Source organism: Mya arenaria, chromosome 15 (assembly GCF_026914265.1).
Source record: "Mya arenaria isolate MELC-2E11 chromosome 15, ASM2691426v1".
In the NCBI taxonomy this organism is placed as follows: Eukaryota; Metazoa; Mollusca; class Bivalvia; order Myida; family Myidae; genus Mya; species Mya arenaria.
The window spans coordinates 41,911,996-41,980,646 of record NC_069136.1 but is presented as its reverse complement, the minus strand read 5'-3'; the positions used below and the strand labels follow the sequence as shown (position 1 = coordinate 41,980,646).

Below are 68,651 nucleotides of genomic sequence, written 5' to 3'. Positions count from 1 at the left end.
AATGTTTCTGACATGATTATTGTCCGCATAGTTTGTCTGTTCTAAACTGTTTTTGAAGTCATATCGTTGTATACTTTTTATCGTTTAGCAACAATATAGTATGATTCATAGAATGGTTTTGCAGTTTGTTTTTCTTTTATTCTGGTATTTCTTTTGTTTACAAGTCTTATATATAAGTTACATTTCTCTTGATATTAGTTTTGATGTACTTACAATTCGAATTCACTTAGATGAACATATTTAACTAAAACACCAAGAAAAAAACATATCAACACATTGGACGTCACTTTATGTATATCAATAAATTGAAATAAAATTAAATTTACCTTCAGATATTGTATTCATATTTAACACCGTAACAATCATTCGTTTGTTTGATTGCATGATGATACACATGTTGCTATATATAGTAGCATTTTACTATTGACATTCGTTCCCGCCAAAATGAGCATCGGTTTCACCCGTGGCATTGTCACAATACGTGAGGGCGAATATAAAACATGCCGTACGAAGAAAAGTATGTGCAGCATAACGTCATCTTTACAAACATAAAACTGGTCAACGGAAAGGCACAATATTACACAAGCAAACTTTTAAAGGTTTTTAAAAGAAACTTTCGGTGAAAGAAAGTGAAATTAGTTGCCCGTTAATGAAACGTTCCGTGTTGCGGTAACGAGTGCTTTCGGTACTCGTTCTTTACATGTTTGTCGGAAGTGTTTTTACGATGAAGGTAAAAACATTTATAAAAAAGTGTTTTATTGAAAGTTTTACTTATTCTGCTGTTAACTATTCGAACAAAGTGATTAGGGTCTTTTGAAACTGTTCCTTGGCTTGAACGACCCTAGCTGTTCTCCAATATTCAAAGGAACGTGTAAATCTGCCGATGTAAAAATTAAATGAACAATGAAGTATTGATGTCTCATTCAAAAAACAATTCGTTGTTTCTCATTTTCTTACTTTTCATACTTTTCTGCTATCTAAATCCGGTATCTTTCCAAAACTGGGTCAAATATTTGACACATGACAAAAATATGGTAATGTCTCTGTCATTAAACAGATAACTCACCTGGACATAATTTTTATTTATTGACATTCTTCCTTGGAATTTGCAAACATTACTGATATGTTTTTAAAGAATATAATATGTCTTATCAATTGATACTTTAACGTTGCACTTACCCTATGTCATGTCTGTTTCAGCCCAATCCTTTGAGTTCTGTTGCTCGGTACATCACAAGAAATTTTCTCCACCCACCTTGCATGCACGTGTTAAATGTATTTGAATTGAATAGTTAATTGTTACCGAATATAGAAAACGAGAGTGCTCATGAAACTGAAACTGTTAATAGTTAACTCAGTGTCTATAATTGTGTTTGTACTTCTCCCTGGCTAAAGTTTGCCTTGACTTCGTATGTCAACTAACAACACTACGACACTAAAATAAATTTAATTTACTACGACGATAGTTAAGGCTTAGCCGTAAAATCAAGTTTATCTAAAATAAATACTGCCGTTATTGTGGTATTAACTTGTTAACACGTTAGCCGGTGTGCAATGGTATACACATTGATTGCAACATTTATCGATACAATCAAGCGAAATGAATATTAAAATATTAAGTGTAGATAATCAACGACCGTGAAGTTTAACTTACGAAATAACACACAAAAAGGCCCCTTCCATCCCCTTGATAGGAGTCGTTTTTATTTTATTTATTGTTCCGTGCAAAATATTTTTTAATCCCATACATGATTTCGATGCTAATTCAGGTAAGTGTTTTGAGGTTTGAAAGTTTGTCAAAAGTTAGTTCACCCATTTACATAGATAGAAGGGTAAGCGTTTGTTAACTTTACATTATAAAGTCATTAAAGACAAAGTCAGACAGAAATCATGGTTCAGTATAAAATCATATTACACATTTGTACGGAATATATCCTGTTGAAAGTTATGATTACCCAGACATTCATTTAGATATTTTTAAATATTGTCTTGAAATGTTTACAAAATTTGTATTGGAGTTGACGGTAATCTCCTTTTGACTTTTATTTTCCAAGGAAAGAAACAGCTGTTTTACTTCCAGTCTTCGAGCTTTCATTTATATACCTAAACCTCCATAAACCAGACTTATACAATTGTAATTGCTTCTATTGAAAATAGTTTCCGGTCATTTTCAACACAGGTAATATCCGTATAAGTAAAGATATCAGTTGGGCGTAATGTTCAATTCCCTAACCTAAGTTTTGATGATGTATACCTTCTTGTGTTAATTTCGCGTTCCCTGAATACCGTTCCATAAACTCTATAGAAAACAACAATATCAATACTTTTCAATGGTATTATTTTGGAAGTCCCAGTGAAGCACGTGGGAAACCGATAAACACGTACATAATGAATTTGCAACATGAGCAAAGTATTTCTCTGTAACAACATGCCTGACAAAAATGGTGCTTACAGACACGGTCGACTGGCCGAGGCAAAACTAAGATAAAATCATCATCCTGAGGAAACCTCAGAAACCTCTGCCCGTTTGTCTTCCATATTTACAGAATTTGTCTCGTACCACTAGATGCCGGGCCTCATTACCCATAAGCTCTTTAATAAAGATGTATAGAACATATATCATTTTTATGATTAGGATAAATATTTATGTATACGTAGTCTATCAAGTTATACAAATGTATAATACATGGTAATGTTCTCTGAAGACAAATGAAAACAAATTGATCATTCATATGATGAAATTGCATAGTAGCAGAAAGCTTTCAAAATAAACATTTTCTTGTAAAATTTAACAATCACTTGAATCGATGTGAACGGATCGTTTCCCCAAGCTTAACGCCTTTACATTCATATGCGCACGAGTCACTCGTGCTTATAAATCGCCACCTCGCGTTTTTTTTCATTAAACAAGGGACATTCTCTTCAGATTTGTTTCACTCAAACGTCGGAAATTATATTTTCCCTTAAACCTTGATTATTGTTTTTATTCATCATATCACTTGATCGGTGTTTAAAACATGGACACAACCTATCATTTGATCTAGTTGTGATTTAAAATTCATTCAATGACATGTATAACACCATATATACCGAAGTAAAAGTGTTAAGTGTATTCCAATAGTGGAACTTACACTATAGTAGTAAATAAAACTATAAGATTATAATCTTAAAACTCAACTTATTCAAACAATCATAATATGTTTTAATGTTGATTCGCTTTTAGATCATATTATGAAATACCGGAACCCGAATATGACTTAAATAGTCAGTGTTGTATAAGATGATTCCTTGTTGAATTCGCTTACGTTACATTGTAATTCATATTTTTGCAATTGTTCGAAATGAGCTGTGTTGCGTGAGAATATACACACTTTCGTGATTTTCATATCTGAATTAAAAAGCAATACTTAATTAGTTATAGTTGATATGTGACTAAATTTGTATTAAAATGTGACATTAAATCTATGATGCTAGTTATTATGTTACTTTATTTAAAAGATGTTCACCGAAGGCCACCGTGCTGATGAATCAATCTTAAGAAGACTATATCACGTTTTATAGAATTGAACAAAACATAAGTGATACCGATCACAATACTTATATGTGCAATGAATGGATCGAATATTCACATTTGGAAAGTACCACAACCGTTTTCGTAACGGTAAGTAATGTTTATTTCCAAAACAAATACTTTGCTTAGACATTATAAAATTATTTTAAACTCTTATTATTGACATTATATGCTATTTCAAAAGAGTGGATCCTAATCTTGGTCAAAGTGAAATAATAAAGTTGATTTTAAAGGAAGTTCTTATAGTTGTTATTTTTACTTCTGAGTTTAAAGTGAAATATGTGCCCGTTTTAATAAAGGCTTTGAACATGTTTTAATCAAGATCTTTGGCCCTTTACATTAGTTTAATAGTCGTGACGTCACACATTATTAATCTGAAGGAACGTCAGAGAGGGCAAGTTGATGTTTGATATTTCTTAAGCTTTGTGTTAAGATTAAATTCGAGACTAAAATTAAATTTACACATATCAAAGGCAAGTCAACGAAACTATAACACTAAGATAATTTCTGCTTAAGACTAAGATCTTTGGTTAAACAGGCTTCTTAGTCGTATTTAAGGCAATCTTATATTAAGTGTTCATTTGTATTATTTTGATAATTATTTGAAATAAATTGAATGTTTATCCGATTTAAGAATTATAGATAGTTAAGAAAACGAAAATAATCACGTGTTGCCGTCTATGATGTTATTCATAGAAAACGCGTTTATAAACATAGCATTGCTATTATAAACCGTGTTTCTAAATTATATAATTACATAATTACATCTTGTAATTTGCACTTGATAAGGAAAATGTTATACAAATGTTTTAAATGCAATAATTAATTTCACACAGACAGACAGAGTTACAACTACAAGGCTACAGTTAACAACAACTAAGGTCATACCAATGAAGTCTCCGACTGACAACAGGGACAATTTGGTGACCTTCCTCTTAGCCAATCTGGAGGAGCTGGTTTCAAAGTCAGACGTGTAATTTTGACTTGAATATCTTATATATGGATTAACATTCCTTTGGTCACACATTCAGTGCAATTTCTAAAGCAGTTCTTAAGAAAACAAGCAATTTTGTTAAACACTAAAACACTTAAATTAATTAACAAATGTATAAGGTAATTTTATTCATAAGCCAACCCTATTGAAGTTGGATAATTAAACCGGAAACCATAAGGAAAACCATCCAGACTTAAGCTGCATTGAACCTATTTTATGGCAAATAGATCAACAACCAAACAGACAAACAACAAGAAATACACGGAAAATTTATGTATGTGCTAATCGCCATCAACGGCAAAAGACAGCATCAGTGCAGCATAAGCTAAACTCATACTCAAGATGCTCTATGTGTACATTGTGCAGATGGCAAGAAGTCTTCAACCCATTTATTGAATTTCTAAGGTTGGTTAAGATTTTATTTAATAAAGACCGAGAAAGAATTTGCAGTCACTTGCACCAACCAATGTCCTGTGAGTACGATGTTCCGGTTGACGCAGTGGTTAGATAAATCGCTTTTAACACCGATGCGTCCCGGGTTCTATTCCGAGTATGGGGTATGCGCCTTTGACTGCAGGTATAATGTAGTGGATGCTTTGTTCTCACACACAGCGCAGGCGCAAGATCGTGCAAACGAGAGCGACCTACCATAACAAAGCACGCTATCGCTTTAAGATAAATTAGGATTAAACTACGTTTGATGGACTTTGATATGAGTGTTTAAAGCAAACAGTTTATAACGAGATTTCCTTTGGCTAAATTTCTATGATTGTGGTTTTTTAACTTTTCACTATCAATGAGCTTGAATGAGAACTCAATCGTAGGAGGAATTACGCAAATTAACTACAAACTGTATGCCAGTACTTGAACAATGGACACTGTTATAAATGTCACATTTGCGGTTTTATTTATAAATAAATACACCAACAAAGCCGTTAATTAAAGCCTCTTTTTATAACCCAAACATGCGATTAATCGCACTTTTACGACAAAAGACTGTACCGGTATATCATACATAGCCCCTTTGGAAGAAGAATGTTGAATTTAATCGTGAAGTTGTTTCTGACGTTATTGTCACGCGCCCTCAAGCAATAACAATATACTTCATAATCCGGACATTCAAAGATATTTTTAAAAGTTGACGACTTGACTAGTGGTGTTGAAATAAAATATAACCAGACGATTTAACGTCTGAATATTAGGTACTCGGCATGTATCATACAGACTGAGTGCTTAAAGGCCATGACAAAAATGAATAGTAATAATAAAAGTTAAGAGAATAACGATCATTTTATGGGTAGAAATAAAACATATTTAAACCAGAATGGCCTTTTTTGTCACAACTCACCCACAACAACTACATTTTTGTTGTAATCAAATGTGCACAAGTTCGTATTTACAAAAATGGAAAGCATTCGTTTATCCCAAACATGAGTCTTATGCTCATTTAAAAAAACATTTTAGAGTTTTAAAGAATTCTAGAAGTACGTTCAATCATAAACATAGGTAGAATAATATTAAAATTTAAAATTCTGCATAAGATACTTCTGTTTAAATCATATCGTTCTATTTTGCAGTATGATACACATACAACAAAGTTATGTTAATAAATAAATTAGGCATTTGGACAACACATCATCCATTGACATTTCACATTATGACAGTGTAAATATGAACATAGTTAGACTGTTTTTTATTTTAAAATCGAGCCTTTATTTCATCAAACTTTTGATGTACAACTGTTTTCACATTTTTATTTGAAGTCATTTGTTCTTTTTCAAGATAATCCTATCAACTTTACCTATAAGAAAATAATTAAACGATTGTATGGCAATGTGTTCTTCTTTCGTTTTAGGTCGCTGACAAATATATCAATTTCCTATATATTCTATTGACCACTTTACATGCGAAATAACACTGCTTTACGACCCTCATCACCATATATTGGAAGAAAGTTCCAAACGTGCACTCAATATTTGACACATTTAGAAAAAAGTAGCGTTTCTTTTCAAACAAAATGGTTGAATGTAGCCACTGTGTATTCGATAAAGCGACCAAATCCGATGTAGGAGTACACACAATGCGATGTTAATGTAAGCAAAACAGTAGATCAATTAGATACCTTTTTTTTAATTAGGAACCATTCAGCTTAAAAACCTATAAGTATGGAAAGTAGCCACTGGTCTGAGAAGTTATAACCATGCTTTGATTCATTGTTATGTGTTCATTTAAAGAAATAAGGCATGTAACAATGAGTAGGTACGAATCGGTGTAATGTGTCCTTTAACACATGTTATATCAGTACAGCAATATATCTTGTCTATATCAGTTTAAGATAACCTTACCTACCTATAATTTCTGATAATGTTTATCTCCCTGTGTGATATTGATCGTTCATCCTCTGTATTCTTAAATTTGGAGGAAAGGTAAGCATTCATTTTAAATCAAACGTTCAATTTTATATTTATTCATATTGTATTTTAGGTTTGTATCTTGTACATATCAGTGTTTAAAGGTAAACTGAAACATACTTTCTAGTACTTAATTTTTTTTTCTTGTTTCGACTTATTATAGGTCATTATATATGTCGCTATATATACTGTTCTGTAAATGATTTGATGTACTTCCGATTTTGAATTCATTCTTTACAGTTTAAAACCAATGTTGAACTAAAATACTGATTGATATAACATACAATTGCAATATTAAACTTAAACATGGTTTCCTTGAATGATAAATCATTTCAATATATTACAAATACCGTAGTTACAGTTCGCGTTATTGAAAGAAACCACAGTTGGCTGTTTTGTTCCATGTTGTCAAGAACAATATGCAATAAGTAGCGTGCGTATAAGTGAATATCGTTGTAATTTATTCCAACGATAGTCATGCCACGGTTAACTATCTAACTTCTTCTTACCGTGTCTATATATGACTTGTATAGATTAAAAACAAAGAAAATACTTTCCGATATGATACATATCTTGTTAATCTACAATCATCATGTGATTAGAAAAGAATTGCAATCAATTTTGGGGAATGTTGTCCGATATCTTAGTTGTAACCGAGATTCTGGTGCACATTCTTATACGAATCCTTATATTAATTCATCAAAAACGGTACACTGTAGACGTATCATACTTTACAGGGGCGTAGACAGGGTTCGACGTCGGAGGGGGCGTAACATTTTGACTTGCGCCCCTCCCTCAGAACCGAATTATATATCGTTTAAAGTGTTAGCCTGGGTTCGACGTCAGAGGGGGGGGGGGCGAAACTTAAGGGCGTAACCTTTTCACTTGTGCCGCTACCTCAGAACCGAAATTTATTTGGTTCAAACTGTAAGCAGATTAGGGTACTCCACAAATAAAATTTTAACAATTTCTATTCCAAAATGGTGCATTTTGCGCCGTATTGTATTACTTTTTCTCTCTTATACTGAAATAAAAAGTAAACATAGACGATTTTAGGAGGGCGCGCGTTGGGTTCGCCCCCCCCCCACCCCTGGATCCGCTAGTGCTTTTTACAATCCTATATATGGCTTTCAATCAACAAGTATCTTTTTCGCGATTAAGAATCAGCCAATTTACGTGTATATCTAAATTCGTGCAACTTGTAAAATGTGCAAACACTAATTTGTACCAAATTTACGCCATTGATGTTTCATCATTTCATCTGTTGTTGTTTTTTTTAAATACAAGAGTTAAATGTTAAGAAATTAATACAATCTATCATACAATTATCAGTTTGTTCTCATTAGAATCCCAGACAATGGAGGTTCCTGGGAAGAAACTGCAATCAGGGTCATCTGCAGAGGACACAACGTACTGCCAGCCTTGTGAACAAGATGACGAAATCCTCCCTGCTGATTCATACTGTACCGTCTGCAAAGAGTTCTTCTGCTGTCACTGCGCAAATGTCCATAGGAAACAGAAAATGACTAGATCTCATTTCCTTCTTGACAAATCAAATATGCCTACATCTATCAGTGGCATTGAAGTTGAATATGAATGCACAGTGCCTTGTGATATCCATCCGAAAGAGTCAATCCAATACTTTTGCAGCTCCCATCAGACCCTGATATGTGGACACTGTTCAGTACAGAAACATCGATCGTGTCATGCTGATGTTATATCAGATCTCTCCAAGGCCTTTAAATATGGCCAAGAGTATGGAGATGTCATTAAAACAATTGCCAGGTTATTTGAAGAGATAGATTTATGCGCGTCTGATGTGGAGAAAAACGTTGACGTTGTAGCAAGGTTAGGTGAAAATGAAGTTTTCAAGCTCAGAAGATACCGTGAGGAAGTTAACAAGTATTTTGAAGAAAGAGAACAGGCTCTGTTAAAGCTTATAGAGAAGATGAAAAACATGGACGAAGAACTACTAGGGTCTCTGAAACCGAAATATGCAAACCTGAAGTCCAAGCTGGAAGAAATTAATGCCACACTCGAAGCACAAGAAAATAACATGATACAGTTGTTCATTGAGACCAAAAGGGTCAAGAAACTACTAGAGGGCCTGCAGAATGAGCTTGCTGACATTAAGAAGGAAAACGTAATTCACCTCTACGAATTGAGAAAGGACCCAGCCACAGAGCGTCTTGTTGCATCTGACACTGGCATTGGGACATTAGAAAACATTACGACTGAAATCACAACCACATCAGGTATATATGAATATTTATTTAATTGCAATACTGTTAACACCTTTGATGAAACAGGACATAAGAGACAGTTTATTAAGACTTGTCAAATAGAACGTCGTCTAAATAAATTTAATTCTGTATATATGCATTCATTGCACGTGTAATAACATATCAAATAATTGTGAAGTGATTTATATAAAATAAATGGCAAGCCCTTCAACAATCACTTTAGATATAAAATAAGATTATTATACGTTTTCAAACAAAGGCAGTAAGCAAAAATAACATATACATACGCTGCAGGTTTAATAATTTAATAACGTGTTTTTATAACAGTCATAATATTCCTAATCTCGTTCCTATCTAATGAAGACAGTATTTCACTTAACCTATTAACTGATTGCAATAACGTTTAATACAGGAATGTCTAAGTTTCAGATAATTTCGACAAATAGATATGAAATAGTTTTCACATTCTATTACCCAATCTTTAAATCCGAAACAATAACGTTCATTAAGAGATGAACAAAAGCCCATATTTTAAAAAAAACTACAAGTGCATAAATTTAAAAAGTATTAAGTTATCATAACCATATCTTTTAAGGTAGCTACTGTACTGATATGTGGATTTTCAATGACCAGTGATCTTATATTATTACGGTATTAATCAAAAGGGCTTAATGAGAGGAGAAATAAAATGTATTTTTTATAACTTAAGCAATTATTATAAACAAGCTATTTTATCTTGAAAGATTGCCAAATAGGTCAACCAAGCCGGATTTGAATTAAGATAATGAACACGATTACAATCTGCAAAACCTTCATCTAAAATTGATTTTCAGTGGTTAATTTTATGTATAAGTAATCAACTAGCAATGCCCATTCAAACTGTACCAAATTTGCATGTGGTCAGCAGGCATAAAACTAAAACTTTATAACTCATTTCATAGTAAAAGCTTAATTGGTACATCGGCTATCTTAACAACTTTATTAATTCGTCAATGCATTTTGACGAACTTTTAAACATTAATTATGGAAAATAAGAAGTAAGATTCCTACAAACTGCAAACACCGCTCCTAATACAAACAGGTTAAAACAGTTTTGTTTTTAATCACAGCAGCGAGCGACCATGACATAATAGGACTAACAGTTCAGGGAGATGACCAATGGGAGACCATTGCACAATGGGAAACCATAGCAACGCCTGAACCTACAGGTACTGACAGTCAATAACCATCTGAGTAAATGAACGTCCGCATTTAATAACATACAATTTCCTATGCATAGTTGTCTAATGAGATAAGTTGATTTCAAATTAATGTAATGATTAGCGCGGTGTTGCTGTTATTTTCAAAGAGCAATGAGCATAAAAAAACATATTTCCGTTGAAATATATTCAATTTTGTAACGACATATGGAAAATGTATAACATGATGTGTATTAATATAACATTGCAATTGAAAACCATAATGCTATATCCTAACGATGAAACTTATACTTTGATATGTTGCCCTATATTATTTTATTGTAACACATATTGAATCTACTGTAAACAATTAATTACAGTGAGTCAGGTCTTTGTAGACCTGACTATATATCGGTTTACACTAGCTATGGACATCCCAATGAAGTCTCCAACTCACAACAAGAACTGCTACCTGTCTAGCATGTTACGCCTTTCCGAGTCCGGAATGCTGATTGTGGACTGTAACAACTGCACAGTGAAGATGGTGGACATGCATACCAATAACCTGGTGTCCCAGATCAGTGTACCAGGTCAGCCATGGGACATATGCCATCTCTCCGGGTACACGGTTGCTGTTACTATGTTCAATCTAGGTATTCAGCTCCTGGAGACTCGAGGGCATCTCGTGCTTGGTAACCGTATCGAATTGGATGATGAATGCCGAGGTATTGCTTACCATGAAGATAGGTTGATAGTGTCATTCTATAATGGAAAGGTAGCGGTACTGGATATGAACGGACATGTTATAAGAGTCATAGGGAGGGATGGCAATGGAAAGAAACTGTTTGAACGTCCTGTTTACTTATCAGTGGGTGTGAAAATTTGACCGCTTTCATCTACGTATCAGACATGAGCAGGAACACAATCACAAAACTTGGCATGAACCTGGATATCATCGATACGTTCCAGGACCCTGCATTGAAAAGCCCAAGATGTATCACGGTATTCGGGGACCAATTGTTAATCTCTGTTTATGGAAGTGGCAGCATTATGATACTTGATTTGTCCACTGGTCACATGGCACAACTGATGGGAGAGAAGGAAGGGATACGAAATCCACTTTCTGTTCACCACCTTCCGCAATATAGAAAGATTCTTGTCACGGAATATTCGAATAATTCAGTCAAAGTGTTCAATACAATCGGATAAGACCAGCCAATGGTGTGAATAGTTCGAAACATCAACTTAAAGTTCAATTACCCATTACCCTTCGCCATTCAGTTGTTGCATTCTAATGAGAATGTAACGTGAACCATTTCAGGAAACGATTTTTATAATGTTATATGTAATGAACACCGGAAGGAATACGTACTCAATATAATTTAATGATTTTACTTGACTTGCATTCAAATGCTTACAAATTCAAATAATGTTTGAAATTTCATCGAGAATACAGCATCAATATTCTGCCAGAAAGAAATGTTACTTGGTGTTCAATGATTGTTTATTTAGTTTAGCTGCAATTACCTATCTGAATTATAATTATAAGTATATTTGTTTTATTCTAAATGAAGTTGGAATGCATTGTGTGGATAAGATATCAATTATCTTCAAAATGAACCAATCACATTTAGTATATGGTTGTGTACAATGTTTTTGCTGTCGATTTTGTATTTTCCTTGTCTTATTATTATCAATTGTCTTTATCATCTCTTTTGATATTGGTCGTATTTTTTTAATCTGTAGGAACAATTCAGATACTAACATATTGATTGTCTTTTTTGGAGTTTTAATGTACATTATATTAAAATAAAGAGTTTAGATAAAACAGGCACAGGGCCGAGTATTGTGTTTTATTTATGGATACATGGCATTTACCTGCCTTAAAATAAAACTGTAAAAGTTATGCACGATATTGCTTGTTCTAAATATAGTGTTTGTAATGAAACAATGTCATGACATAAATATTCTTAAGTCAGTATAAAATGGCGATAAGTTTAGTTCTTTTTTCATTTCCTCGTCTATTCTGTTTAAATACAGAATGCGTATTGTCATTTTATTTCGGACAAATTAGATGACCAGCCATATCGCTTAACTCACTCGAGAGTTATCAACCTTTAATTATAGAAATAAATTAAAATCGTTCTTGTCCGATCAAGACCTTGAGAAGTCTTTGTCAATTCATCACTAAATTAGGTAAGAAGGTGTGAATTGACAGAATATCTCGGTAAGGTTTGATAACCAGCCATGTTGACTCTTTTACTCCAGAGAAATAGCCCTTGAATTGGCAAAAACTTTAAAAACAATGTTTTCTCTCTAATGTTGGCCTAACATACAGCCACTTGTCACCAAACTTAATGTCCTAAAGAGTGGACGGCCGTATTTTAAGATAGTGGGCGTTCTTGCTTATTACTTTTGATGTCAGTTAAGATGTATTATGGCCATTTGTTTTTTTTCCATATTGTATCAGTCTTTTTGGTATCAAAAAGTGTATGGTATAAACTTTATAATAGAATATAAACTGAAAATAGAATTTATATCTGTTAAATTTCATGTAGAATAGCTCAACTTATTTCACTGCAACTGCTATTCGCCAATTACGTTTTAAGATTGTCTATCAGTTTGCACATTTAAAGCGTTCGATATTGAAATACTTCTATTTGAAGGACTGACATGAGATAAAGGTACCCAATCACGGTTTTGGATGGTCATACATCGATCAAAAGCTTGTTACAATAAACACAATAAACATCAATCAAGTTCAAAAAAGAGCTCCGTGACAATTTTAAAACATGCGCCTAAAATGATCAAATTGACCGGAAAGCGTTAATAACGCTTTAAAAAAGTAAATGGGTTTAGGCTACAAAACAACAGCATTCTGTTATAAGGAAAACATGCAATTTTTGTTTGATATATATCATTAAAGAAAGGAAAGTACATGTATTCTCTTATATATGTGTAAGAACGTACCTTAAAATGTGCGATGCTACAATACTTGAAAGATGTTTTATAAAAGCCACCGATGTCGTGAATTTAAAGTGTATGAGAGTCCATTTTGAAAACATAAAGAAAAAAGTAATTTTGTACATAATCATAAAACTGTTTACATACATAACTGTACTATTGTTTTGAATGAAAGGTCACAATAGCAACAATGGGTAAACAATTATGCAAATACATAAAGAGAGAAGAGAGACATAGTATAAGCCTCAAGGCTTTCTTCGCAATTCTGTGTACACTATTGTTTTGTGCATAATTTAGATGTTTTCCTGTTTCAATGCATTACGTATTTGGTCTTTGTTAATTTCGATTATGCTCAAATTTGTAGAAGTAAACTAATTGTAAATATTATATTGAAATAAATATTGTTTAAACCAATTATGCAAATACTGTTGTTGTTGTTGTTGTTGTTGATGATGATGATGATGATGATGTTGTTGTTGTTGTTGTTGTTGTTGTTGTTGTTGTTGTTGTTGTTGTTGTTGATGATGATGATGATGATGATGATGATGATGATGATGATGATGATGATGATGATGATGATGATGATGATGATGATGATGATGATGATGATGATGATGATGATGATGATGATGATGATTATGATGATGATGATGATGATGATGATGATGATGATAATGATCCCACACTATACTTGTATCGATTAAAAGGGGTTGGTTTCCTGAATAAGTTTTGGATATGTAGCTTTCAACTGAGTGATACATAGAGGGTAATTGTTTGTTTCAGTGTAAGATCATGATATATTTCACCGAGTGAGCACCAAAATTTGTATTTTACGAGTTGTGTAGCCACGAATGAAATATTCACTTTTGTTGTTTACAAGATCATATATATTGCTATTTTTCTCAGAAACAAAGATTTATTTCTTTTTATTGTATGCGTTAAATTTGAATTATTTACACCTTTTTAGAAAAAACGCTCCAATTCGTATATGCACGTAACGCCATTTCGGATATGTCGTTGTTGAAATTGTGCGCTGAAGTTTTATTGGAACCAAGAGCGGGTGCAACTTTCAAATCAATGAAAAATGCCAGTAATATTTTTTGACTGTTTGAAACAGTGATATATCATTGTTTTCACTGCTAAATCTCTATAAACGACAGGAAAGCAATACACAGCGCCTTAATGCGGCTATATCAATTCGACTTGACAACACTTTATTTTTCTCTTAACTTGTAGATTGTTTGCCAATGGTACCTTGCAGTTTCCTAAATGGCGATTACAGGATATGAAACAAACTCATATAGCTTGAATATCATCATTTTAGTGTGGATATAATAGTTATACAAATGCATTGCTTTTCGCATGTTATGTTACATATCAATGAACAATAAATGCATGTATGAATCTTACAACATAATGACTAGAGCCTGTTTTATTGTCTGATTTTCTTACAATTTTCTTTTGACGGAGCTAAAAGCTAAAAAGTGAACTACAAGTGAATGTGTATACTCGTCCAGTGAAATGGTAAAATAAACTACACTTGTAATTGCCTTTCTTCAACACATTTAAAAAGATAATTAGAAATACTGGTGTTTTGTTGAAAACAACCATGGTGTACCATGTCTGTGCTGCCGTAAAACAGCAGTTAATTAAGTAACTTCAAGAAAATACCATGAACTCCCGTGACTGATTTATATACAAAATGTACTCAGAATTGCATTCTAGTCAAACTGTAAAGTCGATGGCCACAAAAGGTTCCAAAAACGTCTATTCGACGAATGACAACGTTTCCTTGACAAATGTGTGACTTTAACATAAAAAAAAATCCGAAATAAATGCTATCCGAAACAGTTACCTTCCGTAATGACCTCATCGTGTGACGTAATTATGGCAGTATACACATGAGTCCGACGCGGCAGTTTTGAGATTTCGTTCTCCTGTGACACTTGGAGGATATCTCGGGCAAGTTCTGAAAATAGTATAATACTATGAATGGTTTCTTAGTGCAGTTGTGTAATATAAACCTATTCTCCAAAATGCCATTACGTAGGCATACACGGGCTTTACTGAAAAACAACTATTAACTATCGTTTTATATCATTTTCTGACATATAATACAAGAACAACAAATGTTTAGTTCAGTGTAAGGTCGCAATATGCACGTGAAATTTTACTTTTGGGGCACACCTGGTTAAATATATATTGCAATCTTCGCTGGAACAAAGTAAAATCTCACGTGAATAAATTACTGTTTAAGTTTAAATGATTGTGTTAAACATTTTAACCATTATAATTTATGGTAACAGGAGTTCAAAGCAATTAAATAACTGGCTACCAGACCAAAAGGCGTAACAAAAAGAAATACTTGTAAACGGTTCCTGTTTATTCACTCTATTATATTTGTTTGTATCGCCAGCAGGGATATTTTTTCTGATCGATAATATTTCATTTTTCTTTTTCTTTCTTTTTGCCTAGACCAAATGGCCACGTTTTGACAGTTAACATATGATATTAAGACACAACTCCATTAAAAGAAGAAGAAAAGAATATACCCCCTACTTTTTCTTAAAATCCTTTTCGCTGTAGAATGTGTGTTTTTTACAAATTTTTAAAATCGTTCTTCTTTTCCTTAAAGAATACACAAACGTCAACGTTGGGTAAAATAACTCTGTTTTAACCTATTATTCATTCAATCATGTACTCTTTAGGGTTTTTTTGTTATCAACTGTGTAACCGTATTTATATAAACTGCAACTCAATAAAACTAAAACACGTTTTTGTAATATGATAAAACGTAATGATGGTTTACGAGTAATAATTAATATAATACATGATAGGAAAAGAGGCATTTTTCATGTCGTTTTTCGGTAATAAGTATAATGTAATATATTCACATCAATTTATAATGATTTGCTCCTGCTTTCGCTGCAACAGCTGATGATGTAAATCACTAAGACACTATGAAACAGACAGTAAACTATGTGTATATGCATAGCCTGTATTCGGTATTTATAATGTATGATACACTATTGCATATCGGCATGTTAAGTAATATGCGGTATATTCATTCACCGTCCGATGGGACGGAGTCGACAGAATTGCTGAAGAACGGACATTTTTGAACAGAATATAGTTCCGACTGGACACATAACCGTACATGTTTGAGTCAGTGGCAGTGGTCGATTTGCAGCCGTCGCTGGTGATATTTCAAGTACGCACCATAACGACGGACATAATATTACACATTGATCGTTATTTTCACATAAATAATACGTTTAAATAATTTATCAGGACTGCGTTCCACATCGTAAGATGGAGAATGTTCCGTAGTCATGGTTGTTTGCGGCTAGTGACACAGGCTTCGCTACCAGCGCTGTCACTTTTGCCGACAGCTTTGGTTAACAGTGAGTTTGGTAACAAGAAGTTTTCAAGAAGCTTATTCAACTATTTCAGTGGTTCAATCCACCTAAACATAATCGTTTTGTGGCTCTCTTTTACCGTCGTTCAAAACATAGAACTTATTGGCAACGAATAGAATGAAGTTCAGGTTAAATGTGCTCCAATCTATTGTGAAATAATGCTCTTTTTAAAAATATCCCAAGCCATTTTTGCTATAGCCATTGTAATGCATAAAGAGCATGCCCGCTAATATATTTTGCTCTAAATACAGGAGTTTTACATTTTTTAATCATAAAGTTTTTCTAGGTAATTTTGCACACTATGATTTCAACAATTTACTTGGTGTTACAAACATAGATAATCCATCAGAAAGTCTCAGTAGACATATTTTAGAATGTTAATACAAACTTGCTCCTATTGAAACAAAGACTAAAACCATTAAAACCTGCACCTTTTATGAATTCTGAGTTTAGAAAAGCAATCTATAAGAAACAAATGTGTAAAAATAAGTTTATAAGTTTAAGAACAAAACCTTTTGTGACAAACAAAGGAAGTTTTTTTGTCTAAAAACATTGTACTAGAAGGAAGTGATAATCTGATATCTCACCACAACAAAGTATGTGAAGTTTTTAATGAATGATGTTGCAAAATCAATTGGTAACAGTGACATAGAAATGAAAGTCATCCTAGTATAGAAAATATTGAAAGTATTGTTATAGGAAACTCAGAATTTCAAACATGTCGATAATAATTTTGTCTATAAATATGGAAAATGAACAATAAGAAGGCAATGATGGTATATCTGAAAAAATGCTCATATTTGCTACCACTGTCATTTGTCATCCTCTAACATTATTGATCAATAACAGTATTGATCAATCTTCCTTTCCAGAAAACATGAAACTTGCACAAGTTGTTCCCATCCATAAAAGGAAAAGTACTCTTGAAAAGGGCAGTTATGGACCTGTAAGCCTTCTTTCTGTTATTTCAAAAGTGTTTGCAAGGGCCATCTACACACAGCTAATGGATCATTTTGATTATATTTTTAACCCTTATCTTATTGCTTTCAGACCGAATTATGATTGTAATACTACACTGTTGAAGATCACTTAGGACTGGAAACAGGCTTTAGATGAAAATAAATACCTTGCTGCTGTGCTGATGGATCTTTCTAAGGCCCTGTCTGTCTTCCCCGTGACCTTTTATTATTAAAACTCAAGCATTACAATATGTCGGATAATTCTGTTTCTCTTATAAAAAGTTATCCGTCAGGAAGAAAACAATGTGTCAAGTTGGGTTCATGCTGTAGTTCTTTCAGGGATATAGTCTAGGGAATTCCTCAGGGTACAATACTTGGTCGATTCTATTCAATGATCTATTAATGATAAATGATAAATATCACTTTCTCTGATTCTAATCACTACAATTATGCTTCTGAAAACCTTGTTCAGGTCCTTGAATCAGATAGTCTTACACTGATTAATTAGTTTTCAGAAAATCTTATGCATGCAAAACCCGGAGAATGTTCAGGTAATATCCCTCGGAAAGAAAACACATTAAATTTGCACTTCAGTTTCAATGTGATCAGTGTTAATTGCGATAATGAAGTTGTGTTATTTGGGGGTCACCTTCGATTCGTTTCTAAATTTTAAAATTCATGTGGTCTAAATTACAACCTTACTAAACTTGGCAGACTGACGATGTATCACTCTTTCATACTCTCAAATTTTAATTATTGTACCTTAACTTGGCACTTCTCTGGAAAGACAAATACAGCTAAGATTGAGAAAATCCAGTACATAGCCCTTCGTTTTATTTAAACTGATTATACAAGCTCCTACGAAGCCCTACGTCGAAAATCTGGCTTACCATCACTTGAAGTTCGGAGAATGAGAACTTCTGCTTTTGAAGTTTTTAAGATTTTGAATAAACCGGGACATATATATCTACTTGATATAGTAACTATTAAACATTCTTACTATGATTTTAGATATACAAATGTGACTGAACTGCCAAAAGTCTATAGTACAAGGTACTCTTTTAGGTACTTAGCAGCCAGACGACTTTGGAACTCTTTACCAAATCACATCAGACAAATATCAACGCTGTCTCAATTAAAATCAATGATTAGTCTCTTGGACGGTTCAACATGATCTTGTCCATCTTGTAAAACATAGTCTGGATGCTGAATCATTTGTTAGCTTACTGCTTTTGCAGTAAATGTTTGTTATCATATGCATGCTTATACCTTCAATGTGCATAAATATTATGTATGCTTTTTCTAATTAAGTATTCATTAATGCTTTTTAACAAGAATTCCTTTAATGTACATGTAACGTCTAATTGTTTTATCTGAATTGCTTTGCATTGCTTTGATTCACTTGTATGTATAGATTTATTAAAATGCTATTAATATTAGACTGCTTTTATTTATTCTTGTCATGCGCTTCATTTAAATCGCCTTATTTAATAATGTATTACTAGTAACAAAAATATTTCGTTATGTATTATCTTTTTTTCAAATGTATTTTAGAAATCAAGTGATATAAAATATTCATGTATAACTTGTCATTAAATATATGCTTATAGTCGGTATCAAAAGCTCTGCAGAGCTTGTGTTATATTGTTAATGGTCCGACTTATAAATAAAATTTACTTGACTTGACTTGAGATATCTTTGGATCGATTCAATAAAGATCGTCGTTTTGTTTCAATGACGTTTTTGGTTTCCATAAATATATTGGACTATTTAAAAAAACAACACCATCGGTGCCTGTTGCAATAAAGATCTTCGGGTATGTTGCAATAAATATTTTGGGTTGAAGTATGTTGGGCAAAAGCTAAATTTTTCTGCCAGATGCTTTACATCGTGCCGATGGCAAAACGGCTTTAACCCATTTATTGAATGTGTAAGGTTGGTTTAGCTTTTATTTAAATACAAGCTTTATCGTTATAGAAACTATCGATCGAGAAAGAACTTGTAACTTCCATCAACCAATGTCTTGTAACTACAATTTTCCGGTGCAGTTGTGAGATAAATCGCTTACCACCGACGCGTCCCTGGTTCTATTCCAAACTTTAGAGCATGTGCCTTTGAATGCACGTGTAATGTAGTGGTTGCTTCGTTCCCACACACAGCGCAAGCGTAACTTCGTGCAAACATTACGAAGTACACAACCGCTGTTAAAATAAATGATGAACTTTAATATTGTTGTTAAAAGCGAACAGTTCACAGTATTGTTATCTTCAGCTAAAATTCCATAATAGTGGTTTTATACTTTTTTAATTTCATCTAATGAGCTTGAATGAAAACTCAATGAACTTTATGCCACTGTATGAATGAGGGGCACTGCAATAAATGTCATATTTGCGGTTATATCATCGACCTAGAGGCCGACAAAGGTGATCATAAAAACTCAATTTTAAAAAACACAACATGCGATGAAACCGCACTTTCTCCACAAATTAATTTGTTACTATGCCATTATTGTATCATTCAAAAGAGGTATGCCGAACATTATCATGAAATTGTTGCTGAAGTTTTTGTCACGCGCCCTCATGCAATCACAATAAACTTCATATTTCGGACCTTTAAAGCGACACTGTTATTCAAAATCAATACATACACATGCATAACAAACATCATTAACCGTTGATTAAGCAAAAAACCTTTAACTACTTACTAAATAATGCATTTATGATAAATATGATTAACCGATAACAAGAGTGTAAACGTGTATTTACAAGCTGAAAACGAAACAATATTAAATGATTGGTGAATGCTAAAAGATTTACCCTGATCTACGATCGTTTAATAAGGTAGAAATACCGTGTTTTCTGCACCTTCCTTTCAAATTAAACTCGATATTCTTCATATGTACCATTTTTTTAGTATACTAACACAATTGTAATAATTGTGGTGGATCTTATTTGAAAGTAAGAGTGTATCTTTAAACATAATTTGTAAAAGTTGACGACCTGAATGGTGGTGTTAAAGAAAATTTTACCTGAATTTAGTACTCGGCATATATCATACAGACTTTGTGCTCGGATGCCATTGCAAACAGTTATATGACTATAATTCTGAATAGTAATGATAAAAGTTAAGAGAAAAACAATCATTCAACGGGAAGAATCAAAATATCTTTTAACCAGAATAGTATTTTTTTTATCTCACTTCAGCACAAACAGGTTCATTTTTGTTGTAATCAAAAGTACACAAGTTCTTAATTTCAAATTTTTAAAGCATGTGGAAGGGTTTTCAGCTTGAATGTAGCGGTAAACTAAGAAATAAATAAAAAGGAAACGTACGTTAACCGCATCTGAATAGTCGAAAATGGTACAACTGTCCAACTCCATTTTCTTTACGATACTACATGTATTTGAATTTTAGTCAATTGGCGTTTGTTTATTTTTATCCAGGTGGCCAACTTGTTTATCCAAAACATGATGCTCATTTAGGAAAATATTTTCTTGATTTTTAAAGAATTATAAAAGTAAGTTCAATCATATACAGGTTGAATGGTATTTAAAGTTTAAAAATCTGCATAATAAGATAAGTTAATACCAAATTCTGTTAACATCATATCGTCCAGTTTTTGCAGTATGATACACAGACAACTAAGTTTTATTTAAAATTGAATTAATTGCATGTGTACAACACATCATCCAATGACATATTTAACATAATGATAGTCCAAACATTAACATCGCTAGACGGTTTTTCGATTTTTAAATCGTGCCTTTATTTGATCAAACTTTTGATGTAAAGCTGTATTCACATTTTTTCTTTGGAGCCCTTAGAACTTTCTCCAAATAATAAATTGATTTTGGTTTCCATCGTATCTTACATTTATATGTCTAAAATTCTACCAAACAGACTTGCAAGAAAAAAATAAAACATTTCAATGGAAATGTGTACTACTTTCGTTTTAGGTCGCTGACAACTATATTAATTTCCAATATATTCCACTGACCACTTTACATGCGAAATTAACACCGCATCACGATATATTGGGAGGAAGTTCCGCATGTGTTCTAAACATTTAACTAAGTTAGAAAAAAGTTACGTTTCTTTTAAGAAAAAATAAAATTGGTTGAATGTAGCCATTATGTAATCGATAGAGCGACCAAATCCGCAGTAGGAGTACAAACAATGCGATGTTAACAAACAAAACAGTAGATCAAATAGATCCTGTTTTGTTTTTAATAAGATCCATTCAGCTCAAAAACCTATACATATGAAAAGTAACCACTGGTCTGAGAAGTTATAACTATGCTTTGAATTATTGGCTAGTGTTCATTTAAAAGAATAAGGCATGTAACAATGAATAGGTACTTCCGAATCAGTGTAATTTGCCCTTTTTACACAGATTATAGAAGTACAGTACTATACCATGTCTATATCAGTTGAGTATAACATTAATTACCTGAGATAATTTCTGATTATGGTTATCTCCCTGCGTAATAGTGATCGTTCACTTCCTCTTTACCCTTAAACTTGGAGGAAAGGTAAGAATTCATTTTAATCAAACGTTCAATTGTATTTGTTTTATTTATATTGTTCTAAAGTATGTTCGTGTTTTATCTGGTACATATCAGTGTTTAAAGGTGAACTGAACCATACTTTCTACTGCTTATTTCTATTTCTTGTTTCTGCTTATAGAAGGTCATTATCTATATCGCAATATTTACTGTTCTAAATTGTTTTTGATGTACTTTTAATTCTGAATTCATTCAATTTAAAATCTAAATACATCGTTAACAAAATATTGATTGTTCTGATATATAAGTACAATATTAAAGTATCAAAATTGTATCTAAAGTATATCCGGGTTGTATCTTGTACATTTCAGTGTTTTAAAATAGGTCATTATCTATGTCACTATACATACGTTATCTGAAATGAGTTGACTTTCCATGTAGAATTCATTTATTGCAGTTTAAACCCAATATGTATCTTGAACTAAACTATTGATTGATAAAACAGATGATTGCTATATAAAACTTAAATATCAATATTGTTTTCTTGAATGATAAATCATTTCAATATATATAATAAATATCGTAGTTACAATTCACGTTATTGAAAGAAATCACAAGTGGCTGTTTTGTTACATGTTGTGAAGAACAATATTCAAAATCTAGCGTGCGTATAAGTGAATAGCGTTGTAATTTATTACGATAGTCATGCCACGGTTAAGCATCTAACTTCTTCTTACCGTGTCTATATATGACATAATGTATAGATTAAAAACAGAGAAAATACTTTCCGATCTGATACATATCTTGTTAATCTACAATCAACGGCATGTGATAAGAAATGTAATGCTATCAGTTTTGGTGAAGGTCGTGCAATATCTTAGTTGTAATTCAGATTCTGGTGCAGATTCTTTTTCGATACCTTATATTATTTATCAAAAACGGTACACTGTAGGCATATCGTACTTTACAGGCGCGTAGCCAGGGTTCGACGTCAGAGGGGGTATAACTTATGGGCCTTGCCTTTGACTTCCGCCTCTCCATCAGAACCGAAATATATTTGGTTAAAGTGTAAGCGGGGGGTAGGGGTCTCCCAAAATAAAATTTCTATTCGAAATTGGTGCATTTTGTGCGTATTTTACTACTTTTTCTCTCTTATATTGAAAATAAGTAAACTTAGACGATTTTAGCAGGCGAGCACCGGATTCGTCCCCCACCTGGTTCGGCTAGTGCATTATACAAAACTATATAAGGCTTTTAATCAACAAGTATCTTTTTCTCGATCTAGAATGAGTCAATTTACTTGTTATTCTTAATTCGTGCAATTTGTAAAATGTGATAATAATTAATTTGTACCAAATTTTCACCATTGATGCAAGGTTTCATCATTTCATCTGGGTTTTGTTAGGAAAAATAAGTTACATGAGTTTAATGTTAAGAAGTAAACGCAATATTTTATATAATAAGACGTTTGTTCTCATTAGATAACCGGGCTATGGAGGTTCCATGAAAGAAACTGCAAGCAGGGTCATCTGCAGAGGACACAACCTACTGCCAGCCTTGTGAACAAGATGACGAAATCTTCCCTGCTGAGGTTTACTGTACCGTCTGCAAAGAGTTTTTCTGCTCTAAATGCGCAAGTCTCCATAGGAAACAGAAAATGTCTAGATCTCACTTTCTTCTTGACAAATCAAATATGCCTACATCTATCGGTGGCCTGGAAATTGAATATGAATGCACTGTGCCTTGTGATATCCATCCAGAAGAGTCCATCAAATACTTTTGCAGTACCCATCAGACCTTGATTTGTGGACACTGTGCAGTACAGAACCATCGTTCGTGTCATGCTGATGTCATATCAGATATATCGAATGCCTTCAAAGATGGTCAAGAGTATGGGGATGTCATAAAAACAATTGCCAGGTTATTTGAAGACATTGATTTATGTGCGTCTTATGTGGAGAAAAACGTTGATGCTGTAGCAAAGTTAGGTGTAAATGAAGTGTACAAGCTGAGAAGATACCGAGAGGAAGTTAACAAGTGTTTTGAAGCAAGAGAACAAGCACTGTTAAAGCTTATAGAACAGATGAAAAACATGGATGAAGAACGACTTGAGTCTCTGAAACCGAAATATGCAAACCTTAAGTCCAAGCTAGAAGAAATGAATGTTAAACTTGAAGCACAGGAAAATAACACGATACAGTTGTTTATTGAGACCAAAAAAGCAAAGAAGCTATTAGAGAGTCTGCAGAATGACCTTGCTGTTATTAAAACGGAAAACGTAATTCACCACTACGAATTCAGAAAGGATCAAGCCACAGAGCGCCTTATTGCATCCGACACACGGCTTGGAACTTTAAAACACATTATGACTGAACCGCACAAAATAGCATCCGCATCAGGTATAACTGATTATTTATTTAACTAAAATATTGTAAACAACTTTGATGAAACAGAACATAACATACAGTTTATTAAGATTTGCCTAATAGTACATCGTCTAAATACATTTATTTCTATATAAAATTTTACATTCATTGAACGGGTCTAAACATATCAAATAATTGTGAACTGATTTATATAGATTAAAAGGTTTGTTCTTATAAAATTCACTTTAGATGTATAAAAGGATGAGTATACGTTTGTTAACAAAGGCAGTACACAATATGGTTAGGTGATGTATATAAAATAAAAGGCATGTCCTAATACTATACACAATAGATCAGTAACAAGATTATTATAAACCTGTTAACAAAGGAAGTGAACAAAATCAACATAACTTTACATAAAATTACGCTGCATGTTTGATAATTGAATAACGTTATACAAAAGTTGTTTTCATCTCATTCATTATATAAATCCTATCTGATAAAGATAGTAGTTAACTTAACCTAAAAACAAATTGCAATAACGTTTAATACATGAGTGTCTAAGTTGAAGATAGTGTCGGCAGATATATATGAAATAGTTTCACAGTATATTATCTAATCTTTACAACAGAAACAATAACGTTAATTACGAGGTGTAGAAAAGCCCATATTTTAAGAAATAACAAGTGTATCCACTCGAGTTATAATAGATATATGCATAACCATATATTTTATTTAAAGGTAGCCACAGTACCACTATGTGAATGTTTTATGCAGAGACACCCTATTTTATGTTAGTATCAATTGAAAAGGCTTAATGAGAGGAGAAAGAATATGTAAAGTTTAACTGCATGGGGTCAGCAGACAGAACAATATAACTTTAGGACCAATGGCTTGGTGAAAGCTTATTTATACATAAAATATCTTATAAACAACTTCATTAATTCTTCATTGCATTTTTGCCGAAACTTTAAGCATTATTTATGGAAAACAAAAGTACAATTTCTACGAAGTGCAAACAACGCCCCCAATACCAAAACGTTATGACAGTTATGTTTTAAAATCACAGCAGAGAGAGACCACGGCAAAATAGGACTCAGAGTTCAGGGGGATGGTCCAAGGGAAAACATTGCAACTTCCGAACCTACAGGTACTGACAGTCATAAACCATCTGAGTGAATGCACATCCTTATTTAATGACCTACATATTCCAATAATTTGTTATGTATAATTTGTCTTATGAGATATCTTTACTTCTAAGCGCTGTGATTCTTTCAACAGTTTAAACATGTAATTTAATAAGGTGCAAATATAAAGCAAATATTTCATTTACTGCAAATTATTCAATACAGTGAGGAAGGCCATTGGGGATTTGACAAAACTACGCTTAACACCAGCTGTGGACATCCCAGTCAGTTCTCCAACTGACGATGTGATCTGTCACCTGTCATGCATTCTCCACCTTGCTGGGTCAAGACTGCTGCTAGCTGACTTTCATAACAAAAATGTCAAGTTGGTGGACATGCAGACTAACAACCTGGTGTCCCAGATCAGTCTACCAGGTTGTCCGTGGGACATATGTCTTCTACCAGGAGACAGAGTTGCTGTTTCTTTGGCCACTAAAGGTATTCAGTTCCTGGAGACTGGGGGACAACTCGCTCTTGGCGACCATATCGAGTTGGATGGTGAGTGTCGAGGTATTGCTTACCATGAAGATAGTTTGATAGTGTCCTTCTATAATGAAAAGGTAAAGGTAGTGGATATGAATGGGCATGTTATAAGACAATTAGAAAGGGATATCAGTGGAAAGGAACTGTTCAAATGTGCTGCTTACTTAACAGTGATGTGTGAAGGTCCGACTGCTTTCATCTACGTATCAGATAGGATCAGGAACACAGTCACAAAACTTGACATGAACCTGAACATCATCAAGACCTTCCAGGACCCTGCATTGAAAAGCCCAACAAGCATCTCGGCACTCGGGGACCAACTATTAGTATGTGGTTATGGAAGTAACGCCATTATGATACTTGATTTGTCCACTGGTCAAATGACACAACTGATCGGGAAGAAGGGGGGGATACGAAATCCAATGTTTGCCTACTACTCTCGGCAACAGAGCAAACTTCTTGTTACGGAATTCTTGAACAATAAAATAAAGGTGTACAATATAATCGAATAATGCAGCCGATATGGTGAAATTGTTCGAAACATCAACTTCACGTTTACTTACCATTAGCATTCTACTGTTGCATTCTAATGAGAATGTTACGTGAACCATTAAAGGGAACGATTTTTCAAGATGTTATTTGAATAGAACACATAATCGTTATAATCCTTAGTAAGGAACATGTACTCAATATGATTTAATGATTTTGTTTAATTTGCATTCAAAGTGCGTACAAATCAAAATATCTTTTATATGTCTTCGTAAAAATAGCATAAAATTTCTGCCAGAAATAATGTTACTTGATGTGTAATATACGTACATTTATTTAAGATGCAATTATCTATCTGAAATAATAATTATCAGTTTATTGTTTTATTATTCAAATTTGGGTTGGAAGCCATTGCATGGATTTATCATCAATTATCCAAAAATGAACCATTTACTTTTAATATATGATATTGTTTCATGTTTTCGCTGTCTCTTTTTGTATTTTCCTATCTTCTGATTATCCAATGTCATAAATATCTTTTGATATTGGTCGTAGCTGTAAATATCTTAAATCATCATAACATATTGATTTTCTTTTTTTCAGAGTTTAAGTATATATTAAAATAAGGAGCCTCTTAGAGGGTAAATAAAACGGGCCCTAGAGCCGGGTATTGTGTCCTGTTAATGGATATATGGCATTGACCTGCCTTAATACAAACGGCATACAACTGCGGTACGACATTGCTTGTTCTAAAACTAGTGTCTGTTTCGTTAGAGAAATAAAGGCGTGTCATTATTATTCTTCAGTCAGTATAAAAATGGCGAAAAGTTAAGATTTCATTTTCTCGGCTATTCTCATTAAAAACCGGTAACAGGTCAACGCACACATATATGTTGCAAAATAAAGGTAAGTTCATTTCTGATGCCATAAAACACAGTTGAGCGATCTGTGACCGTCCTGACCCATTTTGTTTGATATGTTTGTTATGGCGAGTTAAATATATTGTCAGTATGTTTGAATACGTCTCCGTCTTACAGAGTTGATTGTATCTATGTTATGACCATTTGCCATACTCTACGTTTCCAAGTAGTTGAAACTAGAATGTTTGTAGGTTGATTTTCAACCATTTACAAATGTATGACTAACTTTGCTGGTGAAAACATATTAATGACCAGTGTACATTATGGTTAATTCAAAACGTTTAAAACACAAAGTAATGGCAAGAACAATGTATTTTTATTATTAATGGAATTTAAAAAAAGCGAAGACATAAAACCAACGGCGATTGTTATTACAAAATTCGTTTTTTATACACCCGTTCAAAGAATGAGAAGTTTTATAGTTTCAGTTTCTCTGTACGTGCGATTTGATATAGAATGACCTAGTTAAATATGTTGCCCATTTGTTTGACTTCGTCTTCGTCTTACAGAGTTGATTATATTCATGTCATGACCGATTGCCATACTTTACATTTTCAAGTACTAGCCTAGATCGAAGTTCAGTCGTAGTTGAAAATAGAATGCTTCTTACGAGGTTGATTTTCAACCAATTACATGTATATGACTAAGTAAGTACATGTACCTTTATGTGTTGCAGCGCAAAGGTTCGATGGGGAAATATGTCCAGTGAAGAAAACACGTACATATAATAGAGAAATTGCACCAAAAACGTGTAATAAATACCCATGGATTTTGAAACAGGACGAAATAAAAGCTGTGTTGATTAATAAATCTAACGAATGTAATTAAAATTGTCCGATGAAAACGCTTAAGAAGCTTTGTCGAATCATCAACACATTTGGTAAGACTCGGCATAATAACTCGCAAGCTTCGATAACCAGCCATATCGCTGTAGTTACTCGACAGTAATTGCCCTGTAGTTATTAAAATCACTTTAAATCGGTCTTTTCTGATCAATACTTTAGAAGCCTTCGTTTAACCATTACCAAATTTGGTCAGAATATGTATGTGGGTAGCACCTTGGACAAGGGTGATAAACAGCCATATTGCTAGGGTCACTGAATTGTAATCTTCATTTATCTAAAGAAATTACCTTAAAACGTTTTTGTCTAATCAATAACTTTAAAATCCTTTGTAAAATCATAAACACATTTAAACACATTTAGTAAGAATGTGTAATGGCATTATATCTCGGACAAATTTGATATTTAGCCATATCGCTTTAGTCACTCGAGATTTATCACCTTTTAATTACCTAATTACTTTTAAAGCCTTTGTGGTCAGAGTGTGTATGAAAATAATATCTCGGCCGGGTTTGATAGCCAGTCATGTTGCCTTTGTCACTCCAGAGAAATGGCCTTTGAATTGGCAAAAGTGTATAAACAGTGTTCTTGCTCTATATTTGGCTTAACCTACAACCACTTATCATCAAATTTGGTGTCCTGAAAAAGACGGGCGTACTTCGCGACAGTTGGCGCTATTGTTTTTTAAAACAATATATTTTGGCGTCATTTTTTCTTTGTCAGATTTGTTTGACCAATTGTTTTTCAAAATTATATCAGTCTCATAAGTTTCAAAACGTGTATAATATTAACATTAGCATGTAAATTTGTAAAATTTCAGGGAGAGTACATTTTAACTGCTCTTCGCCAGATAAGTTTTAAATTTGTCAATTATTTTGCACATTTAAAGCGTTCAAAACTGATATACATTTGCTCCAATTTGAAGGTTAAATATGTGATAAAGGTACCCAATCACGTTTTGGATGGTCATACATCGACCAAATGCTTGTAACAATAAACACAATAATCTTCACAAGTTCTAACAAGAGCTCTGTGGGTAACATATTTTGAAACATGCGCCTAATTTGCTGAGAAGGCGTTAATAGCGCTTTAAAAAACGTTTAGGCGAAAAAACAACAGCATTCTGTAAAAAGGAGTACATGCAAGTTGCTGTTTGATATCTATTCATGAAAGAAAGTAACGTACATGCTTTCTCTAAAAAGTTGTGTAAGAACGATATATGTGTGATGCTGCAATATTCGAATTTTTTTTATCAAAGGCCACCGATTTCGAGAATTTGAAGTCTGCAAAAGTTAAAATAATGAAAAGTTAAAAATCTTTAGATGTTCATAACGAAGTATTGTACATTATCTTGGCAATTGTTTTCACATGTACTATTACAATTCTTTTGGAAGAAAGGTCACTGTGACCGTCGCAAATAAAACACGTTGATTTTGAGTGATTATTTTCCATTGAATTTTATATATATATATATGAAGAACTAGAGAAACAAGCTCAGTAGCCAAAAGTTTACACATAAAGAAGTCATTTGCAAAATAAAACAAAAAAGCGTCAATGGGTAAAGTATTATGTAAATACTGTTTTGATGATGATGATGATGATGCTGATGCTGATGATGATGATGATGATGATGATGATGATAATGACGATAATCATGATAAGTCAAAGTGGTCATAAGCATGTTGTTGGTTGCAAAAATAATGCCTATAAATACCATGACGACGACGACAATTCCTTATATTTCGTATATGACGATGATGATAATGGTGAAGATAACGGTGAAGATGGTGTCGGTCATGATATGAATGCTGCTGTTGCTTTTCCTACTACTGTTGATTAGAGAAACGACGAGTTCAGAAATGCAACTGACTCTTGCAGCGTGGAGTAGATGAAGTAAATGACAGAAACGTCGTAATGTTAACAACATTGATTATTATGTTATCGATAATGGGGAGGATAACAAAACTGCGCAATCGCATACGCAGTGACCTCCCTTTACAAGTATCGTGCATTAGTTTAATTGGGAACAACCATATTTTACAATTAATGGAGTATGGATAATGACATCTTCGTTGACAGTAATAGCGACAACAACGACAACGACCCTATTAGCGCTTAAGTAAATCGGTTTTAAGGAGGGACGAATGTCAATGACCAATTTGAAACACAATGCGAAAATACATCTTAAGTAAGAAATCTTTCAGTTGTTTTTGTCTTGTGCAGCTTTTGATGTGAAAACGATTTTATTTGTGATTTTAGTGGATGTTTTTCATTTTTAAACCAATGAAGGCAACTCGAATATTCCCTACAAACACAAGCCAATATAGTTGTTTACCTTGAATAAATTACTAATCAATTTGTTATTTTATTTGAGTTTTTTGGCTCTTTAGTCTTACCAATACAAGATTTCATTCATACAGTAAAGATGCCATGGATTTGACGGTATCTGCCGTGCGCAGGAAGGAACTGAAATTTAAACAAGTGTCATTGTTCCACCAACATGTTTTGGCAAAGGATGACAGGGTGTTAAAAGAGGGAGGAAACGCAGATTTTGTGATAATGACGAACAAGCACGCGAATACTTCCGTGCGTACATGGCCAACCAAGATGCGCCGGCCTTTCGGTCAATCGTAAAGGCGAAGGTCATTGGCAACCTCCTAAACGAGTTTACTATACATATAAATGATCGTATTTGAAAACAACAGAACATTTATTTATGTTTATGGCTAATATTATTCTAAATTGGTGAATTATTTGTGTTTTCTTTTCGAATATTCTTTGAAGAGTTATGAAAACTTTACATCAGCATTCTTTTAGTAGTTGACGACCCTGCGTCCCCAACCATGAAACTGCTTTTAATTAAGGGGTTATATTTTCAAAAATTATATTACTTACTTTTCCTCTAACAAGAATAAGTGGGATGTAATATTGCACATTATTCATATCAAATTTTAATGATTTAAATGCGTATCAACATAATATTTTCTTGTTGCTTACGCTGTTTCTGCTGATGATATAAATCATCGGTTGTCCCTCTGTGATATATGCTGTAGTATGCAGTAACTTACATTTATAGCTTCAGCAGAAAAAGTAATAAATATCACGACCAGGTCTGCCAGTAAATGGTTAAAGAGCGTCATGCACCGCAATGGGCTCAGCGACAGAAATGCCTATAACATAGATGCCATCCCGCCCGAGCTTAGATGTCCAGAGAGGCTATTTTGAATAAGTTCTTTCAGTCAGTTCACATTTGACATCATGAACAAGTCTGAGAAGGTACTGTCGTAAAGACACCATGGAACGGACAGTGATGTATGTGTATATGCATAGCCTGTATTCGTTATTTATAAAGAATAATAAACTATGGCATATTGGCATGTCATGCCATGTTATGTAATATATTAATTCACGCGATCTTGAACTGCAATGGTACGACGTTGACAGGGAAAATAGAACATCGAAGGTTACTGCACCCAAGATGGACATATTTTTAAAGAAGAAAATTGTTTCGATCGAACACATAACCGCAAAGGTTTGAGTCAGTGGAAGTGGTCGTTTCGCAGTCGTCGCTGGTGATATTTCAAGTATAGACAATGCCGTGTACTATCTTGCATAATGTATATTACTTTCGCATTTACCCATAGTTCATAAAATCCACATGGATAATACTTCCATATTTTAACAGGACTGTGTTCCATATCGTAAGATAGGGGACGTTCCATAGTCATTGTTCTCAGGCTTCGCCTTCAACATCTTCACTTTTGCCGACAGCTTTTGTTAATAGTTTGGTAACAAGAAGTTATCAAGGAGCTAATTCAACTAATTCAGAGGTTTCTTCTACCTTTACTTGATCGTTGTGTGGTCCCCTGTCAACGTCGTTCAAACATAGAAATCATTGGCACAGAAAAGAATGTTAGGGTTAAAACGTCGGAATGGTATTGTGATATAATGTTCCATACAAGGACCTTGTGATTCGTAAAGAACACGCCCGCCAGTATAGGTTGCTCTTCATTGCTATTTGGCACAGTACTACATCAGCTTAAACCTTCAATTTGTATTCAATATGTAGGACACATCCCAAACTAGACAGTACTGGTCGGCGATATTGTGGCATAATAGTTTGTGGGTACATATTGATGCGGTGGAAGAAGAATCTGAAAAAGAACAAGAACCTATGAGTACAATGACAAAAGCATAAACTGAAAACTGATTTTCTTAATAAGATTATTTGAAAATCCCAGAAACAGCCAGTGTTTAACATAACTAATTTTCTTATACATCTTGTTTTGTTTTAATAACTGTTAACGTTCTTTCGTGAAACTTTAATACAATATAACATAAATACACGAACAATATTTATTTTTCAACAATAAACAGATATTAAGCTCGAATCAAGTTCGTTTTTCTACGCGATGACACAGATTTTCTCTGCTCGAAAAGGGATATCACTCAGTAAGGAATTGTCAATTCACATCAACCCAATATGAGCTGTTGACTTCTACTCTTGTCAATTACCTTTCGCGATCGCTTATTCAGGTTTAAAAACTAAAACTTTTAAATGGTAAAATTATACAAAAGGCTTGAAGCAATTTAAATCAATTCGATATTATTTGCTTGAAAAGAAAAGAATAAATTTCGGTAAAAGATTGCAAGATCTGGTAGTAAATGACGGTAAAAGCGAGTGACCTAGAAGTGGCTAAAACTATTTTTGTGCGCAAAAAGGATTAATTAAGTGAACATACTACAACATTTAAAATACAAAAAGTTACTGCAGGTTTTATTCGATTGACATCAATTAAACATTGCTTGTCTAAAATTAAAGCAAATATTTTCGGATAATTAAGTAATCATTTTAGCAATAAATATTAGTCAAATTCGGAGACTTTAATTCGGATAGGAAAAACTGTTTAATGAGTAAATCGTGAGAAGAAATGAATAGAATGCCTTGTTGTACCTAGTATTTTTCCCTGCGTCAGTCGCGGGGAACAGGTATGATAAGTTTTTTAACTACCACTGTATACACTTGACTAAACTTTCATCTGTAAAACTTCATACAAGTATGGAAAATTGATAAGTGTGTATGTGTCGTAATGTATGCTTAATTAAAAAGGCGCTAAAACGTGACTGTATGTTTTCAAAGACTTACCGATGCTCTTGTTTCTGTTATCGTAATAATGAATAAATTTCACTAAAACTAATTTGAAATTCTATTTTCAATACAGTTTAACATTTCTTTTGTACATACCCGGCAAAACTCACAGGCTTTTCCCTTCTTCTATATACTGCTTTATAATAACATTTCATTTAGTTTATCTTTTGTGATTGGTAATTATTTATTGTACGTTTTTTGACTGTTGTTTTCTTTTCTTTACCTTAAATATTATACCTCATATATTACTTCGTATATATCTTACCTCATAGTTTCATTGTGTACATTTTAAATAAATTACTTATGTAAATAGTTAGGAGGATAATTCTAAGATCAATCAAATCCATTTTCTAGCTATTTACCAACACAAGTATTATCTGGTATAAAAGGGTAGTTTTTAAAGGGAGACAATAAAAAAATATTATCTGGTGTGAACGGGTATTTCTACACACACGATATTTGTTTGTTTGTTTACTGTTATTTTTTAAAAGTTGTTATATTTCTTACAAGAATATTCCTTATGTTAAAAACACACCTTTTCTCTTCTTCTTACAGACTCTCCTGTACGGTTTGCAATGCAATCTGAGATGCTTTCGTCTACAACAACAACAAAATACAAAATGAAAATATATAACTTAGTAATTGTGTAAAACCTTTCCTTTAAAAGCAATTTCCTAAGTGAAAAAGAGTGCACTAAAATGCTATCCATGACACCGTTAAAGGGGCTAATCACCGTATGATGAAATAGCGAAAAAACAAGAAAATTGTTGAAAACTGACATAAACTTGGTGTCGATGTGTACAATTCATTGAAACTAACTAATTGAAGTACCACATAGTTTACAATTAATTTATTTTTTCGCAGTTTTTTCGTATTTTTTCCATTAAGAAAAATTACTAGGTATGTCTACCTAGTAAAATTCATTCTGATGAGTGATTGGCTAGTCGATCTTATCACGTTAGGTATATGGCTTAAATATTCCAACGGTTAAGGGTAAGCTTTCATAGCACAGTGTATACAGCACTGGACTGCAATTTTGAAGTGAAAGTGTAACTTAGACATCAACTATTAATAATGCATATACAACAAGCAGCTACAGAACGTATAACTGATCATTTGAGTAGCCAAATGTTACTATTTAACATTATATCGTAAAAGCATTGACTTGGTACATACAATAGTTTACCTGGGCGTTTATGTTTAGCATGTTTGCCACCATGCTTGAAAGTGATCTTTTACCACTGTTTTTAGGTTTGCTCAGCAACTAACTAAATTAAAACAGATTTTTTGTAAGCTGTATCAACAAGTCTTAGCTAAAAATCAAAAATATTAAAATATGTGTATTTAAAAAAGTAACCATAAAACTCTGATAACTATATAAAATCTTTAAAGTTCGAACATTAACTGTTTGCTATGTAAATACTTGTAATATTTAAAAGCCGATTATAAATACCTGTTGTTCCAGACGTTGACAGTTCTGACGAAGGTCATTAACCAATCTGGTATGCTCCGTTATAAAACGAAGATGTTGAGTCACTGTGTTGTTGTTAATGATTTTGTTTTAAAATTTGTGAGTAAAGCGGAGCAACGTTAGTACCATCATACTAAGAAGTTTAAAAGTTACTACCAATCAAATATCAGTTTCCAAAGGGATACACTTCTCAAAACATAACATTTCGTGATTAATGTTGTGAGACTTTATCAGAAATCAAGACTTTAGACGCTTATTTGGTAAAATGATTGTTATGGTAATACAGTTTTAAAATTAAACGGTTATCATGTTATAAATCACTCGAGTTTCTTTGAAGAACAGGATCAAAACCATTTCTATTTCCATTTCTGATTACGCAAAGTAAAGGTCGTAATAAATGTTAAGATGTAATATAACATCAACCTTAATTGAATTAAGTTTCTTAGGTCACCCTTCTTAAATAATTCGGTAATAAAATAACTCTCACACTGTTGGTTTAAGGTCCATGTGTTACAACGAAAGCGCTTCTTTTATAGGACCGCTCTTATATAGAACAACGTTGACGATTGGATTCATAATGTTGTTGCCCAAAGCCTTTAGCACACTCTGAACTTATGCAGTTACTTTCACGTCAAAATGCATCAGAGTTAAATATTAGGCTAGGGGATATAATGTGTGTGGGGTTGGTGGAGTGCTTTGGGAGCAAATCTTACCTTTGGGAGCAAATCTTACCCGGAGCAAATCTTACCAAAAAGGTAAGATTCCCCCAACCAGAATTACACTACTACATCTATCTCTGGAAGAGGTGTTGTAATTGTAATTGTCTTATAAAAACAGTATCAAAACAGAATTTGTGGAGGATAAATATCAGTTTTGTTGCTCTTGCACCCTTGGTTTTCTTTTCCTGAATTTGTAAAACATGATATATAACAAACTTTTATTTTCGGGTTGTTTGTGCTTCGGGATAAACAATCATTCTAATGGCATTGACATTTTAGTTGATCAAATGTATTATGGCTGTCTCTATATTAATATTCCTATCGCAATTTGTATTAAATATGAAATCCAATATAAAATAACACTAACATTAATACTATAATACAAGTATTAAAACGTTTATAAGATGAACATTAATTCTAAATCTAAACAAAACATGAATTGCAAATCTATACAGTAGCGCAACAATATGTCTGACGTCGCTCTACACCAGATGCTTGTGATGTATACGTTATTGTAAATTATGGCTTTAACACCAAAATCCTTCAGTTTTAAAGACTGACATGTGTTAATAACTCTGAAAAATATCATGGGCGCCGTATTCTCGTTCGACGGTTAAATTAATGTCGTTGAATTGTTTCATTTGTTTGACAATATAATCGGACACCTGCTTAATTTAATTACATTAAGATGATAAGACTGCGCACAGTAGGGAATTTAGTACAATGTTATACACTGAAGGGGTCCACTGATCTTTATATACACTAAATTCTCTATCTACATAAAACATGGACTTTGCTAATTTGCCTATAACCAACCAAGTTAACATACGTACTATGAATGCACATCCGCCGCCTACAGCGGACCCTTCCAACACCTTTTCAATTTAAAACTGTGATGAAAGACATTTGGTTGAATGCTTATATCAATTTAATATAAAAAAATAAATCATTCACATTAATAATATGCTTTCGTACTTTAATTAAAACACATTTGAATTCTCTCAATTGATATTAATTAGTTGAACTACTATTTGATTAAACTCCGGCTATTGTATACATGTTTGAAATCGTCAACAGCATTCACTTTCTTTATTTCATTTTACTCGATAACTAATTTCGTAGTAAAGAAAATCTTTTAAATACATTTATATATCAGTCATTTGGCTTTTGTATATAACTTGATGACCAAAACATCCTTAAACCAGACTTACAAAAATATATTCATTTTATTGAAAAGATTCAACTTTCAATTTTAACACAGGTAATATCTCAATAGAGGTAAATATATCAGTTAAGTGTAACCCTTCCAACACATTTATCTCCCTTTAAGATATGTTTTATTTACTTCCTCCTCACCCTTAAACTTTGAGAAAAGGTATAGTATGTTTTAAATAATTACGTTATTTATTTCAAGTAAAATCATGATTCCTGTGTGTTGTTGTAGAATAACATTTCAGTGTATAAACGCAGGGAAATTATTTATGTAACTATAAAGGCTTTTCATAAGATGATTTGATCTAGTTTCGATTTTGATTTCGTTCAATGACATTGAAAACAGCTTTTATCCTGAAGTAAAACGTTAGTTTATTGAAATGATTTAATCAAATTATAAGTGCAATCTTAATCTTTATGATTTTAGTATTGAAACATATACGCACATTATTGCACTTCATTATGTTATAAATATTCTCTCACAAACGATGGAAGTTCAAGCGAAGAAACTGATTTGTTCAATTGTGTCAAGGACAACGTTTTATAACTAGTAGAAATATAAGTGAATAACTTTGTAAATTATACCCGCGGTACTTATAACACGGTAAAGCATTCGCCTTCTTGTGATTGTTCCTTTATAGGAGTTAATTTTTATACGAAAAAAATCCATCTTCGACATAGTGAAAATGTGTTAATCTACATATGGTCAATGACAAGAATTGTAATAATGTCAATGTCTGCGATTTACTAGCTGTTTCTATTTTGCAGTCGTACACGTATCCTTTTATTTATTCATTAAAAACAGCACATATTACTAAAACCGTAAAACATACCATATACTGTATGGGGCTTTAAATCCATTCGAGTTTTTTCGCGAAATCAAGTGAGTCAGTTCGCGTGACTTTAAATGAGTGCAAGTTGTAAGTTGTCTGTCAGTAAGTCAGTCGGTCGGTCAGTCCGAAAGTCTATACGTCACACTTCAATCCCTCTCAAAAACTTGAGAACGCTAGGACCCAGGAGCTTCATACCTGTTGTGCAGCTTGATGACCAGTAAATGACACCTCTTGATTTTGATTTCAAAAGGTCAAAGGTCAAGGTCGCTGTGACCTTGATGTAAAAAATGGTTTCCGTTCAATTAATGAAGAATCTTTTTATCCTGAAACTTCATACTTTGTATGTCAGTTTGACAAGCCAAGTGAATGACCTCTATATATTTTGGGATCAGTAGATCAAAGGTCAAGGTTGCGGTAACCTTGAGGTGAAAAACGTTTTTGCTCTCAATTACTTTTAAACTCTTGCACCCAGGATCTACATACTCGATATGCTGGTTGGTCATGATCTGTTGATAAGCCCTATTGATTTCAGGATCAGTAGTTCTTAAGGTCACGGTCAAGATGACTTTAAGGTGAAACGAAAGGTTTCCCGTTGAAAAACGAAAGAACACTTGCACCAAAAATTCATACTTAATATGTCGATTGGTCATGACTAGGGAACAACCTGTATTGATTATGGTATAAATAGGTCAAAGGAAAAGGTCGCAGTGGAAAAAAAACTGTTTTCAATAACTTAACAACTCTTGCACCGAAGGACTATATACTTGGTATGCCAGCTGGCAAGAAGACGACCCTAATTCCTATTGATTTTGTGACCTTGAGGTGGAAACCCGGTTTCCGCTAAATACCTCAAATGCTTGCACCTAGAAACTTCATACTTGGTATGCCAGTTTGTTGTGAATATTTAATGACCTCTATTGGTTTTTGGATCAGAAGGTCAAAGGTTAAGGTCGCTGTGACATTGAGATAAAAAAATGGTGTCCGCTAAATAGAAGAAACGCTTGCACCTAGGAACTTCATATTTGGTATGCAGTTGGTCATATCTAGTAGATGACCCTATTGATTTTAAGACCAGTTTGTCAATGGTAAAGGTGACTTTAAGGAAACATAAAGATTTCCGCTAAAGAACGCTTGGGCCCAGGAACTTAATATCTGGTATGTTAGTTGGTCTTGAATAGTAGATGACCTTTGTTGATTTTAGTCCGATGGTCAAGGTCACAGTGACCTTCAGGAAAAAAACAATTTGTAGGTCTCCTATTTGTTCGTCACAGTTCTTTCCGCTTAATAACGAAAGCTTGGACCTTTATTCTTAGACGCAGGAACTTCATACTGGGTATGCAGTTGGTAATTACCAGTAGATGACCTCTATGTTTGTTCGCCTCAAGTCCAAAAGTACAAAGTTCATTGATTATTTCTCATCTACGACCACACAATGTGAGAAACAAACGCATTTTAAAAGCAATCTCTAGTTATGTTTACAATATTATCTATAATAAGACGTTTGTTATCATAAGATACCCGGGCTATGGAGGTTCCAGGGAAGAAACTGCAGGCAGGGCCGTCTGCAGAGGACACAACCTACTGCCAGCCTTGTGAACAAGATGACGAAATCCTCCCTGCTGAGGTTTACTGTACCGTCTGCAAAGAGTTCCTCTGCTCTAGTTGCGCAAGTGTCCATAGAAAACTCAAAATGTCTAGATCGCATTTCCTTCTTGACAAATCAAATATGCCTACATCTATCGGTGACCATGGAGTTGAATATGAATGCACAGAGCCTTGTGATATCCATCCGAAAGAGTCTATCAAATACTTTTGCAGCTCCCATCAGACCCTCATTTGTGGACACTGTGCAGTACAAAACCATCGATCGTGTCATGCTGATGTCATATCAGATATATCCAAAGCCTTCAAAGATGGAAAAGAGTATGGGGATGTTATGAAAACAACTGCCAGGTTATTTGAAGACATAAATTTATTCGCGTCTGATGTAGAGAAAAACGTTGACGTTGTAGCAAAGTTATGTGAAAATGAAGTTGACAAGCTGAGAAGATACCGAGAGGAAGTAAACAAGTTTGTTGAAGAAAGAGAACAGGCACTGTTAAAGCTTATAGAGAAGATGAAAAACATGGACGAAGAACTACTAGGGTCTCTGAAACCGAAATATACAAACTTGAAGTCCAAGCTGGAAGAAATAAATATCACACTCGAAGCACAAGGAAATAACATGATACAATTGTTCATTGAAACCAAAAGGGTCAAGAAACTACTAGAGGGCCTGCAGAATGAGCTTGCTGACATTAAAAAGGAAAACGTAATTCACCACTATGAATTCAGAAAGGATCCAGCCACAGAGCGTCTTATTGCATCTGACACTGGCCTTGGGACATTAGAAAACATTATGACTGAAAACACAACCACATCAGGTATATATGAATACTTTGGTAATAACAAAATTGTATACACCTTTGATGAAACATTTATTTCTATATCTATATATTCATTGCAGTTGTCTAAACATATCAAATAATTGTGAAGTGATTTACTAGTATATAGAATAAAAGGCTGTTTCTTATATTTACTGTAGATATATATTAGGATTAGTATACGTTTGTTAACAAAGGCATCGGGCAAAATCAACAGAACTTCACATAAACTTACGCTGGATGTTTTATAACCAAATAACATTATACAAAAGCTGTTTTCATAAATACTCATTATATTGTTCCAATCTGATGAAGACAGTAGTAAACTGAACCTAAAACAGACTGCAATAACGTTTATTACAGAATTTTCAGATAGTTGCAGATAATAACGACAAATAACTATGAAAGAGATTTCACATTCTATTACCGTATCTTTACAAAATAAACAATAACGTTAATTACGAGATGTACAAAAGCCCTTATTTTAAAAAAAACTGCAAATGCATTAACTTATCAAGTATTTGGTTATCATATGCATATAAATGACCATATCTTTAAAGGTAGCCACTGTACAAGTATGTGATTTTAAGCTCGACTATTCAAAGAATAAGGAGAGCTATACCACTCAGCCAAGCGTCGGCGCCGGCGTCACACCTTGGTTAAGATTTTGCGTGCAAGCACACATAGGTTAATATCACAGCAACTCCTTGATGTATTGCATTGGGACTTTATACAATGGTACACAACCATCCAATCTACTTAAATAACCACGTAAGATAACTCTAGTTTGCATTATATTCAAATGATGGCCCCTTTTTTATTCGACATAGAAATTCTGGTTAAGGTTTTGCATGTTACCACATTTGAGTCAATACCTCAGCGAATACATCATGTATTGCATTGAAACTTTACACACAGGCTCCCAACCAATTAACCTTTTTATTTAATCAAGAAAGATAACTTTATCTTTCATATTATATAATTTTTGCCCCCCCTTTATTATGCAACTTAGAAATTCTGGTTAAGGTCTTGCATGTTAGCACACATTAGATAATATCTCAGCAACTACTTGATGTATTGCATTGAGAATTTATACAATTTTATTCAACCACCCAACCTAATTGAATAACCAAGTTAGATAACTGTATTTTGCAAATAATGGTCCTTTATTATTAGACTTAAAAATTCTGGTTGAAATTTTGCATGTCACCACATTTATGTTAATATCTCAGCACATCATGTATTGCATTGAAATCTAATCTAATAGTGATCCATGCATGTTTCAACAAAACTTTTTAAATCTTACACTGAAAAGCGGCAGAATAGTCGAGCGCGCTGACTCTGTGATAGCTCTTGTTTAATGTTAAGTGACCCCACATTGTTTTGATATTATTTGAAAGGATTAATAAGAGGAGCAAGATTATGTAAATTTTAACTTAAACAATTATTTGAAACAAGTCTTTTTACCTTGAAATATTGCCAAAAATATTGCCAAGACGGACTTCAATTATTATTATAATAAGATACCGAGCAAAATTACATTCTGCAAAAACTTCATTTATAAGTTATCAACTACCAATACTCATTCAAACTGTACCAAATGTGCATGTTGTCAATAGGCATAAAATATAACTTAAGTACTAATGACTTTGCGAAAGTTTATTTGTAAATCGGATATCTAAACAAGTTTGTTAATTCGTCAGTACATTTTTGCTGATTCTTTAAACAATATTTATCAAAAACAAGAAGTTTATATTCCTACAAACTGCTAACAACGCCCTTATACCAAGAAGTTATGACAGCTATGTTTTAAATCACAGCAGAGAGCGACCATGGCACAACAGGACTCACAGTTCAGAGAGATGGGCAAATGAAAACCATTGTAGCTGCCGAACACACAGGTATTAACAGTCATAAACCATCTGAGTAATTGAACATTTTCTTTAATGACCTACATGTTCATACTACTGCTATGAATAATTTGTCTTATGATATATGCTTAATTCAAATTGCTGTAAAACTAAGCGCGGTGATTTTGTTCAATGAGCATGAATTAAAACAAAACACGGTTGAAATATTTTCAAAAATGAACGTAATATGGAAAACGTATGACATGGTGTTTTTTGTGTTTAAAAAAATCATAATGCTATATGCTAACGTTCAAATTTATACTTTAAATTTGAATATGTTACCCTATAAGTTATTGTAGTACAGATAGTTGATATACACTATAAAAAATCATTACAGTGACTCAGACTACTGACAAGCCTGTATTACGGTTAACACCAGCTATGGACATTCCAATGAAGTCTCCAACTGACAAGATGGAATGCAGCCTGTCTGGCATGCTCCAGCTTGCCGGGTCCAGACTGCTGATGACTGACTTTTACAACAACAAAGTCAAGGTGGTGGATATGCAGACCAACAGCCTGGTCTCCCAGATCAGTGTACCGGGTCAGCCATGGGAAACATGTCATCTTCCCGGTGACAGGGTGGCTGTTACTTTGTCCTTTAAAGGTATTCAGTTCCTGAAGACTCGAGGTAAACTCGTTCTTGGTGACCATATTAATGTGCATGGTGACCTCCGAGGTATTGCTTACCATGAAGATAGGTTGATAGTATCCCACTGCAATGGCGTGTTAGAGGTACTGAATCTGAAAGGGCATTCTATAAGACGGATATTTGCGGATGGAAATGGACCTTTCTTCAAATTTCCTCTCTACTTAACAGTGGTGTGTGAAGGTTCGACTGCTTTCATCTACGTATCAGACATTAGCAGGAACACGATCACAAAGCTCAATATGAATCTAAACATCGTCAAGAGGTTGCAGGACCCTGCATTGAAAGAACCAAGAGGTATCACTGCACTCGATGACCAACTGTTAATCTCTGGTTGTGAAAGTAGCACCATTATGATACTTGATTTGTCCACTTATCAGATGACACAACTGATGGGGGAGAAGGAGGGGATACGAAAACCACTGTTCGCCTACTACTCACAGCAACAAAGCATACTTCTTGTCGCGGAAACCAATAACAATTCATTAAAGGTGTACAGTACAATTGAATAATGTTATTTGTATTGAACACCGGATCGTTTTAGTTTTTAGTAAAGAACACTTACTCATTTTTATTTGATGATTTTGCTTTATTTGCATTCAAAGGATTTATATTCTAACAGAAATGTATGCTACTTTATGTGCATATAAGTTAATTTCTTTACGCTGCAATTAATTACCTGAAAAATGATTATCAGTATATGTTTATTTCTTAATTGTATTGGAAGCAATTGTGATGATTTGTTTTTAATCAACCAAAGATGAACCATCCACATTCAATGTATGATATTGTACCATGTTTTCGCTGTCCGTTTTTGTATTTTCCTTTGTCATTAGCATCTCCTTTAATATTAGTCTTAACTTTAAATATCTAAAATCTGTAGAAACAACACTGATACTAACATAATAATTTTCATTTCTTTCAGAGTTTTAATATACATTAAAATAAAAAGGTAAAAAAAAACGGGCTACAGTGTCTAATATTGTGTTCCATTTAAAAATATTTCCTATTGACCTGTCTTTATATAAAAAGAACATTGAACTTCAATAGTTTGGTACGACATTGCTTGTTCTAAATTTTTTGTCTGTTTCATTAGGTAATCTGCGTCTTGACATAAATTAAAATATTTAAATACTGGCTACATGACCACGCACACATATGTTGCAAAATATAGATTATATAATTACAGTTTTTAAAAAGATATAATATCAGTTTACGATTAGTATCGAATTAGATTAACGTTGACGATCGGTAGTCGCCTTGACCCATTTTGTATGATAGTTTTGTTATGGCTTGACCGAGTTGAATATGTTGCCCATTTGTTTGACTACGTCTCTGTATTACAGAGTTGACTGTTTTCATGTCATGACCATTTGCCATACTCTTGACTAAATGAAAGTTCAGTCGTAATTGAAAAAACAAATGTTTGTGTGGTGATTTTCAACCAATTACAAACATTTAACTTAATCAGTACTTTTATCTTCTGAAACGCATATGTTCGCTGGGGGGAAATATGTTCAGCGTACATTACAGTTAATCTGAAATGCTTATAAACATGAAGTAATTATAGAGAAGCGGCTTAAAAAGTATGTTAATTGTTTATGGATTTTAAAACAGGACGAAATATAAGGTATGTTATGTCATGAAACCAAAGGCGAATGTTTAAAAAAAACGTTTAATACACGTAAAATAGGCTCACCTGCGGTGAATGTGCGTGCCGATTAATATCTTTTGTCCAATCCCCATCAAATTTGGTCAGAATCGGAATAATATCTTGGACAAGTTCGATTACCAGCCATTTGGCTTAGTCATCCGACAGGTATATACCTCCTTTTATAGAAATCGTCCAAAATCGGCCTTTCTAATAACTTAAAAACCATTGTCAAATCATTTAAATATTTAAGATCGTGTTTGGGAATAACATATTGGACGATGGTGATAAACAACCATATTGCTTAGATAATTCAAGAGGTATCGTCTTTTAATTAAAGAAAAGACCTAATTTTGTCTGATCAATTACTTTAGAATCCTCTCTCCAGTCGTAACCACATTTGGTCAGAATGTGTAATGGCATTATAGCTCGTACACAATTTGAAAACCAGCCATACTGCTTTTGTCACTCGAGATATATCACCATAAAATTATAGAAATATATTGATAGAATTAAAAAAAATCTCGTGATTAAAGCCACATGTATCAAGGCCACACAAACACAAAACAAGAGTCACAAAACTACAAGACAACAGTTCGTTAAACGCCTCCATTACACGTTTCTGTTTCAAAAATCATATTTTCGACAGTATGCGTATTGGTCTTTGAAATTGGACAATTTTCTTGTTTTCCGAAAAACACCAATACTTCAAGACTGTGGTACCTACAGTCTTCCATAGTGTTGCGAGCCAGATATCCTTTCGATAATTAATAAACGTTTGAGATGTCCTTTATTAAGCAAACCTCTTCTTTTGAATGAAGTTTTTTATATGACTTCTGACGAAACACAAGGCATACTAATACATACATTCCCGGACTTGCAATACGTGCGTACCATCCAAATGTGGAAATTATTATAGCAGTATTGAAGACAAAAAGTAAAATGGGACGATTGATTTGTGAAAGCCCTTCATTCATGTGGTCTTTTAATGCAGATACGTTTATTATATACGTATATGTGCCAAGTTATATTTTTCATCATCCAAAGGTTCTTCCCAATTTGTGATTTTTCTTATTTGTCTTTGAGAAAAGATTAACATAAATGAAAATAATTATAATTTGTCCGAGGTATAATCCAGAATTTTTTTGAAGAGCGCGCTATGATATATTTTGTGAAGGATTTGGGAAAACACCAAAACAGACTACAAAAATGATGGCCGAGGCGAAAATGGATCAACTTGTGTGCCGTTCATTAGAATCCAACCAATATCAACATTTTAGAAAAAAAGCGATATTCAAAAGCAGACGATAAGGTAAGAGGGCGTAATAAGACGAGAGGCACGACGTTGATGTCGAAGGTGAAAAACGTCAACAAGAGGGATCACCGTTTAAAAATCCATGATGTTGACAGCGACGTTGAGACTGAATACAGAAGTGTGATAAGGTTTTAAACCGTCGTTATAAGCATATATTTACACCTCAACTGCCATTCATTAAATGAACTGCCTTTCGGCAATTGCGTTCATCAATCGATGAACGCAACATCTTCGGATATATTCGGATCGCAATTCATCGCATAACAATATACATGAAAACTATTGATCTTGTTATTGTTTGTATAGTGTCAGAAGGTCCCGTAAAATATAAATCAACATTTTAGAAAGTGTTAATTTATTATATTTTAATTAAATTGGTACCAAAAGTGTTTTAATTTTACGTTTTAAAGTGATTTCAAGTGGTTGATCTTTTCCCGCGTTATTGTGACGTCATTTGAAAAAATTGTTTCCGGTTATAGTCGGGTCGTTCTATTTACAGAATGGGTAAAAACGGATTACTGAAATATTTTCTGAAATGAAATGAAGTATTTCTTTAACAATTCTTGAATTAAATAATGAACTATTAGTGTAAATTTAATGAATGAATTGCGGGGTTGATGTCATTATCGGGGATATGAACGCAATTGGGTTGGTCAAAGTACGCGTGGAGTCCTTCGGACTCCACACACATTGACCAACCCAATTGCGTTCATACCCCGATAATGACATCAACCCCGCAATTCATTCCTTAAGTGAACAATTGTGCAAGATCGATCCCTCGATAGACATCCGAGAAAAAATGTGTATGTGATTCAAAAACATTATTATTATTATTATTATTATTATTATTATTATTATTATTATTATTATTATTATTATTATTATTATTATTATTATTATTATCTGTAGTAGTAGTAGTAGTAGTAGTAGTAGTAGTAGTAGTAGTAGTAGTAGTAGTAGTAGTAGTAGTAGTAGTAGTAGAAGTAGTAGTAGTAGTAGTAGTAGTAGTAGTAGTAGTAGTAGTAGTAGTAGTAGTAGTAGTAGTAGTAGTAGTTGTAGTAGTAGTAGTGGAATTAGTAGTAGTAGTAGTAGTAGTAGTAGTAGTAGTAGTAGTAGTAGTAGTAGTAGTAGTAGTAGTAGTAGTAGTAGTAGTATCATTATTATTATTATTATTATTATTATTATTATTATTACAACGCCCCCAACACACACTGCTGCATCGACACGGCTTGATAAACACTTAAAACGGTTACATACTCACCAGATATCGCGCTAGTGAATTTTGCGGTTTTCCAAGAAAGCGATTAGCAGGTTAGTTCAAATCCTTTTCATTCCCTCTATGAACTGCAAGTTAATGGGCATCATGCGATAACCACGTTTAGAGTGGTATTCGGACATTTATACACAGTGGATTAAGCGCCATAAAAGGTATGTCAGTGTTGATGATAATTTTTTAGCGCAACGTCATTGATGACATTGGACTGTGCAAGTCCGGTTCAACCAAATGTGTATAATGAAATGCAATTTAGCGAAAATGTAAGAAATGGCTCTCAAAAATCAGGAATTATATTTTCAGATATATACTTCTTGATAAGCCACTGTATGCGTTTTAAGACTTTTATTTAGTTTTATGTATTTTGACGTCGATGCTATATGCGGTCATTCCTCCGCATTTATGTCACCTGTCACGAGGATATTGCTCACAACCAACGCATATAGCTCACACGTAAGCTTTATGCCAAATTAGATTGATGCAGTCTTACAGAGCCAAAGTTCTCAGTGGCGTTATTAATGTCTAAATTCTTCATTGTTTACTGTATCAATAGTTTGTTTGTTTTTATGACTAATAACATCTCACTGTGGCCTTTGAAGAAAACTATATAAACACTCCCTGAAATTGCAATTCACGCATTTAGCAAGCATTCACGTGGTTGCTTGTTTCTGAGGGTTACAATCATAAAACTAAAGAAAGATATTTCTTTAAAACCAAACATGGAATATGTCCGAGTGATGAGAATAAATTCTTTGTTTCCAAATATTTATTAGCATATTTCACTATTTACATAAACATCAATCAAAGAGGCTTATAATATTGTGTATTTTGTATTGAAAAGTGTTCGAAATTATCTTAACACGGGTACAATCCGAATTGGTAAATATATCAGTCAAGTGTAACCTTACCGACACTGATATTGTTTATCTCCCTTAGTGATATTTATTATTTACTTCCTCCTCACATCTTGGAGTAAAGGTAAGAATTTATGTTTAAAATAACGTCATTTTTATATTCCTCGCATTATTTTTAAAATATAATAATGTCTTCTGGCGGTTGTTGTAGCATGTACATCTCAGTTTTTAAAAGCAAGGGATATTATTTATATAATTAAATATTCTTTTATAAAAATGATTTCAGCTAGTTTCGATTTTGAATCAATTACATAACATTTGAAATTCGCATATTTCCAAAAGCAAAATTGTTAGTTTATTTCGCTGATTGAATTAACACTTTTGTGTAATCATAAACTATAAGATTATAATCTTGAAGACTATAGCTTTTTATTTTGTTATAAGAACTGCACTTGTGTTATTAAAACAATCACGAGAGTACTGGACGAATTGACTGGTTTTTTCCCATGTTGTCATGGACATAATTCAATAACTTGCATGATAATAACTACGTAATGTTGTATATTATCCCCTCGAAACTTATAACACTGTTTAGCCCCCGCCTTCTTGTTAATGTTCTTATATAGGAGACATTGTACATGTATATACGAACACAAAACAAACCCTCTTTGTCCATCTACATTTGAATATAATTCCAATGCTTTCAATGTTGGCGAATATACTGCGTTATGCTAGTTTTTACTGTGCTTCTGTCGCGTAATCCTAACGTATCCTGATACATCATTATGCCGTTCATAAAACCATACTGATTAGGGTTTTAAATCCATCGTTTTTGGCGATTAGTTTATTTTCGTGTGATTTTAAAAGAGCGAAAGTTGTAATATGTTATCAATAACATTCGCACTCAATTTACGCCAATAATACAATGATACATCCATTTAACTGTTAAATGTGATACTATGCAGAAAAAATATGTACACTATATTCTAAAACTTTACTTTTGATCTCGTTAGATACAAGGGCTATGGAGGTACCAGGGAAGAAACTGCAAGCAGGGCCGAATGCAGAGGATACAACCTACTGCCAGCCATGTGAACAAGATGACGAAAACCTTCCGGCTGAGGCCTACTGTACCGTATGCAAGGAGTTCTTCTGTTCTAAATGTGCAAGTCTTCATAGAAAACAGAAAATGTCTAGATCTCATACCCTTCTTGACAAGTCTAATATGCTAACAGTTATCAGTGGTCCAGAAAATAAACACGAATACACAGAGCCTTGTGGGGTCCATCCCGAAGAGTTTATCAAATACTTTTGCAACACCCACCAAACCCTGATTTGTGGACACTGTGCAGTGCAGAACCATAGATCGTGTCATGCTGATGTCATATCAGATGTCTCGAAGGCCTTCAAAAATGGAAAAGAGTATGGGGATGCCATAAAAACAATTGCCGGCTTATTTGAAGATATTGATTCATGCGCGTCTAGTGTGGAGATAAACGTTGACGTTGTAGTGAAGCTTGGTGTAAATGAGGTTTACAAGCTGAGAAGATACCGAGAAGAAGTTAACAAGTATTTTGAAGAAAGAGAACAGGCACTGTTAAAGCTCATCGAGAAGACGAAAAACATGGACGAAGAACTACTGGGGTCTCTGAAACCGAAATATGAAAATCTTAAGTCCAAGGTAGAAGAAATAAATACCACACTTGAAGCACGAGGAAACAACATGATACAGTTGTTCATTGAGACCAACAGAGCAAAGGAGCTATTAGAGGGTCTGCAGATTGAACTTGCTCACATTAACAAAGAAAATGTAATTCACCATTACGAATTCAGAAAGGATCCAACTACAGAGCGTCTTATTGTATCTGACACAGGACTTGGGACTTTAGAACACATTGTGACTGAACCGCACAAGATAGCATCTGCATCAGGTATATCGGAATATTTAATAACTTTTGTAATCACCTTTGATGAAACCGAATATAACAATTAGTTTATTAAGACCTGTCCAATGGTATAAATAAAACAATTATGTAAAGTATATTGTCATACATGTATTTCTAGATATATATATATATATATATATATACATATATTACATTCATTGCACGTCTCTTAACAAACACGTACCACATAATTGTGAAGTTATTTATAGAATAAAAGGCATGGCCTTGTACTATTCACTTTAGCTTTGTAATAGTATTATTATAAGTTTAATAACAAAGGAAGTGAGCAAAATCAACATAACTTCACATTAACGTACGATGCACGTTTTATAATTATATAACGATATACAAAAGTATTTCATAACATTCATAATCTCGTTCCTATCTGATGAGGACAGTTGTTTTCTTAACCTATAAACAGATTGCAAAAACGTTTAATACAGGATTTTCTGAGTTGAAGATTATACCGATAAATACATTTGAAATAGTTTTCACATTCTATGACCCAATCACAGATACAATAAAGTTCATTACGAGATGTACAAAAGCCCTAATTTTTAGAAACTACAAGTGCTTACTTGTCACGTATTGAGGTTATCATAGGTATATATGCATAACCATATATTTTAAGGTAGCCACTGTACAGTTATGTGACCAGTGACCCATATTATCATTTTGGTATTAATTGAAAAGACTTAATTAGAGGAGAAAGAATATGTAATTTATTTAACTAAAACAATTATTATAAAGAAGTTTATTTACCTTGAAAGATTGCCAAATAGGTCATTCCAAGCCGGATTTCAAATAAGATAATGAACACAATTCCAATCTGCAAAACATTCATCATTTATTTTCGGTGATTTGTTTTAACAATAAGTAATCAACTAACAATGCCCATTCAAACGCTACCAAATCTGCATGGGGTCAGCAGGTTCAAAAATATATCCTTAGTATTAATTTCTAGGTGAAAGCTTATGTTTTGTGTGTTCACCCTTTTAGTTATGTCATATTTGTTTTAACATCTAAAATAGAAATAAAAAGACAAGGATGTAATATAATAATTCAAATTATAGATGATGTTTTGTTTTAGATGATATCATTATTGATATAACTGAAATTTAATACACTTGTATGTAGAAAATTCCCTATATTTATGAAATGTTTTGTGAGGTATGTTCCTGTGGTGTGCCCCGAACCACGCATGCCATAAATGTACGGGGGATAATAAAAGGTAGCACACACACAAAAAAAATGTATGATGCTACAATACTTGAAATATGTTTTATAAAGGCCACCGATGTCGTGAATTTAAAGAGTATGAGAGTCCATTTGGGAAACTTAAAAATCTAAACTAATTTTGTACATAAACATAAAACTGTTTACATACATAACTGTACTATTATTTTGAATGAAAGGTCACTGTGACCTTCCCAAATAAAACAACACTGATTTTGAGTGATTATATTCAATTTAATACCAGTCATTTGCAAAATTAAAACAAAACAGCAACAATGGGTATACAATTATGCTAATGTTGTTGTTGTTGTTGTTGTTGTCGTCGTCGTCGTCATCGTCGTCGTTGTTGATGATGATGATGATGATGATGATGATGATGATGATCCCACGCAATAATTGTATCGTTTAAAATGGGTTTGTTTCCTAAATAAGTTTTGGATAATTTATGTACCTTTCAACTGAGCAATACATAGAGGATAGTTGTTTGTTTCAGTGTAAGATCATGATATATTTCACCGAGTGAGCACCAAAATTTGTATTTCACGAGTTGTGTAGCCACGAGTGAAATATTCACTTTTGTTGTTTACAAGATCATATATATTGCTATTTTTCTCAGAAACAAAGATTTATTTCTTTTTATTGTATGCGTTAAATTTGAATTATTTATACCTTTTTAGAAATAAACGCTCCAATTCTCATATGCACGTAACGCCATTTCGGATATGTCGTTGTTGAAATTGTGCGCTGAAGTTTTATTGGAACCAAGAGCGGGTGCAACTTTCAAATCAATGAAAAATACCAGTGGTATTTTCACTGTTTGAAACAGTGAAATATCATTTTGTTCACTGCTTTATCTCTATAAACCACATGAAAGCAATACACAGCGCCTTAATGCGGCTATATCAATTCGACTTGACAACAATTTAATTTTTTCTCAATGCATAGATTGTTTGCCAATGGTACTTTACAGTTTCCTAAATGGCGGTCCCAGGATATGAAACAAACTCATATAGCTTGAATATCATCATTTTAGTGTGGATTTAATAGTTATACAAATGCATTTCTTTTCGCATGTTATGTTACATATGAATGAACAATAAATGCATGTATGAATCTAACAACATAATGACTAGAGCCTGTTTTACTGTCTTATTTTCTCACAATTTTCTTTTGACGGAGATAAAAGCTGGAAAATGAACTACAAGTGAATGTGTATACTCGTCCAGTGAAATGGCGAAATAAACTACACCTGTAATTTCCATTCTTACACATAAATAGACAATGGACCTATTGGTGGTTGGTTGATCATGGTGTACCATGTCTGTGCTGCCGTAAAACAGCACTTCATTCAGTAGCTTCAAGAAAATACCATGATCTGAAATGACTGTTTAAAATGCACAGAATAACATTCGTGTCAAACTGAAAGACGATGGCTACAAAAGGTGCCAAATACTTCTATTCAACGAATGACAACGTTTCCTTGAAAATGTGCTACTTTAACATCAAAACATCCTAAATAAATGTTATCCGAAACAGTTTCCTTTTGTGATGACCTCATCGTGTGATGTAATTATGGCAGTATACACATGCTTGACGACGCGGCAGCATTGAGGTCCATGCACTTAAACAAATGGCTACCGGATAATAAGGCGTAACGAAAAGAAATACTTGTATACGGTTTCCAGACCTGCTTCTTTTACTCTATCCTATTATTTCTATTGCCGGCAGTCATATTTTCTTTTGATACCTAACATTGTGTTGCTTTTGTTATAACTTTCCGTAGTTATTGCACGCGAATGGACTGGACAAAATGGAGACGGTTTTAGAGTGTCAACATGATATTAAGACACGAAGCCACTAAAAAAAGAAGAAAAAAGAAATGCAACCCGTATAACCTACCGTATAGGTTTGGGCTGTGAAATCAGAAACAAAACAAACACTTTCAGGGGTCGTTGCAACTCAACAAAACTAATAACACGTCTCTAAATTTATAAGATGTATTGTAATACTTAATGTATTATTGTGGCGTCAGTGACAATTTACGAGTGATTAATGATATAATAAACGTTATGAAATCGGGCAATTGTTTATGTCGTTACCGCACATGAACATATAGTATCATCAGATCTACCTTTTTACATGATATGTTAAAAGAACTAATGTGCCGGGGTTACAAAATCGGAAGCATGGTGGTATGCTGTTAAAAATAGTACATTCAAAGACAACTTTTTTAAAATACGTTCATAAGATTGCAGCGTTAAGGAAAATTTAATGGTCAGCCAAATCTTAAATAAATAAAGGTGAGGAGCCGAGCAGAAAAGATAATAATTGATAATAATTACGCAGAAAAAAATGAAATGCGTTTACATAAAGTCCATGCCTTACTTTACTTTACACACATAGTCAAAACGTCCTCTGTCAATATCGGGTTTCAGTAAGCTTTATACTAGCAATAAAATTACGAGATGAAACTAGTGCATATAGGTTTATCAGCTGCTGTACATGTATTACATAATGAAACCAGCTAATTGTTTTAAAAATTATCGGGTGCAGCCATTCAAAATATTTTTGGATTCGATTTTTATTGCATGTAAACAGAATTGTTTGGATTATTTGCTTAATCATGATGTCATCACTGTCATGCCTGCAGCAGACTTTCAATAATATAATTTAAATACTTTCATGCTTTGGAAATGAAATAACATTTAAGTGTTTTTACAACTCATTCCGCTGGACATAAACCAATGCCAACAACGACGACGATGATGCTGATGCTGATGATGCTTGTAATGATGATTTATGATGATGACGATGATCATTATTAATAATATCTGTCATGTGTAACCGTTCCGGATTGAATTTCCGATCCGAGGGCACCTGCATTGCCAGGTAACGACGCTTGCCGAGTTACCGGCTACGCAGCGTGCCCAAGGGTCAGATTTTTCTATTCGGAACGGACACACAAGATATATATATATACTCTAGTATAGCTTAAATCACAGTTTTTGTGAAGAAAGTACATAAAAAACTCATATTTGTACAATTTACTATAAATATGCGTGCGATGATGTTTACTGACGTCACCGCACGCAGTAATTTGTATTCACTGCATACGTCAATAAGTTCTTTGGATATCACGTCTTATAAGGATTACTTTGTTTTGAATTTAAGGTATATTTTAGTAAAGTTAATGGTAATTGAACTCAGAAAACATCAGTTGAAATCGCATCATTATAATTACATAAAGAGTATAATAAACTAAATTGAAAGTATTACGTCACAGCGCGTGACACATATGGCATGGGGGTGCCAGATGGATTATTCAGCACGACTGAATTCACCGGAAATGCCTATCCGGTGTGCTAGAAAAGTCAAAGTGGTCATGAGCATACTGTTGGTGGCAAACATAATACCAATAAATAACATGACGACGACAATGATGATAATGATATGATGTAGATCATTATAAAAATGCCGCTGTTGCTTATCCTGCATCTGTTAATTAGAGAAACGACACGTTTAGAAATGCAACTGATTTTTGCATCGCGGATAAGATGAAGTAAATGACAGAAACGACGATGTTCACGACATTGATGATTATGTTATCGATAAATGGGAGGATTACCAAACTGCGCAATCGCATACGCAGTGACCACCCTTGACAATTATCGTTCATTAAAGGTGGAAACAGAAATAACCATATTTACGCTGCATGGAGTATGGACAATGGTGACTTATATGGCAGTTATAGCGACAACTGCGACAACGATGAATAAGCAGTTGTATTGTATTTACTAGCGGATTAAGCCCCACCTCAGTCACTAAAAAGCCAAGTTTACTTTATATGTTATTATCGGAGATGAAAATGAATACATTGCACAATTACAGACTGAGATAGGCAACATATCCTGGTGTGGTGGGCATCTAACCCCATATCAACACTTTAACCATAAGTAGTTCGGTTCTAGGGAAGGGCGCATGTTCAAAGTTGAATCCAAAAGTTGCGACCGCCCTTACGTCAAAAATCCTAGATAGAACCCTGCGATTTCTGTATACACCTTACCTTTTTCACCTTCGGAGTTCCGCCGTCGTTCTGGTCAACAGAGTCCATGCACGTGCTATTTGTTCCCACCGACTCCTGAAAGTACATAGGTAACATACTAGTAAGAATTAATATTATTTGTGCATTGCGGTTAAAGAAAGTATCGCTTTTCGTATTACATTTTAACAATCTTGATATACGGTAGTTTAAGCCTCGCTTTTTCATAAGTCATCATGAACATTATCAAGGTATGAAGTATTGTAAACTAAAATAATACTTTAAAATAAAGTGTTCAAGATTTATTGTTAAAGATGTATCCTACTTAACATGTCAGCAACAACATTAGGCCACTGTCTAACGTACAAAACTCCAAAACTACTTTCACTTTCACCTTCCTGGCACGCTGACAGGATTACATGTAAGTCGAAATGTTGTAATGCATGTATTTCAATGCTGGGTAAATTATTAAATCATGCTGCATTTACAAAATATGACAACATATTTAAGAAATAAATCTGTGTTAACTTCACGTTGGATTATTGAAAGGCATCAGAAAATCTCACCCCTTTTGTCGTTTAGTAGGTTAAAACAATATTATATGGTGATGTCATAAGTACATGTGAAAACAGGAAAATGCAGCGCCACTCGTTTTTCGTTTTGGACTTTGTAAAACAAAAATCTAAAAACGGTATTAATGAATCAATTTCTTATCTTGATTTCCGTGAGTAAAATTGAATTCATGGAAAAGAAAAGGACCATCAATTTTGGGTTTTTTTATTCAGTCATAAGAAAAACAAAAAATGATTGAATGTTCCTTTTTCGTTTGTTCTTCTTTTCTCGGCTTTGTCGTCAATGACCAAACACAATGCAAAAAAAAAAACATCTTAAGTAAAAACTGTTACAACGGGGTTACCGCTTGGTGAATCGAATACTTACTGCAAACAGATTACGATATAGGTGTTTCCCTTACATAATCAATTATCAAATTGATATAGTATTTGCGTTAATTTAGTCTTGAAAGTCTTTCCAATACAACATTTTATAAAGTAAGATTGCCATAGACTTTCTATATCTATAAGGAGATAAAATTAAAACAGGCGTCGTTGTACCACGAACATGTTATGGAAAAGTTTGAAAGTGTTTTAGCAAGCAGAGGAATGATATCGTACTTTGTCGTGACGACTAGCAAGCACTGGCAACTTTCCGGCGTACAAGGCCAGCAAGGATGGGCGGGCCTCTCGGCAGATCGTAAAGCGAAGTTAATTGAAATTCTAAACGAGTCTAGAATGCATATATATATATATGATCATATATGTACAAAAGGCTATTTATGGTAATCATGGCTAGTATTAGTCTAAACTGGTGAATTCTTTGTGTTTTTGTCGTTTATAGGTTTATTCTATAACACCTAAAACGTTGGGGAATCTACAACTTGACATTTTTATAGCATTGGTTCTGCCGATTTCTCCCGGGAGTTTCTTTACATAACTAAAATGTCCTAAACATAAACCATCGTCATCAAATTATAATGATTATAATGCGTATCACCGTATAGTTTTGTCGCTGTTTACGCTGAGACTGCTGATGATATAAACCATTGGTTGTTCCTTTGAAATATCAGTCACAGTATACACTGACCTACGTTATAGCTTTAGCACAAAAAGTAAATATCACGACGGGGCGTACCGGTTAATTTCTTAAGAGCTTCTCGCACCGCCATGGACTCAGCGACAGGAATGCCTTAATCATGGGCGCCTTGCCGTTAGAGTTTCGATGTCCACGGTGGCTATTTTGAGTGAATTCGTTGAGTCAGTACAAAAATGATATCATTAACAAATGATCAAATCTATTACTTAATGACTACATGTATTTGAATTTTATTCAATTGGCTTTTGTTTACTTTTCCAGGTGACCAACTTATATATCCCAAACATGAGTCTGATGCTCATTTAGGAAAATAGTTTAGGTTTTTAAAGCATTCCAAAAGTATGTTCAATCATATACATAGGTAGAATGGTATTTAGAGTTTAAAAATCTGCATAACAAGATAAGTAAATACAAAATTATGTTAACATCATATCATCCATTTTTTGATACACAGACAACAAATTTATGTTTAAAATAAATAAGGCATGTGAACAACACATCATCCAATGACATATTTCACATAATGATTGCCCAAACATAAACATAGCTCGACGGGGTTTTAACTTTTGTTGTAAAATTGTTTTCAAATTTTTTCTTTAGAGTCCATTGAACTCTTTACAGATAATAAATAGATTTTGGTTTCCATCGTATCTTTCATTTACATATATAAAATTATATCGAACAGACTTATCAGAGACTGTATCAAGTTCCTATATATTCTAATGACAACTTTACATGTGAAATAATACTGCTGTACGACCCGCATCAACATATATTGGGAGAAAATTCCACATGTGTACTAAACATTTAACGAAATTATAAAAAGTAACGTTACTTATAAGAAAAATAAAACTGGTTAATGTAGCCACTGTGTATTCGCTAAAGCGACAAAATCCGCTGTAAGAATACAAACAATTTGTTTTTAATTAAGAACCATTCAGCTTCAAAACCTATAAATATGGAAAGTAGCCATTGGTCTGAGAAGTTATAACCATGCTTCGATTCATTGTCATGTGTTCATTGTGGCGAGGACGCGGGGATTGGTAAATTTACTTTTGTAGGGTCGAGAGGATGCAGTTTAGTGGATTATGTTTTAGTTTCGGAATCCATGTTTGATTGCATTACTTCATTTACAGTTCATGATCCAAATTCCTTATCTGATCATTGTTAATTGAGTATGCATTTGAAAATACCATAATGCTAACAACTCAAATAAAACAAAGCCTGGAAATAATCCTTGGTTTACTGAAGAGTGATGTCAAAAAGAAGCATATTTTTAACATTTTTAAACAAATATCGCAATTGTCCTTTAAATTAAAATAGACTGCTTCTTGTTAAAGCTCGGTCGGAATACAAATGTACTATACAATCCTGTAAGAAAACATACCTCGCCAACATAACAAGCACTTTAGAGCAATATAGACATAATAACGCTAAACTTTACTGGAAAATGTTGAAACAGTCAGCGCAAGTACCATAGACATACCATTGTCGTCTTTTGAATTGTATTTTAAAGCAGTTAACAATCCTGGCGATCCATTTTTCCAGGCTGATGAGGATATCATGTATTTTAATGAACGATTCGTACGGGACGAATTTTAAGTTATGTTTTTGGAATTAGGTGCTGAAATTAGTATAGGAGAGAAAAATCAAGATATTAAACAAATAAAACTCAGTAAAGGTGCTGGTCCAGATAATTATATAAATGAATATTTTATACATGGAAACACCGTGTTAAACCCTTTTTTACACTCACTATTTAATGTTATTTTCAAAACTGGACATTTTCCAGAAACATGGTCTGACGGTTATATAATGGTACTACATAAGAAAGGAACTATTCATAACCCGGAAAACTACAGAGGTATTACTTTATTATGTGTTTTGGGGAAACTTTTTACCCGCATTCTTAATAACAGATTGACATCATGGGCTGAAAATTACAATGTTTACATCGTCGCTCATGCCGGTTTTCGCAGTGGAATGGGCACTACTGATAATATATTCGCTCTACATGGTATAATTACACATATGATCAATCAGGGTAAAAAATTGTATTGTAGTTTCATAGATTTTAGCAAAGCTTTTATTATGTTGAACGCAATATTCTTTGGTCTAAACTGATAAAACTTGGCATTCGCGGTAAAATGATGACAATTCTTAAAAGTATGTACTCAAGTATCAAATCTCGTGTTAGGTTCAACAACAAGTTAAGCGAAGAGTTTTCTTGCTTTTTATGCGTTCGTCAAGGTGAACCGTTTTCTCCTTTCTTATTTTCAATGTTTCTCAATGATATTGAAGAGCATCTAGTACTGAATGGTTTTAATGGTATCGAGATTGACAAGACACAAATGTTTATTTTATTATACGCTGACGACATTGTTGTTTTTTCTGATTCGCCCGAAGGCTTGCAAAACGGTTTAGATAATTTATATTAGTATTGTCGTAAATGGAAACTCAAAATAAATGTCCAGAAAACCAATATAATTGTTTTCAGAAAGAGTGGCATTTTGCCAAGGAATCTACAGTTTTCATTCAATGGGGAAATTCTTGAAATAGTCAGGACTCTTTCTTATTTAGGTGTTGTCTTTTCCTCGGGTGGTTCTTTTAGTAAAACAGAAGAAACTCTAGCTGGCAAAGCACAAAAAGCTATTTTTAAACTTAATAAATATTTATACAATTTTCCTAACGTGCGCGTGAAACACTCGACCTTTTTGACAAGCTGATTGTACCTATTTTGAATTACTCTAGCGAGGTTTGGGGTTTTCATAAGGCAAATACTATCGAACGTATCCGTACGTAGTATTGCAAACGCATTCTTCAGGTAAAACGCTGTTCACATAATGATTTTGTTTACGGTGTACTCGGTCGATTTAGCATACAATATATATATTAGAATTGTAAAGTACTGGCTAAAGATTCTAACTAGTGACGACCTGAAGTATTGTAAGATTGTCTACGAAGTTTTAAAAACTGATGCTGATTTGCTTCCGAATAAGGTGCCTTGGGTACCATTACTTCAACATTTATTTTCATCATTAGGATTTTATGTTTGGGTAGCTCAGGGTGTTGGTGATGCAAATATTTTTGTCAGAATTTTTAAACAACGTTTGTGTGATACAAATGTACAAAACTGGAACGCGAGAATTGAACTTTTACTTTTTTTCATTTTTGTTTTTTGTTGTTGTTGTTTTTGTTATAATATGTTGTCTTACATTTCATTTTATGTATTGGTAAATTTGTCCTTTGATTTGTATGTATTGAAGATCGACGTTTTTGTTGATGAAATGTGTAAATATACAATGTGTAAAGAGTTCACTTTTCTAAGATTTCTATGTTGCACTTTGTTGACACTGTATGTAGTAATATAGGTATATGAACACCTTCTCCGAATATGATATCGATCTGCACCTTTAAGCATTACGATGTCTCTTATCATGTCCTTTGTTACCTGTAAAATATATCGTAAAATTTAAATAAGCCTTACGTGCTCCACTTGCTATGTCATTTGTAAATGTTAAATCGTGTATTTTGTTTTTCTCACGGGCCATGTGGCTTATTGAACATGTATTTAAATCATCTCTCCATTAAAAGAAATAAGGCATGTAACAATGTGAAGGTACTTATGAATCGGTGTAATTTACCCTTTTTACACAGGTTATATCAGTACAGTAATATATCTTGTCTATATCAGTTGAGTATAACCTTAACTACCTGCGATAATTTCTGACAATGTTTATCTCCCTGTTTGATATTGATCGTTCACTTCCTCTTTACCCTTAAACTTGGAGGAAAGGTAAGAATTCATATTTAATCAAACGTTTAATTATATATTTATTCAAATTGTATTTTAGGGTTTCATCTTGTATATATCAGTGTTGAAAGGTGAATTGAACCATACTTTCTAGTTCTTAATTCTATATCTTGTTTCGACTAATAATAGGACATTATCTATGTCGCTATATATACTGATCTTAAAATGATTTGATGTTCTTTCGATTTTGAATTCATTCAATTTAAAACTTAAATACATCTTCACTAAATTATTATTTGTTCTGATATATAACTGCAATATTGAACTATCAAAATTGTATCTAAAGTGTGTTCGGGTTGTATCTTGTATATATCAGTGTTAAAAAGTAGACCATTATCTATGTCACTATATAATTTTCTGAAAATAAGATGATGAACTTTCGATTTAGAATTCATACACTGCAGTTTAAAAACAATCTAAACAATTCAAAGGTATAACATATAATTGCTATATTAAACTTAAAAATCAAAATTGTTTTCTTGAATGATAAATCATTTCAATATTTATTATAAATATCGTAGTTACAATTCGCGTTAATGAAAGAAAATGTGGCTGTTTTGTTCCATGTTGTCAAGAACAATATTCAGTAACTAGCGTGCGTATAAGTGAATAGCGTTGTACTTTATACATCGATCCGACCTGTCAATCAAACTAATCATTATTGACCAATGAGAAAGCTGCAAATTGTTAACCGAGTCCCGTCCGCCATCTTTACCCCCACACAGAGCAACGATAACTGTTTACAACCGGACATTTTATTGAAGTTTTAAGACTTATTTGTGAATATGGTTAAACGATACGGATGGGGAATATGTTATGCGGATGAACGGTATCCGGAGGGACTAAATGGAGGCCGATTTAAACGATTTCCGACCCATAATCCGTCATTGAGAAGTGCAAATGCTGTGTACGGCTACACGAGAAACTGAATGTTAACAGGATAAACCAGCACGAAGATGTCTGCTCGAAGGTTAGTAAATTAAAATTTGGTTTTATCGTAAAATGATCAAAATAAAATCATTTCAATTATAATTCTGAATACTGCAAATGTTTATTTTGTTTACTTTATTGTGTCCTAAATATTGACCTCCATGGTCATGCTAGTTGAAACCTTAAACAGTTTCCATCATGAATGTGTCAAGTTTAAACTACTGTTTTATTGTATAATATGTTACTGACTGGCATTGTGGAGTCTTGTCACACTAATTATATCTTACTATTATGCAGATTTAAGCACTTTCATGGAGGAAATGGACCATCTAAGAGTATCCTGACCCATTATCAGCTGATGGCTGGAGAATAACATCTTCAAAAAAACACCCCACAAAGCGATCACTTGGAAAGGAATCTTATGGCAGCATTTATACACAAAATGCAAGTGTATGCATTTAATACAAGATATCACATGCCTGTACGTTAGAGTTTTATTTATCTTTATGGAGTGCGCGAAAGACTTGAATAACATGTACCATGTAGAATAAATTGCAAAACTGAGATTGTATTATTTTGTAGACTTCTACTCATTTTTAAAATGCCACTGTTCCTTTTTCAATACAAAACAACAGCATAATAGTTGCATATATTTTAATACAAGTATTTTGTATGTTACAGAATAGAACACTCAAAAGAACTGAAGAGAACATTATTACACGGAAATTCTACAGTTTTTTTTGTGTAAATTTGCATATAAATATATCAACATTACAACAATATCTTTCAGAGAAAAGCTGGTCCAGGATCCTGCAGGCACTGTAACAGGAGTAGAAACACAGACCGAATGTCCATGTAAGTGAAACCAACACTCTAACAATGCCTGTGATCTTGTTGTCAGTTCTGTTTTACTTGGGTCTTCAGAGGTTGTGTGGTAATTTAATGGTGTGAACTCTTTCGGTAAATCAATAGGTGCTGCATTTAAAACAGAGGTATTCCCACACTCTTGAGAAATGGTAGGAGTCAGTTTTAAACATCTGGTCTTAAATGTAAAATTTATTATGCATTTATTTTCAGGGACATCACCTTTGGATATGTTTGCACTTACCGCTCAGAATGCTTCCCTAAAAGAACAGTTGTCACAAAAAGAAGTCCAAGTTGAAGAATTACAGTTTGCACTTTCATCAAAGTGTTGTGAAATTCAGATTTTAAAGCAACTGGTGGGATTATAAACAAACTTTAAATGTCGATATAGTTCTGCTGAAAGAAGCAAGAGTTAAAATTTGTTTAAATATTATACAGAAATCATATGATTTTATTTCTGCTTCTTTGATATAATTGAATAACTGTTAGTTTATTCATGTTTGGAATAAAGCATTGTAAAGTGAATTGTGTGTTTGTAGTTCATTTATTTAATTAAAATTCAAATTTGTAAACTTGGTCTGTGGATCTATCCGGCAAAGGACAGGTCTCCTTTTCCGGCTGTGCTACTATGACTTGGTTCACTGGAACTGGCTTGATCTTTGATCCCTTTGGCACATTCCATTGTTGGGGAATACTTGTGTAACTTTGTTGATCAGGAACATGGGTGAAGTTGTGCAACTTGAGTTCCTGAAGTGACTTAATTAAGCCAACCACGTGTGAACAATGACCGTTCAATCTATAAACAATGAACACAGAGATTGTTGACAGAAGTTATCAAAACAAAAGCATGATATCATGCTGTGAAATTGGCATGTGTTTATCCTACACTGACCCGTGAAGTATCATTTGACTTTCCAGATGTTAAATGTCTAAAACGAGGCAGTAACTAGAAATATGAAAACCAATAAATTAAAACATACAGTACATGCATTACAACATACAGTATATTACTTCTTTCTCTACTCGACGACTTGCAAAAATTTTTTCGCATTCCGTATCACGGCATGAAATGTAAAAGACATGGCGATCCAAAATTGCTTATAATACACAATGTATATTTAAGAATAAAACTACTAGTATAATAAAATTAAAATTAAATACAATTGGAAATCCACATACCCTGCCTTTCATGAGCAATACGTATATCGTATGGAATCCCTCTCCACATCGACACTTAACATATGAGGCTTGTCGTTTGTTCTCATTGAAGGCCTGGGCATCTCGCGGTTGCATGGCAGATACTTTCCTCTTCCAAAACTTTTATGTCATGAATATAACCTTGTAAGAAGTAATTTAATCCCTTTTCTAACACCTTTCCCGATAATTTGGCTTGATCTGGTAAATATTTAATTGATATATTGTCCGGAATCTTCGCAAGAGAATCGGATTCTGATGCTTTCGTAGCAGCGAGAGCCGCTATTTTGAATTTACGCTTGGGGCGCGTAGTAACAATATCTAAGGGGGCGGAGCTTATCTTGGCATCTCGGATCGATGTATTCCAACGATAGTCATACCACGGTTAAGCATCTAACTTTTTCTTACCGGTTCTATATATGACATAATGTATAGATTAAAAACAAAGAAAACACTATTCGATATGATACATATCTTATTAATCTACGGCATGTGATTAGAAATGTATTACAATCAATTTTGGGGAAGGTTGTTCGATATCTTAGTTGTTACCGAGATTCTGGTGCACATTGTTATACGAATCCTGATATTATTCATCAAAACCGGTACACTGTAGGCATATCGTACTTTACAGGCGCGTAGCAAGGGATCGACGTCAGAGGGGGCGTTACCTTTTGACTTGCGTCCTTCCCTCAGAACCGCGCCGGATTCGCTCACCCCCCCCCCCCCCCGAATCGGCTAGTGCGCTATACAATACTATGTAGGGCTTTTAATCTCATATTATCTTTTTCGGGATTTAGAATAAGTCAATTTACGTGTTAATCTTAATTCGTGCAATTTGTTATATGCGAAAAAAATACACACCATTGATGCAAGGTTTCATTCGGAGTTTAATTAGAAAATTATACAATCTATCATATAATTGTCATTCTTTTCTCGTAAGATACCAGAGCTATGGAGGTTCCAGGGAAGAAACTGCAAGCAGGGACATCTGCAGAAGACACAACGTACTGCCAGCCCTGTGAGCAAGATGACGAATTCCTGCATGCTGAGTTCTTCTGTACCGTCTGCAAGGAGTTCTTCTGCTCTAACTGCGCAAGGGTCCATAGGAAACAGAAAATGTCAAGATCACATTTACTTATTGACAAATCAAATATGCCTACGTCTACCGGTGGCCTTGAAGTTGAATATGAATGCACAATGCCTTGTGATAACCATCCGAAAGAGTCTATCAAATATTTTTGCAGAACCCATCAGGACCTGATTTGTGGACACTGTTCAGTACAGAACCATCGATCGTGTCATGCTGATGTCATATCAGATATATCCAAGGGCTTCAAAGATGACCAAGAGTATGGGGATGTCATAAAAACAATTGCCAGGTTATTTGAAGACATTGATTTATGCGCGTCTGCTGTGGAGAAAAACGTTGACGTTGTAGCAAAGTTAGGTGAAAATGAAGTCGAAAAGCTGAGAAAATACCGAGAGGAAGTTAACAAGTATTTTGAAGAAAGAGAACAGGCACTGTTAAAGCTAATAGAGAAGACGAAAAACACGAATGAGGAACTATTAGGGTCTCTGAAACCGAAATATACAAACCTGAAGTCCAAGCTGGAAGAAATAAATGTCACACTTGAAGCACAAGGAACCAATATGATACAGTTGTTCATCGAGACCAAAAGGGCCAAGAAACTATTAGAGGGTCTGCAGAATGAGCTTGCTGACATTAACAAGAAAAACGTAATTCACCATTTCGAATTCAGAAAGGATCCAGCCACAGAGCGTCTTATTGCATCTGACACTGGCATTGGGACATTAAAAATCATTATGACTGAAAACATAACTGTATCAGGTATATATGAGTATTTATTTAATTGCACTATTGTAAACACCTTTGGTGAAACAGGACATAAGAAACAGTTTATTAAGACTTGTTCAATAATACCTTGTTTAAATACATTCATTTCTATAGATACTTTCATTGCAAGTGTCTATAGAAATCAACTAATAGTGTAGTGAATTTAATGGAATAATAGGCATGACCTAATACTATTTACTAAAGATGTGTTATAGTATTATTATAAATTTCTTAACAAAGGCGGTGAGCAAAATCAAGATAACTTCAAATAAAATTACGTTGAATGTTTTAAAATTATATAATATTATGCAAAAGTTGTTCATTATATTCATTATCTCGTTCCTATCCGATGACAATAGTTTACTTAACCTATAAACAGATTGCAAGATGACAACCTCATTTGAAAAACGTTTTCACATTCTATTACCATGTCTTTACAGCATAAACAATAACGTTCATTACGATATGTACAAAAGCCCATATCTTAAGAAACATAAAATTATCAAGTACATTTATTATGTTTTCATAGGCATATGCATAACCATAAATTTTAAGGTAGCCAATGTTCAATTACATGAATTTCTAATGAGAGGAGAAAGAATATGTAAGTTTTTAAGTCAAACAATAATTACAATCAAGCTTTTTTTACTTTGAAAAATTGCCGAATAGGTCAATTCAAGCTTAATTTCAATTAAGGAAATGAACACAGCTACAATCTGCAAAAACTTCATTTAAATTCGCTTATTCATTTAATATATACGTAATACACTAGCAATGCCCGTTCAAACTGTACCAAAATTGCATGGGACAGCAGGAAAAACAAACATAACTTTAGTAACAATGACTTTGTGAAAGTTTTTTTGTACATCGGCTATCTAAACAACTTTATTAATTCGTCGTGCATTTTTCGCTGAACTTTTAAACATTACTTATGGAAAACAAGAAGTACAATTCCTACAAACTGCAAACAACGCCCCTAATACCAAAAGGTTATGACAGCTCTGTTTTTTAATCACAGCAGACAGTAACCATGACATAGTAGGACAAACAGTTCAGGGAGATGGCCCAAGAGAAACCATGGCAACTTCCGAACCTACAGGTACTGATAGTCATAAACCATCTGAGTAAATGAACATCCTTGTTTTATAACCTACATATTTTTATTTTTTTGCTATGTATATTGTGTCGTATGAGATATGTTTACTTTTTTTATATTTTTGTATTACTTAGCGCTGTATTTTTTCAATGAGCATATATTAAAACAAAATTCAGTTGAAATATTTTCAAAATTGTAACGAAATATGGAAATTGTATGACATGATGTTTATTATTATGTGGCATAGTTATTAAAAGCCATAATGCTATATGCTAACGTTGAAATTTATACTTTGAAACGTTGCCCTATATTAAAGTTATTGTATCACAGATATTCAATTTACTTTAACCAATTCTTTTCAGTGGGTAACGCCACTGTAGACTTGACTGTATTACGGTTTACATCAGCATCGGACATCCCAATGAAGTCTCCAACTGATATTATGGGCTGCTACCTGTCTAACATGCTCCACCTTGCCGGGTCCAGACTGCTGATGGCTGACTTTTACAACAGCAAAGTCAAGGTGGTAGACATGCAGACCAACAGCCTGGTCTCCCAGATCAGTGTACCAGGTCAACCATGGGACATATGTCATCTTCCCGGGGACAGGGTTGCTGTTACTACGATAAATAAGAGTATTCAGATCATTGAGACTCGAGGACAACTCGCTCTTGGTGACCGTATCAAAGTGGATGATGGCTGTCGAGCTATTGCTTACCATGAAGATAGGTTGATAGTGTCCTTCTGTAATGGAAAGGTAGCGGTACTGAATATGAATGGGCATGCCATAAGACAAATATATGGGGATGACAGTGGAAATGAACTATTCAAATTGCCTCTCTACTTAACAGTGGTGTGTGAAGGTTCGACTGCTTTTATCTACGTATCAGACATGCGCAGGAACAAAATAACAAAACTTGACATGAACCTGCACATCATCAAGACGTTCCACGACCCTGCATTGAAAGAACCAAGAAGTATCATGGCTGTCGGGGACCAGCTATTAATCTGTGGTTGTGAAAGTAGCACCATTTTAATTCTTGATTTGTCCACTGGTCAGATGACACAACTGATGGGGCAGAAGGAGGGGATACGAAATCCACTTTCTGTCTACTACCTTCCGCAACATAGAAAGATTCTTGTCACGGAACAGGGAAACTGTTCAGCAAAAGTTTACAATACAATGTAATAATGCTAGTCAATGGCGTGAAATGGTTCGAAACATAAGTGTTACGTGAACCACGTCAGGAAATTATTTTAATGATATTTTGTTTAATTGACCTCTTTCCGGAAACGAATTCGAGATATGAGTACGATGTGATTATTTGGAATGCTTCATTCAATTACGTGTAAATGTATTCGTTCATCAACCTTTTTCTTACCACGACTCAATTAAAGAACATGTACTCAATATTATTTGATGATTTTGCTTTATTTGCATTTAAAGTGCATACAAATTAATAAAAAGAAATTGAAATGACTTCGAAAATTAAGCATTGATATTCTGCCATAAAGAAATGTTTTTTGATGTACAATGTACGTACGTCCTTAAGCTGCCATTACCTACCTGAAATAATTTTTATCAGTATATTAGTTATTCTAAAATGTGTTTGAATCAATTGTATTGTATTTGTCAAAAATCATCCATAAACGTATCATTCGCATTGAATACATTGTTTAATACAATGTTTTCGCTGTCATTTTTGTATTTTCCTTGTCTTATTGTTCTCACATGTCATGAACGTCTCGTTTGATATTGGTTGTAAAGATCTTTAATCTGTAGGATAACACTGCAGATACTATCATATTGATTTTCTTTTTTTAGGGTTTTAACATACACGAATATCAAAATTAAAAGTTTAAATGAAACAGGAACCTGGGTCGGGTATTGTGTTATGCCATTGACCTGCTTTAATATAAACAACATAGAACTGCGATAATTTGGCACGACATTGTTTGTACTAAATCTAGTGTCTGTTTCATTTCGTGATATAAATATTCTGTTGTCAGCATAAAAATGGCGATAAGTTTAGT

At 33.6% G+C, this 68,651-nt stretch overlaps 4 protein-coding genes and 1 long non-coding RNA gene across 7 annotated transcripts in view; all 5 read left to right on the top strand.

The window, feature by feature from the left end:
* The window catches only part of LOC128219391 (uncharacterized), a 14,325-nt gene extending 2,719 nt beyond the window's left edge, over positions 1-11,606 (top strand). Inside the window, exons 2-5 of the mRNA XM_052927201.1 lie at positions 8,323-9,231; positions 10,329-10,427; positions 10,778-11,122; positions 11,305-11,606. Coding sequence (XP_052783161.1) covers positions 8,323-9,231; positions 10,329-10,427; positions 10,778-11,122; positions 11,305-11,606 — 1,655 coding nt within the window. The remainder of the gene's footprint in view (positions 1-8,322; positions 9,232-10,328; positions 10,428-10,777; positions 11,123-11,304) is intronic.
* Positions 11,607-23,730: 12,124 nt separating this feature from the next.
* Positions 23,731-26,987, top strand: LOC128219633 (uncharacterized). The gene is made up of 3 exons (XM_052927525.1): positions 23,731-24,643; positions 25,680-25,760; positions 25,963-26,987. The coding sequence occupies exons 1-3, from the start codon at positions 23,902-23,904 to the stop codon at positions 26,790-26,792; spliced, it is 1,653 nt and encodes a 550-aa protein (XP_052783485.1). The 5' UTR covers positions 23,731-23,901; the 3' UTR covers positions 26,793-26,987.
* Positions 26,988-37,184: 10,197 nt separating this feature from the next.
* On the top strand, positions 37,185-43,850 carry LOC128219632 (uncharacterized). 2 transcript variants are annotated; one of them, XM_052927524.1, is made up of 4 exons: positions 37,185-37,245; positions 39,430-40,338; positions 42,162-42,239; positions 42,586-43,850. In XM_052927524.1, exons 2-4 carry the CDS (start codon positions 39,441-39,443, stop codon positions 43,407-43,409), a joined length of 1,800 nt encoding a protein of 599 aa, XP_052783484.1. In that variant the 5' UTR covers positions 37,185-37,245; positions 39,430-39,440; the 3' UTR covers positions 43,410-43,850. The 2 variants fall into 2 exon arrangements, with proteins under 2 accessions (XP_052783484.1, XP_052783483.1); XM_052927523.1 differs by having other exon boundaries at positions 42,159-42,239.
* Positions 43,851-48,090: 4,240 nt separating this feature from the next.
* Positions 48,091-68,303, top strand: LOC128218887 (E3 ubiquitin-protein ligase TRIM71-like). Its single transcript, XM_052926649.1, has 5 exons — positions 48,091-48,114; positions 49,004-49,921; positions 64,607-65,515; positions 66,540-66,620; positions 66,980-68,303. The coding sequence occupies exons 2-5, from the start codon at positions 49,015-49,017 to the stop codon at positions 67,804-67,806; spliced, it is 2,724 nt and encodes a 907-aa protein (XP_052782609.1). The 5' UTR covers positions 48,091-48,114; positions 49,004-49,014; the 3' UTR covers positions 67,807-68,303.
* LOC128218888 (uncharacterized) lies at positions 60,623-62,977 on the top strand. 2 transcript variants are annotated; one of them, XR_008258492.1, is made up of 3 exons: positions 60,623-60,657; positions 62,396-62,460; positions 62,683-62,977. It is a non-coding gene; the product is annotated as an uncharacterized LOC128218888 (long non-coding RNA). The 2 variants fall into 2 exon arrangements; XR_008258491.1 differs by lacking the exon at positions 60,623-60,657 and adding an exon at positions 61,317-62,086.
* Positions 68,304-68,651: the final 348 nt, after the last annotated feature.

Excerpts from the sequence above, each read along its gene's own strand:
- LOC128219633 (XM_052927525.1), top strand. The coding sequence starts at position 23,902 with ATGTCTAGATCTCACTTTCTTCTTGACAAATCAAATATGCCTACATCT. Across the intron at positions 24,644-25,679 it reads CAAAATAGCATCCGCATCAG|CAGAGAGAGACCACGGCAAA; the intron begins GTATAACTGATT and ends TTAAAATCACAG. Across the intron at positions 25,761-25,962 it reads TGCAACTTCCGAACCTACAG|TGAGGAAGGCCATTGGGGAT; the intron begins GTACTGACAGTC and ends TATTCAATACAG.
- LOC128219632 (XM_052927523.1), top strand. The coding sequence starts at position 39,441 with ATGGAGGTTCCAGGGAAGAAACTGCAGGCAGGGCCGTCTGCAGAGGAC. Across the intron at positions 40,339-42,158 it reads TGAAAACACAACCACATCAG|CAGAGAGCGACCATGGCACA; the intron begins GTATATATGAAT and ends TTTAAATCACAG. Across the intron at positions 42,240-42,585 it reads TGTAGCTGCCGAACACACAG|TGACTCAGACTACTGACAAG; the intron begins GTATTAACAGTC and ends AAATCATTACAG.
- LOC128218887 (XM_052926649.1), top strand. The coding sequence starts at position 49,015 with ATGGAGGTACCAGGGAAGAAACTGCAAGCAGGGCCGAATGCAGAGGAT. Across the intron at positions 49,922-64,606 it reads CAAGATAGCATCTGCATCAG|ATACCAGAGCTATGGAGGTT; the intron begins GTATATCGGAAT and ends TTTTCTCGTAAG. Across the intron at positions 65,516-66,539 it reads TGAAAACATAACTGTATCAG|CAGACAGTAACCATGACATA; the intron begins GTATATATGAGT and ends TTTTAATCACAG.